This window comes from Antechinus flavipes, chromosome 5 (genome assembly GCF_016432865.1).
Source record: "Antechinus flavipes isolate AdamAnt ecotype Samford, QLD, Australia chromosome 5, AdamAnt_v2, whole genome shotgun sequence".
NCBI lineage: Eukaryota > Metazoa > Chordata > Mammalia > Dasyuromorphia > Dasyuridae > Antechinus > Antechinus flavipes.
The window spans coordinates 85,879,890-85,951,978 of NC_067402.1; the positions used below are offsets into that span (position 1 = coordinate 85,879,890).

General features: G+C 37.2%; 1 protein-coding gene and 1 long non-coding RNA gene across 2 annotated transcripts; one reads left to right on the forward strand and one right to left on the reverse strand.

Annotated features, from left to right (window-relative positions):
• Window positions 1–38,885: 38,885 nt before the first annotated feature.
• On the forward strand, window positions 38,886–43,528 carry LOC127564936 (uncharacterized). The gene is made up of 2 exons (XR_007954395.1): window positions 38,886–40,450; window positions 40,758–43,528. It is a non-coding gene; the product is annotated as an uncharacterized LOC127564936 (long non-coding RNA).
• An 8,939-nt stretch (window positions 43,529–52,467) lies between these two features.
• On the reverse strand, window positions 52,468–57,468 carry HTR5A (5-hydroxytryptamine receptor 5A; the record flags this gene model as incomplete). The annotated part of the gene is given in 3 exon segments (XM_051961201.1): window positions 52,468–53,428; window positions 56,697–57,156; window positions 57,158–57,468. Coding segments are annotated over 3 exon segments (1,104 nt in total), but the record flags the coding sequence as incomplete, so codon positions are not given.
• Window positions 57,469–72,089: the final 14,621 nt, after the last annotated feature.

Genomic DNA, 72,089 nt, shown 5'->3' on the forward strand with positions numbered 1-72,089 from the left:
ATAGTGGGAGCTGCACAAAGCAGGTATAGAGACAGGTTTTAGAGATCAAGTAGCAGTTTAATCACTTTCAGAGTGAGGAATACAGTTTACCTTTCCTGCAACAAGAGGTCTCCTGCTCAAGAGACCTTCCAGTTTGCAGAGATTTATATACAAGCCATATGTGGAAAGGGAAGGTAAATTATAATACAATCATTTTTAGGCCTGAATGAGATTAAATGAAGATTTCTCAGAGTCTGTAGGGTAAAGAAGATCAGACCTTAAGCCTAAATTTCAGGTTCCTGCAAGTCATGTGATCATAAGGAAACTTGGGATTATAAGGAATTTGGGCCACTAGTTGTGCCAAATAAGGTATTATGTACACTGGCTAGGGTACCCTCTTCCTCCTTGTTCCTCATATATTACTGTCCACAAATTAAAAGTCAACAGGATGGAGAATTGCTTCTGTTCAGGGTCACACCTTACTGGGCTACCTTTTAGCATGTTGGTCAGCTTCTCGCAAGAAACAAAGGGTTCCTGCTTGTACTTGGAGATACTTCCCAGTAGTCAATTTGGGTAAGGGGTGGGGGCTGGTGCTCTGTCCCACACAGTTATGGGGGCTTATCTGGGATCATGTGACTTCCTGGAGAGCAGATTGGGGTTCAGATACAAAGATAGGCACCCACTGAGAGATATTCAATAGTCCCTGGAATCTGTCTTCCCATCTCTCCCTTTGTGAGGTATCATCCTGAAGCAGAGGAATTTGGTAAAAACAGAAAGCAGAAGTCTCTAAGTCTGACAGGTAGGCAAGAGGACAATCGGGTAACTTATATGTGCATAATCCAGAGGTAAGCGCTGCTCATGTGTCCTTGAACTATCCTACTGATAAACAGCACAAAGGAGGAGCACTCCATGTGACTGACTGCTTGGTGGGGGTGACCCCATTAAATCATTAAATCAGAGCTGCTCTCCTCAGATCTTCAGCAGAATGGGGAAGGAGCAGTCCAAACCCAAATGTTTATCGCAAAAACCTAAAATACCATCAGGTAGTCCACTAGCTAGCCAGCTACAAAATTGGGATGAGTTGTCAAAGTATAAGGGAAAAGATGAAAAGAAAATAAGATGTTGCTGTTTGTTTGTTGTTGTTTGCTTTTTTTTTTTTGGGGGGGGGGGGAACCAAGACATTAGAAGACAGACAATTTGGCTAAAATACAGATCCTCTGAGGAGTGGGTGTATCAGAAACTAAATTTATATGTAAATGGGAGAAGATCCTCTAAATCAACAGGAAGTAGTTTATGAGAACCTCTTCCTTTCACAAATGAAGATGGGAAGGGGAAGGCAGAACAGGAATCAGTCACACTACACCCATGGGGCCCTCTTCTCTCTCCCCCACCATATGCTTCTCCTCCTCCTTTGACCATGCTGGCCCCTCCCTCCCAATCCTCTTCCAGCCCTAGGAATCCCACTGGAGGACTTAACTTCCTTTTCCCCTGCCCATAGACCTCTGAGAAGGGAAATAATGCAACTCAAAAAGGATGTAGTAAATTTCCTGATCTCTGGCCCATCTATACTTGGGACCTATATGTACCCACACTGAGAAAGGTGCCCTTAGCTTAAGAGTAAGTTAGGGTGAGTTAACGCACTTCTTTGCACAACTAGAATGAGGAATTTTAAGGGGATGAAGACCCAACAGGTCCATCAGAACAATTAGATCAGTTCCTGGGCCCCAATACACATACTTGGAGTGAGTTAATGTCTATACTAAATATCCTGTTTTTTCCAGAGGAGTGAGCTTTAGCAAAGAGGGCCATCATGGCCAAGTGGGAGAGGAGGCATCCTTCCAAGGCGAGGTAGTACCAGCGGGTCAGAAATACCCAAAGCAGGACCCTTTCTGGGACCATGACAATGAGGTTCATCAGTCTCAAATGCAAGACCTAAGAGATTAAATAGTTACAGAAATTAAGAGTGCAGTGCCCAAACTATAGAATCTGAAGAAGGCATTCCACATAAAGCAGAGAAAGAGGAATTGAATTCCCTTCTGAGTTCTTAGACAAAGAAAGTATGAGAATACTCAGGTCTGGATCTCTATGACTGGATAATGAGGATACATCTTGTGACAAATGCATGGCCAGACATAAGAAAGAAACTACAGAAGATAGCCAGATGGAATCATAGGCCATTAGGAGACTTATTGGAAGAGGCAACTAAAAGGTGAGGAATGATGATGAGAAGCAGAAGCAAAAGCTAGGATATTAGTACAAATGGCCAGGGAAGTTAATCAGTCAATGGGAGGACAGCAAAAGGGAAATTATCAACAAAACAGAAGGGCCCTCCTCCAAATGGAGTGCATGACGCCAGCCCAGCAGGCAAAACCAGAACAGTTTAGCCCAAAATGAAGGAAGAGATAAGAGAAAGCCTTTAACCTGTTAGGGCTATGGAAAGGAAGAGACACCGTCCTCAACAGGAGCATGAACACAAATTGTGCTCCCTAATGTAACTTGAAAATTAAGGGTTCAGGGACTCATGGATACAGATAAGCCCCACCCAGGGCCCTCTTGATAAATATAAAATTGGGGTCCATGGGCAATGAGTTAGAATTCCTGATAGCCTCTGGACTGGTCCGTTTTATCAGTATTCCACACAAAGATCACAGAAATAAAGTATCAGGATACCCAAGTATTAGGACAGTTACTCCTTCCAGAAGTAGGGATCAATCTATTGGGAAGAGATCTGATAATCAAATTGTCCATTAGCTTAATACCTAAGAGGATCTCTGTTAATCCCCACCAAATTGAACTTGATGAAAGAGTCAGAAGAAAACCAAATTGATCCTAAACTATGGGGTATCTTCTTTAACCTAGGAAAACTGAACACTATCCCTAGGAAAACTGAACACTATCCCTATCAGAATTAGACTGAGGGACCCAAAAGCTATAGTGAGGATAAAAATATTCCCTCTCTCTTGAGGGAAGAAAAGGATAAAACCAATGATAGAGGGATTCCTTATGACTGTATTGCTGGAACCCTGCATTTCCCCACTTAACACCCAGATACTCCCTATAAAAAAGGATGAGAAATACAGGATGGTGCAAAATTTGAGGGAAATTAATAAAATAGTATTGCCTTCTCACCCAGTAGGTTCCTGATCCCTAGACTATTTTGTGAAAGATATTTGACAACAGTGCTTGGTTTAGCGTGGCAGACCTAAAGGATGCCTTTGGGAGTTACCCACTTGACCCAGACAGCAGGGATATATTTGCCTTTGAATGTGAAGATTCAGATACTAGGAAAAATAGCAATATAGGTGGTGTGTTTTACCACTATAGAATCCCCTAACTTGTTTGAGCAAGTCAATATGTAGCTGATTTGTTGATAACTGAGAAGAGGGAGGTAGTTAGCCAGGTCACTATTAAGATGCTAAACTTTCTGGGATCATGGAGTCTTGAGGGTGTCTAAAGAAAAATTTCAATTTGTGGACCACCTTATAAGTAGAGGGGAAAAGAGATTGGACTCTTCTTTAGTGGAAGGAATACTCCAAACACTTCAACCCAGGACCAAGAGGGAACTGAGGAAATTCTTAGGTTTAGTAGGATATTGTAGAAATTGGATTGACTCCTACACGACCCTAACTAAACCCCTCTATGGTCACCTGCTTGAGGAAAAGCCAGACTAGATGCAATGGGATCCTGAGGGTGAACAGCATTTTAAACAACTGAAGCAAAGTGATTTCAGCCCCTGGGCTAGCCCTACCCTCTTTGGAGAAGCTTTTTCACTTATTTGTAAACATAAAAGAACAGGGCCAGGGATCTTAGCACAAACAAGAGGAGAGCAGAGATACCCAGTGGCCTTCTTGTCAAAAATGTTGGATCCTATGGCCAAGGGTGGCCCATCTGCATTCAGGCCATAGTTGCTACTGCACTCCTGGTAGAGGAAAATAGGAAAGTAATTTTTGGGGGAAGTTAATTGTCAGCATCCTGCATCAAGTGAGGACAATCCTAAATCAAAAAGCAGGTAGATGGTTAACTGACTCCAGAATCTATTGGGAAAAGATGATTGGATGTTAACTCGAGATCATAACCTCACCAGCCCACTTCCTGACCACTCACACCCTGTGGACTCAGAGTTAAGAACACTGTTGCCTGGAATGATAAGATTACCACACTAAAGACTTGCAGGAACCCCGAATGTCCACGGGAGTTAATTGATTTATAGATGGTTCCTCAAGAATGGTGAAAGAAAAGGCTGAACTGAGATTGCCATTATAGATGGAGATGGGGCTCTCTCGTTCAGTCAAAGAGTTTACGGAAAGCTTGGTCTGCTCAAACATGTGAACTGTAGGCCCTGAATCAAGCTCTAAAGTTAAGTGGAAATGATAGAAATGTATATACTGACTCCAAACATGCCTGAGGAGCAGTATATATGTTTGGGAAAATATGAGAAGGGGGATGATGAACAGTAAAGGAAAAGAATTAGCACATACCAAATTGCTGGCTCAGGTTCTAGATAACTTATCGTTGCCAGAATCTGTAGTCATTGTACACGTGAGGGGACACCTGCCAAGAGATTTTTTTGAAGCCAGAAGCAATTGCCTTGAGGATGAGGAATCGAGAAAAGTGAAAGGAGAATCTGAGCAGGACCAGCAAATGTTAGTTCTAATCCCTACTTTACCTCCCAATCTGCTTTCTCCATCCTTTATCCCAGAAGAAAAACTGAAAGCCCAGAATCTTGAAGCTCAGGAAGACAAGCAGGGATGATCATGGTCAAGAGACATTGACTAGAGCAGGTCTTGCAACACTTGCACCAAGGCAGTCATCGGCATGTCCAAAACCTGTGTGCTGCAGTTCTGACCCAGTTTGTGGGTCTGTATGCCCTAGCCTGACAGCTGGTGAATGGTTTTCTTGTTTGTCAAGGACAAATTAGGCAGCTCAACACTGTGTTCCGACAGGAGAGAGACCTCTGGGGTTTAAACCTTTTCAGAGCATCCAAGTGGACTTTTCTGAGCAGCAGTCTCAAACATCTCTTGGTCCTAATGGACCACCTGATCTCGTGAGTGGAAGCCTTTCCCCCCCCTTGTCTCAGGCCACTGCCTCTGCAGTTAGTAAAACCATGCCGGAACAAATGATCCCTAGATATGGGATGGTGAAAGTATAGACTCTGATCAGGGAACACATTTCACTGCTAAGATGCTCATGCAAACCTTAGACATTTCTTGGGAGTTTCATACTCCTTGCCATCCTCCTTCTTCTGGTAAGGTGGAGAGAATGAATCAGGAAATCAAAAGACAATCAACTAAATTGGCTCTTGAGACCTAGTTGCCCTGGACCAAGTATCTGCCATGGCATTTATCAGAATAAGAACAAAGTCTCATGAAGACATTGGATTATCTCCCTATGAGTTTTTGTTTAGACATCCCTATCTGGGGTTTTCTGAGAACAACTGGGACTATCTTAGAGAACAAAAATAGATTCATAAGGGGATATTGTAGCCACTTTGGATAAGCATTTGCATGAAATATGGCTTAAGTCTTATCGTTCAGACACCCCCTCTCTAGAGTTTCCTGTGTACAAGTTCAAACCGGAAGATTGGATCCTGATCTGGACATGGAAAGAGAAGCTGGCCCCAGTCTGGGAGGGCCCCTTCCAGGTACTTCTGACCTTAGACACTGCTGTAAGGACTCGAGAGCGAGGTTGGACATACCACACCAGAGTGAAATGACCAGTGAACTCTCTAGCTAACGGGACACGGGACTATCAATCCAGAGCAGACCAAGGAGCTGAAATTACATCTTTGACACAAACTCTCAACTGCGTGATCCCCTCTCCCACAACTCACGAGGAATTAAATCTATTGGGTTGCTTAATTCTTGAAATTTTTAATCTGTTGACCAGCCTATTTGCATAGGGGTCATATCCTTTTCTAAGGGATTCCCTCCCATCTCTCCTCTAAAAATGTAACTCCAGCATCACACCATGGAGATTTCCTTAGCCTCTATACTCCTCCTTACACCCTTTGCCCACTTGGCCCCCATCCCTCAGAGATATGGTTTTTGAGTAGTTAATAGCAACTATGGCTCTAACTTTTAATCTAACAGTTGAATTTGTGTGGAGCTTCAAAGGCTATCTCAGTGGCCCTGGGTACCTATCCCATTAAGTCCAGCCTGGATCCTGAGTAATAGGTCAATGATATAATGGAACAGGATTCTGGGAAGAGCATTCATGGCCATGGTCAGAATACCGAAAAGGGAATATTGTCTAAATCAGACAGAGTTAGGGATTAATGAGTAGGGAATTATCAGTCTAAGGAAGATAAGATCACTTATAACTGTAGGTAGTAAAGTTAAAACCCAAGTACAATTCCAGAATGGCACTTCAGAATACCATTCCTCTGGGTGCTGCTACACAATCAGAACTCCTATCTTCCCTAAGGATCTATTTGAGTCAATGGAGCAACGCAGAATATGGACACCAAGCCATGGCCAGGCTATGCCGATCAAACACAGAGGAGAATTAGAAAAACCCTACGCTAAGTGGGGCTGGAATAACAGCTCCTATTCTGGTTATTTCCCCACCCACTGGAGAACTAAAATTTAGGCCAGTTTAGGCCAGAGCAGTGAATGGAACAATACAATAGGACTTTGGGGCTGCCAGTTCACTATGGTAGCCCTACTAGGATACCAGAACAAACAATTCTACCTGAGAGTCTCCAATTGAACCTATATCTTTCACACCAACTGGCCCTGAAAGGTCATTATTGGTGCTTACATGCACCTCCCTGTTAATTAGAGGGAGTCCTGTTATTAGGATTAATTCTGCCCAAATTTTCCTCTTTACCAGGATGGAAAGAGGCCATCTAGGCATCCGGTTATGTGATGACTTAAAAAGGAGTAAAAGAAGCATAGATCCATCTCTCACTAGTACTGGAGATGCCAATGGTTGTGGGGGATACGTGGCTTCTCTGAGAGGATAATCCAGACATCTAGACCAGCCACTTGGGCTGGGGATATAGAATCCCCAATATATTCTTAACAGGCTAATACAATTATACAAGCTGTAGTTGAGATTACCACTAACCAAATTGCCTTGGATCTACTAACAGACCAAGTCACTCAAACTAGTGCTAGATTATCTCCTAGATGAGAAAGGTGGGTTCTGTGGGAAATTGGAACTAATTGTTATCTAAAAATAGATAATGGGAAAGCAGTGAAAAATCACTAAGGATATTAGGAAATTAGCTCATGTCTCTGTATAGACTTGGTCCTCCCCCTTTAATATATTTTGGTGGTCCTGATTTAGTGGAAGTTGGTGGAAATAAATTCTCTGGTTCTTGCTTATCACTTTAAGTAGTATCATTTTGCTACCTGTGTGCCTGCCCCTGCATGATGCAGCTAATCACTAGAATAGTTAAAAACTTTCTGCTATTGTAAAGATGCTGATCCTAAACGGAAAAGAGTAGATCCTGATGGATCCTCTTCTAGAAAGAGATGGACCAGAAGGGTTAGACAAGGAAAAAGCCTTGGTAGAAGAGATATGCCAGGATTGATGTGAGAAATCTTCAGGTGTGTGAAAATAAGAAGGAATCAATGGGATCAATGAAAATTTCTCAGAGCTTATAGGGTAAAGTAGACCCTAGGCCTAAATTTCATGTGATTATAAGGAAACTGAACAGTTTGGGCCATAGCAGCACTAGCTGTGCCAAATAAGTTTTTTTTTTTTTTAATTAAAGCTTTTTATTTACAAAACATATGCATGGGTAATTTTTCAACATTTACCCTTGTAAAACCTTCTGTTCCAAATTATCCCTTACTTCTCCCCAGCCCCTCCCCTAGATGGCAGGTAGTCCAATACATGGTTAAATATATTAAAATTTTTGCTAAATCCAATATATGTATACATATTTATACAATTATCTTGCTGCACAAGAAAAATCTGATCAAGAAGGAAAAAAAAAAAAACTGAGAAAAAACAAAGTGCAACAGAAAGAGTGAGAATGCTATGTTGTGGTCCACACAGTTTTCTCTCTGGGTATAGATGACTCTTCATCACTGAAGAATTAAAACTGGTTTGAATCATTTCATTGTTGAAGAGAGCCATGTCCATCAGAATTGATCATCATATAGTCTTGTCGTTGCTGTGTATAATGAATGATCTCCTGGTTCTGCTCATTTCACTAAGCATCAGTTCATGTAAGTCTCTCCAAGTCTCTGAAATCATCCTGTTGGTTATTTCTTACAGAATAATAATATCCCATAACATTCATATACCATAATTTATTCAAACATTCTCCAATTGATGGGTATCCATTCAGCTTTCAGTTTCTTCCCACTACAAAGAAGGCTGACACAAACATTTTGGCACATGTGGATCCTTTTCCCTCCTTTAAGATCTCTTTGGGATATAATCCTACTAGAAACACTGCTGGATCAAAGGGTGTGCACAGTTTGATAGCCCTTTGGCCATAGTTCTAAATTACTCTCCAGAATGGCTGAATTAGTTCACAACTCCAACAATGTATCAGCATCCCAGTTTTCCCACATCCCCTCCAATCTGTCATTATCTTTTCCTGTCATATTAGTCAATTTGAGAGGTGTGTAGTGGTAATCTCAGAGTTGTCTTAATTTGCATTTCTCTGATCAATAGTGATTTGAAACAAATGACTACAAATAGTTGCAATTTCATCTGAAAATTGTTCATATCCTTTGACCATTTACCAATTGGAGAATGGCTTGAATTCTTAGAAATTTGAGTCAATTCTCTATATATTTTAGAAATGAGGCCTTTATCAGAACCTTTGAATGTAAAAATGTTTTCCCGGTTTATTGCTTCTCTTCTAATCTTGCCTGCATTAGTTTTGTTTGTACAAAAACTTTTTAACTTAATATAATCAAAATTATCTATTTTGTGATCAATGATGATCTCTAGTTCTTTGATCACAAATTTCTTCCTCCTCCACAGATCTGAGAGGTAAACTATCCTATGTTCTTCTAATTTGTTTATAAATTTATGTCTAGATCATTATGTCTAGATATGTCTCCTTTATGTCTAGATCATAAATCCATTTTGACCTTATCTTAGTATATGGTGTTAGGTGTAGGTCAATGCCTACTTTCTGCCACACTGGTTTCCAATTTTCCCAGCAGTTTTTGTCAAATAGTGAGTTCTTATCCCAAAAGCTGGAGTCTTTGGGTTTGTTAAACTCTAGATTACTATAGTCATTGACTATTTTGTTCTGTGAACCTAACCTATTTCACTGATCAACTATTCTATTTCTTAACCAGTACCAAATGGTTTTGATGGCTGTTGCTTTATAATATAGTTTTAGATCTGCTATAGGGATTATTTTTTGATATTTTTTATTAATTTAGGTGGTATTGTCATCTTTATTATATTTGCTCAACCTATCCAAGAGCACTTCTTATTTTCTAATTGTTTGGATCTGACTTAGTGTGGAAAGTGTTTTGTGGTTTTGCTCATATAGTTCCTGACTTTCCATTGGCAGATCCCAAATATTTTATACATCAACAGTTATTTTAAATGGAATTTCTCTCTGTATATCTTGCTGTTGGATTTTATTAGTGATGTGTAATGCTGATGATTTATATGGATTTATTTTGTATCCTGCAACCTTGCTGAAGTTGTGGATTGTTTCCAAAAGTTTTTAGTTGATTCTCTAGGGTTTTCCAAGTATACCATCATATCATCTGCAAAAAGTGATCATTTGTCTTCCTTATTACCTACTCTAATTACTTTAATCTTTTTCTTCTCTTATTGCCAAAGCTAGCATTTCTAATTCAATATTGAATAATAATGGTGATAGAGGGCAACCTTGTTTCACCCCTGATTTTAATTGGGATGGGTCCAGTTTATCCCTAATTACATATGTTTGCTGATGGCTTTAAATAGATGCTACTGACTAGCCACATAAGATTTTATGTGCTCATGTTAGCTAAGGTCCCTTCTCCTCGTTCTTCGTATATTACTGTAATCAATAAAATTAAAAGGCAACAGGATAGAGGACTTGTGGTTTTTGGCTATATGATCCCACTTTTGCTTCTGTTCAGGGCCACAGCTTACTGGGCTACCCTTTAGCATATTGGCTAGCTTCTTGCAAGAAACAAAGGTTTTCTGTTTGTACTTGGAGATGCCTCCCAGTAGTCAATTTGGATAAAGGGGGCCTAATGCTATCCCACACAGGGCCCAAGTGGTTTCCCATGACAAACCCATGAGTGTAGAACAATATGGGTGTTTTCGAGTCCTTTGGGAATGGTTCTTAAGTGATTGTTTTAAATTATATGGTCTTTACTTGGTGGGGGGACAGGACCAGAGGGAACAGGTTCTGCAGTCTACTTTTCGTACAATCAGAGAACGAAATCAAAAGTAGGGAACAAAAGCGTCAGTGACTGGTCGTTTCAAGCTGTATTGTGAATTTCTGACTCAAGCCAGAAAAGGTAGCCTTAAAACATCTAAATTATCAGTACATTACATATCAATAATTATGAAAAAAATTTTTCTCTAGAGGTAAGCTTGAAAGAGGGGGTTGGTGGTAAGAGAGGTGGGAAAATGGCTTCTTAGAAAACCTTTCCAAAGATGTCGAAAGGAAGGAATTCCTCCTCTCAATTCCATCTGGTTTGAGGGAAAATGTGGTACCTCATCCGAGGTCCCTAAACGCTCCATTCCTTACTGGAGGCTGAGGCTGGCTGGCTATAGAAGCTTCCTTCCTTGAGGAGAGTGGTTGGTTGATCGTTAGTCCCCCTCTCTCCCACCTTTTCAAATGCTCCCATGAGGAACTGAAATTGTAATCTTCTCAAGTTGGGAAAGTCATTAACAGCCGCCTCACCCACCACCCTCCAGTCTCACCAGCGACTAGTCAGGACAGTCCTTCTCTTAAAAGCATTCTTTTTAGTTTCTCAAATTCTTCTTCCTCACTTTGGGGGAGAGGGAATAGGGCAATTATTTTAGCCCCCAAACTCTCTCCTGAGGAGAGGAGGGAGCAAACCTTCTTGGGGATAACCAAGGAAGCTCTCTCCTCCCAGAGGAGCATCTGTTTCAGTCAGTTTCCAAGGTGAGGGAGGGGGAGCAGTCATTGGCATATCCCCCTCCCCTCCCCTCAAGAGGGACAATCGTTGCTGGTCAACGTTCTTTTGTGTGTGTGGAGGAAAAGCCAAGCCTTGTAACCCCCTCTCCTTCCCCCACATCGGCAACTGAGCTCTACCTTACTACGAAGAGTATTTAAGAACCCCCCCCCCCACCCCACCCCCAGCTTCAAAAGCTAAGTAAGGTTCTATTAGGAAAAAAAAAAAAATCCCACAAAGCCCATTATCAAATGGGTTTTTCAAAAAAATCTTTTTAAGTAACCCCAGTTGACCACTATTACCAAGCGTTTGATTCTTGCAGACTTTTCCTAGATTACCTCACTTTAGGGCAGGTCAAAAAATAAAGTGGGAGTGGGGGTAAAGAAGTCTGGACTCTACTAACGCCTTCCTACGAACTGCAAGGAAAAATCGCCAGGCTGGGGTCCTTCTAATAAATGAGATCACCAGACCCACCTGTCTTGGCTACCGCTGGGGTAGGAGGGGATGGAATACGTGAGGAAATTGAGGTCCCGGGCTCTGATTGGCCGCTGAATCCCCGCGTGACCACATTGCGCCTTAAATATTGGCGTGGGCGCGGGCTGGTTGGTTCGTCGTTTGCTTAGGTTTTGCTGACCAGTCTGTTTAAAATATTTGCCGCGTGTTTCTTCTCATTTTAATAGAACGCCAGGGATTTCTCTCTCACAATCTTAAATGTGGGCAGATGATAGGAGCCGGGGAGGGGTCGTGTTTGGTGCTTGTTAAAAACAGCTCGCGGAAGGGCAAGTCGAAAATACGCGAGTTGAAATTTGTCCTCGAACTCTCGCTAACTGCGGGATCCCTGGGCAAGTCACTTAACCTGTTTTAATCCGTTGGAGAAGTGATCGATAAACCACTCCAGTTTTCGCTGTCGACAAAAATCCCCCGCGGGGTTAGGACGCCACTGAACAAAACGGGCCAAAAGCTCCATAGCTTCAATGCTACGGAAACGTTAATTCTTGGCTAGGGCACATTTAAGATTTCCCGCTCCTTTTGGGGAGTGCTAAATTTGCTTCTTTCTCTCTTTCCTCTCTCTAAACCCTAAGCATTCGGGGCTGTTAACTCCTCAGTATCCCACCTAAATTAAAAGCAGGGTTTCCCCATAAGTAACAAGTGTCAAAGCTGTATGTTAACGTGAGACACCTGGCAACGGGGTCTCACGAATTTTCAAAATGGAACTTGAAAAATCTAATCTTCTGTGGAGATTTCTTTCCAACTTGTTAACCTCAGAGGAGAGAGCTTGTTTCTATTTTCTATCTGTACCCTAACCTGCAAGTCACTTTATTTTAAAAGGTGATAAAGTAAGAAGTATCAAAGGAGGAAGCTAGAGGAAAGTGCAATCCAGGATTACAAAGTAGCCTTTCTGTTTTTTGTTTGTTAGGATAACCATTGAATTAGCAAGTAGAAAACCCTATTTGTCCTCAAGTACATAAGGACAATAGACTACAACAACAAAAAAAGGCAAAACAAGAATACTTTCACTTCCAATCCCTTCCCCCCCAGCTTTCTCTAATCTGTGAGTAACCTAAAATCTTAAAATTTAATATGCCTTTCAAATTCAGTGATGACTGGATTGTTGGAGAGTCTGGGAGAAAATAGGTTTTTAAATAATTCAGTTTAGTTTCAAACCACCACATGAAAAACACGATGAGATTTATGGGATTTGATTTGAGTTTTATTTAGGTAGGCAAACGCTAGTGAAGGTTTTAAGGTCTTAAAAGTTTAAAATGCATTTTAGTATATTATTCAGTTAACAGGTATTTGAATTAGTATGATTGGAACTAAATGATGGGGATAATCTTATTTGATAGAGAACAGCTAAATAGCTCGTCTAAAAAGTTCTTTCCCCAAGAAATAATATCAGTATATTAAAGGGTCCAAACAAGTTAATTGTTTGAAAGTATTCACACTTTTGAACCTGCAGGAAAACTTAATTCTTTTTTGCTGATAGTGTTACTACCACTCCTTTTCTACCTTTTTTACTTCTCCATTCAGTGCTATGTTCACTTTCTGTTTCTCTTCTCCCCACCTCTGCCCTCATCTTCAAGTGGATGATGTAGATTCCAGATGATAGTAGGCACCAAAAGTTGGGGTTCGGTCATGTGAAGAGTTCACAATGGCATTTCTCTTTGGCAAAATGTAGATTTACATAGGGGAGAGGTTAGACAAAACAAAGGGATACAAATAAACACCAGGAATGCTAAATACTAAATGGAGTTGGGAAAGCATATGAAAGACAAGAAGTTCCTCAATGGAACTCAATTACCCAGCAGAAAAGGAGCAACCCATGAAATTGGGGCAATGCCCTTAGCTGGTAGGCTAAATCCTGAAAAGGAAAAAAGTTATTTATCAGTAAAGGAGGGAGAGGTAAAATACAGAAACATGATGGAATTAAGGGAGATACCACATGACCTGGGGGGGGGGGTAAGAGAGGGAGAGAGACAAGGGGGAAAGATACTATGAGATAGTGCCATGGTGGATGATGACATGTTATGGAAAACATACATTATTTTCTGAGGTAGATTTCTGCAAATAGGTTCTCCTGATAGGCAGATAGACAGAAGGGGAAATGGGGAGGGGGAACTTGTGGTCAGGGTCTATATAATCTGCTTTGCTGAATACATAGCTGCACTTCTCTGTTGACACTACCTTTGGTGTTCAAAGATTGTTCTCTCAAGAGCTAATAAACTTTCCTTTTTACTACACTTATCCTGAGACTCTGGAATTATTGCTAAGGGTCTTAAGGGTCTTTGGTTCCCACACAATTTTATAGGGGAAAACTTAACCTCGGGAAATTCCTGCTAGGACATGGCAAGGTGAGACAGACTTTTTTTCCCAGTGGTAAGTGAGGAAGGAGGATGTAGAGGGAGTTCTCCCAGTGTTGGAAAAGGGGGCAGTTCCTGATTTATTTGAAGGGGGAGTGGTAGGACTCAGTCTGCTATCTGGAGATATACCAAAAAGGTCCAATTAGAGAAGCTTTATCAAGACCTTGGCTGAGCTACAGAGAGGATAGGTCTGGGGAGAAGAGGGGTGGTTATTAAAACTTGGATTTCAGACTATAGACCATCTCCCCAGAAAGTGGGACCATGAAATCAAACTGATCTTAATTAGTGCTTTCTCCCTGTCAGCCTCGGGGATTAATTTTTGTCAATTCCTTTACTAACCACATCTAACATTGAAGAACTCTTCACTCAAAACTAAAGCAAACCCCCTGGGCATTTAAGCCAAAGGATCTGCATAGCCTTGTGAATTAAGAGCCAGTCAGTCCAATCTTCAGATAAAGTTGAGAGGCCAGTGACTACTAGCTTGTGATCAGATAGTTGTTAAATATCTGATGGGTCCTAAATTCAGGTCTTTCTAGAAAACTTCAAGGACGTTGCTTTCTTCAGAATCAAAAGTGATTGAGCGAACCCTTGTTGACCCAAGGGAGATATGGGGGGTTAGGTCATCTCAGGACTTGTATCTTGTATCTTCTAGGCATTAAATTTGTAGGATTTCTGCTTTACTTCCTCTGCCGCAGCCGCTGAGAGCCAGCCATCCTACAGTAAAAGCAAAAACTTACTGAAAGTATTAGAGGAAATGCTGTACCTTAACCCTGGGCTCTAAATTAGCTTATGAAAATTGCCAACAAACACTTTTCTATAGTAACAAGCATGTTTAAGACTTGCTGGGCTCATTGAAGAAACACTTGCATGTAAAACAGTTCCTTGAATCCAAGTAATCAAGTTGAACATTAGTACGTTTAGATTTGCTGGGCCCATAGAAAGAACACTTGCCCGCTAAACTTCTTGAACCCAGATAACCAAATTGATGTTTTGACTAACAGATCCTGTGACTGAGCTACTCTCTGAAAGAGTGTTTTTAGCAGCCTTAGTATTCCTAATATGGCTTGGAGCCAAAATTATGGTGTATATGCTTTCTTCCCCCTGACCCTAACTGCCAACTGATTGTCTTTACTTATTTGGCCTGCTCTTTGGCAAAATAAAAGCTCTGGCTTGGAGAATTCTGTGCAAGTGTTCTCACTCCAATTCCAAACCAAATGTTCTTTGATAGTAGTATTACTAGTCACTATTATCTTTTGTGAATTAATAAATTGGCATTCTAGTTGATAACTCAAGTTTCATGTGTCTAGCTGGCATGAGTAACTTCCCTCAGGGACTCAGCATTTGAGTGTAAACCAAGTGTTCATAGAGCTTTAGACTAACCTCTGCATCTTAGTAAATGGCACTCAAATGTCCCTCTAGGCCCTATCTTGGCTATTGACTAATCTTGCTTTGGTGTTTAATCTTGACAATAAACACTTTGGGCCTTTCTCCTTTATAAGTTTTTCGAGCTAGTGATTTTTAATTGACCTAGGGAGCAAGTTTTTCTCCCATCTTGAAAGGGTTTTTCTCTCTTTCCTTTGTTTGGCTCAAACTTCCCTTACTACCTCCTCAATACAGTGATGTTTTAAATAGGGTGTGCTTTAGAATTCACTCGAAAGCTTTTTTGCCTTCTATCTTCTGTTCTTCCTTTCTTAGTACTTTTGAGTGCAGAGGCTCTTAAACATGTATGCTTATTTAACATTTGACATGATAAAGGCTTAAATGAGCGTCAAACCTGATTAATACTTTAACTGGCTTTATTAGGCAGACTAAGTAGTATTAAGAGATCATAAATCTCTCTAACTTGAGGAAGGTTTGTGGGCGAATTACTCTAGAATGTGCTTTTATACTTAGGCCCATTGTGTGGTCTCAATTGATAAGGATCTGCTGAAGGGAGATACCTAGGAAAACAAATTAATCATAACCAAAAGTATAACTGAGCCTCTGTTCAGGGAAGCTACTAGACCAAGGAAACTAGTATTCTGTCTAACTTTGTAACAAGAATGACAGTTCCCTTAATAAATGCAAAACCCCATTTCATCTAAGATATGATTAGATACTTGCAATTATAAGGTAGACAAAGCTTTTCTATTAAGTTTTAGCTTTTCCTGACAAAGCTTTAGAACAGTAGCATTGAATATTTGGCTGTTAGCACAGTAGGTAGGTAGAATGCTTATAAAAGTCTTACTGAAGTCCATACACTTGCATCTCTACATAAATGTCCCCAGGCATTGGGAAAGTTTGTAGGGAGGCAGTCTCAAAATTTCTTTCTTTGTAGCAACAAACCTCTATCGAACTGAACAGAACAGTATATTGTTTGAACAACAAAACAATGACTTTATTTCAGTTAAGTTCTTTGCCTGTGTATGAGTGAGTGTCCATGTAAGATGATTACATTGCTGTGGGTTGTTTAAATAGTTGTGGCAGTGGTGGGTATGGATAGCTATTTCTGAAATATGATCGTCTCTTTTTCAAGGCAAGGTAGAAATTTCTGACTAAAGAAACAAGACTGACTGAATGCTTATCCCTTTCTCCAATCTATACCCAAGAAGGGGGGGTATTAAGCTAGATTTATATCTACCCATCCTTAATAACTGGTTTAGAGCTACAGTTTAAGGAGACAAAAATAGCTGTTTCCCTGGTTAGTCTTATTGTTTAATTGTTTTTCTGGTCATATATGTATATTAACTTTTTAAAAATACGTGTTTCTTTATGAATCATGTTGGCAGAGAAAACAAAGGAAAAGAGGGAGAGGAGGGGGAATATGAACATAGTTTGATTTACATTCCATCTCCATAGTTCTTTTTCTAGATGCAGGTGGTATTTTCCTTGGTCACTTCTAAGGGGGCTATCTTCCCAGCTTGGCCTGTCAATTAAAATGGTTTGAGATTCTCTCTCAAATTTAAGAAAAATAAGCTGAAAATAGGAACATACTAAGGAGCTCTCTACTGGGCTATAGCTTTGAAAGTCTCTTGTGGGTCTTGAATTGTGTGTCTTGAGAGAACAGAAATTGCCAGTTACATCTGTATTTTTTCCTTGAGGGGAGAAAGAAGGTAGGAAACACAATGAAGAGTAGTCTTGCTTTTTTATTTTTATTTTTTTTGAAATATGAGTAAATGTCTTTGTCCCTCTTGTTCCATTTTCTTTTCAAAATGAGATATAGCTGTGAAATGGACAAAAGTCTGGCCCCCTCATCCCTGGGTCAAGGGGCCTTGGGCTTATAGGCAGATGTTGCTCAAACTAAAGTAAGGAAGTGTTATGTTCAGACTGGGCCCCATCCCCCAGTTTATGAGACCCTAGACAACATTGCAAAAAACACGTTGACAGGTTCTGTTGTGTGCTCACTCCCATCCAGATATATCCCCATTGTAAACGAGAAACTTATCGGTGTTTTCCTAAATCTGTAACAGCAAGGCTGTACCCGGAGGTAGTAAACACGCTTAAGTGTTTTGGATCTGCTAAAGTCTCGGGTTGATCTCTTCTAGCCTGTCTTAGTGGAGGTCAGTCCTGGCTGGCCAGCTATTAAAGGATGCTTTAAATTAAATAATCTGGTCTGAGCTATCTATCTTGTCTGTCCATTTCAATTGTAATTTTTGGGTTCTCCTCCTCTTCATTTGTGGAAAGCACAGAAGATATTTGGAGCACTCATTCCCCTCCTGCTTTGACTCCAAAGTTTTATTTTTCTGCTTCCTCATTGCACCTCATTGAATAAAAAAGGTCTTAATGCCCCTGAGAGAGGATATTTCCCTTCTGGGCCTTATCTCACCAGAAATATTTTTATTGTTACTGTCTCTAAAATCTTCACCTTGAAGAGGGGGACCCTGAAACTCTAAAAATCCTTAAAGGAAACTATCTCCTTCAACTCTATCCTCAGGGAGGGACCCGGCCCAAGGGACAAACGTTTTAATCCTTGTTATCTAGGTGGGGTCAGCTCAGCCCTGAAACTTATTGAATTCAATTCAAATTCCAGGTCAAGTTGAAACCCAGCTATGAGCCAACTTGGGACTCCACCCACAAGTTCCCTTCAGCTAAAGCTCCCATTATAAAAGAGCCAAACTAAAACCCTCTTTGCAGAGGTTCTAAACATGCCATGCTAGGCTATGCCATGTTATACCAAGGAGACCTCTGCCCACTAGAATAATATTCTTTTCCAGTGCTATCATCTTTATCCTCACCTATTTCCTAACCAGACTTTATGCCTCTGTCAGGATTATTACCTTACTTCCCAATCCTCATAATAAAACCTTTTTATCAATCTAGGTTTTCGGCTCTGTAAATTTTCAGAGAAACCTCTGCACCACCAGAAGGGAGTTCCCCAAACTCCCTACCCTTGCGCCAATCCCAAGGGATTGCAGGAGAGCCAAACCTCTTCTTTTGGTCCCTGAACCCCTTCCCCCAACCTGCCACTAGACCTTATCATTTAACTCTGACCACCAGAAACCCTAATCTCATTTTGGTTTCCCAAATCTAAACCTTGTGATTTCTTTAAAGGACAAATATTCTAGGATCAAGGTACTCTGAGCCAATACAAACTATGACTCTTGAATCTTTACTCATATGAGTCTTCAATATTCATGAGAACTTAATTAGTTCAAAGCAAAAGGCACTTAACAAAAACTACAATGAAACAGAATTTCCCCCTCCCAACACACCTCTTGAGGTACGCTCTACCTTAAAAACCTTTAGTAGGAATAGTAGTAGTATTCACAAATAGGAAGGGCACTTATCTTAAGGAATATGTTCTGGGGCTGCTGGTTCTCTCCCACCTTGTTTGAACCTGCTGTAGATGCTGCTTGGTTTAAAATATCACTGTTTGTAGCTGCAGATGTAGTTGATGCCCTAGCCTAGGGTACTGCTGTATCCTTCGGGAGGAAACTGGTACTATCTACGCTTTAGGACCAGTAGCAGTCACTTCTTTGAGCTCAACAGTCTAAGTGCAGTAAGTCACTTCTTACTGACTCATTCTTTTTGTCACAGAAGCATAAAGCTATCACACTTGGAAAGAAGAATCTCTACTCATGAGCTCAGTGTCGGATTCCGAACACAATTAAGAGGGGTGGCTTCTCCATTTCTAGACTGTTCCTTCTTTTGCCTATTTTTTTTTTTGGGGGGGGGAGCTTTAGAATGTCATTGTCTCTACCAGTGTCCAGCAGGCACTTTTATATAAGTATGCCACTTGAAGTCTGAAAAGAACACATTTATGTTACCTGTCCCTTCTATTTCTAGTTCATCTGGGGATCTGCGTTCTTCTTTAAAAGAATAATTGTATACTAAGAGGGACAATTTATCATCCTGTAAAAGATCAGATTGCAAATATTTTTAGGCAAAGTTGAGAATGTTATGCTTTAAAAAAAATTTCCACAATTTTAATTGACAAAATTCAAAATATAATAAAGCATAATTGGGGGGATAATGCAGGTCTGCTAATAAGATTAGAATTCTTTTTGGTGGAAGAGAAGAGAAATAACATTTTGCCTAATTGATCTTCACAGTGTTCCTATCCATAGAATAGATGGCAAAAGTTCAACTACTGATGTTAATTTACGATGAATTTTACATATTTCATCTTTGAAAATCTGTTTTTACTCATTAGGTAATGCCAAATACTAATGTCAGTCCATGAGCATGTGATTTAATTAAGAATATGCATCACTTGGAAGGCATTTATAGAACTCTTTAAGATTCTTTTTATATTTGTCTTTGAGAAGGTTATCACATTGCAGATTAGTCACTTCCAATTGAAGGTTAAGTGGAAACTCCTCAATAGCACCATTAAATGGTTTTTGAAATATGGAAACTCAAACTTGAATTTGAAAAGTACTACTGAAACTGTAGTTTAGGCTCAGAAAATATCTACTTCAAATTGGTATGGGAAACATCTCACTTCTAGTTTTAGTTTCTGAAACAAGGGAAATGTATAAAGCAGTTTCACTTGTTGTTCCTGACTAAATGTTGTCAAGTTGACTTAACACAATTTGAGTTTCGCATGTAAACATTCTTACCTCATAATTTTAGGTTGATTTCAATAAGAAATATTGAATCTACAGCAAATGTTTAAAAATAAATCATTCAATGTTTTATAATAGTGGCTGAGGGCTGGTCTTGAGAAATTTCAATTTGGCCCTTGTAATGGGCTGAGGCTTGAGTTGATGCACTGAGGTCCCAAGCACATGAGGCTAAATAGTAATTGGACCATACTCTATTAATATGTAAGCTTGGAGAAAGAATGGCCCCCACCCACTCTTTGTGCAAGTCTTGATGTGTTGTATAGGAAATGACGATTTTGGTGGGTGGAGGCAGGGGAGTGGAAAAGGAAGGGGAGGAGATGGCTCAGTGGATAGAGCACCAGCCTTGAAGTCAAGAGGACCTGAGTTCAAATCCAGCCTCAACAAAATCAGCCTTAACAAAACAGAAAAAGTTGTCGAAAGCAGCAAAAAAGCAAAAAGAAGAAGAGAAACAAATCAGCTAACAGGCCCTAAATTAAAAATTATAAGTTTTCCTCATTTTGTCTTGACATATGCACACACAGATCAAAAAAGTCACAGCAGGGGCATAAACATGGCACTTGACATGTTGTCAAGTTGTAATCGAGTCACTCTAAGAGCAACACTATATGAAGAAATGATAGTTTCACACGGTCTGTTGCAAACCACTGAATTTTACTATTGTTACAAAAGCAGCCATAAAAACAATATGCAAACAAAGGAACCAATGCTATGTTACAAAAACAAACAAACAAAAAAAAACTTGATTACAGACATTGAAATTTGAATTTCATTTAGTTTTCGTGTGCCACAAATCGTTCTTTCAGTCATTTATTATCACTTATTCTTACCTTACAGATCTTACAAAAACAAAATAGCAGAACAAACTTCTTCAAGCAGGCAATAGTTTGCCAATGTCATCCTGTTGTCTGAGCAATAACAGGGTCTCTGCAGCTTAACCTAATGTTGGGGGGAAAGAGGAAAGTGGTTTATTATAAAGTTAGGATGAAAATGCTACACATCTTCAGACCCAGGAATCATCCTTGGGCTATACTGCTCATGTACTTATCTTTCATGGATCATGATAATAACTTTTAGAAAGTCCTGACTTCTTTTGCCTGGAAAAAACCTCTCCTGAGGTATAGCATAAACAGTTGGATTGCATTACCCCTCCCCCACTTTAGAGATGAAACGGAGGCAGATCCAAAACTAGAATCTGAAATGTCTGACCTTTGTTGTTTTTCACTATTGCCTGCTGCCTCCCAACTCAATGAAGGTCCCTTAAAAGACTGATTAGAGAATTACAATTGGTGGGTTGATGTTGAAGTCCTTAGTATAGGTGCTTTAACAACATTCAAGGCAAGAAGGGCTTTAACTTTAAGTAACGCAGGCACTTTTTTTTTTTTTTTTTAGCCATTTTGCCTATCTGTCAGACAGATTATCCTGAATCCCAAAGATAGTATTTTGTCACTTTTCACATATAGGCAGACACTAGGAATATCCTAGTTCCTCTTCCATCCATACACTTGGGCCCTGAATAATAGGCTGCACCTTCCCCCTCCTCCTCCTTGCAATTAGATCTGAGAAAATTGAGTTTAGAAAATAGCCCTAAACCCTGGGGCTGGGGCTCCAGTTCTTTCCTGCCCCCCCTCCCCCCACATACTATTGTGTCACAATGAAGGATAGCAATGGAAAAATATTGTCCAGGTGGCCTGCTTCCCTATCTCTGTCCTTGCCAGGGTGATCCTTCCCTCGGGACTTTGAGAATTGTCCCACTCCTAACTATTTCCTGTCCTCAACAAGACAAGGAGTTATGGTTTCTTATGAAGGTATTAGTTATGTTCATATCTTGACAGGCTTGTCCTTCGCTGGAATTGTCTCCTATACTCCGAGTCCTTGCCTCCCTCATCTGCTTTTGTTTCCCTGTTCTGCCTTTGAAGTAGTTCCCAAAAGAAAACTGCTGCAAAATGTTAGGCTAATTGCATATTCTGCTTGCAAACTCCAGTTAGCTAAAACCCTATATAAGCTCTGCACCTCAGTTTCTCTAGCACCGGATGCTTTGGAAACATTCCCATGCTTTCAGCTGGCTTATTCAACTTTCCACTTTAAAATTAAACCAGTTTCTACTCATCTGTTTCCTTGGCACGACACAGTGAGTGAATTTGTCAGCAAATAACTATCAGGTGCTATACTAAGCTCTGGGGATATAAAGAGAGGGAAGAGAATAAGCCTTTACCTTGCCATACTGCATATGGCTAACCACTTTTTTACTACTAGTATTTCTTTTGGTCCTTACAATTACCCTCTAAAGTTATTATCCTCTTTTACAACTCTGAAAGCCGAGTCAAACAGATTGGCCCCCAAGGTCAAGTAAATAGAATGTGTTTGAAGTTGAATTTCAAATTAAAATCTTCAAGACTCCAGACTCGGTGTTTTAAGAGTACTGTAACATAAGTTGCCTCTGCCAAGCAGTCCTTGCTTTTAGGATATTTCCATTTTGATGAGGCAGACAACAAGTAAATACAATATGTATAAAACTAAGGACAAGGGAGCATCTAGTTGGTGCAGTGGGATAGAGCGCCAGCCCTGAAGTCAGGAGGGCCTGAGTTCAAAATCTGACCTCAGACATTTAACACTTCCTAGCTGAGTGACCTTGGGCAATTCACTTAACCTCAATTGTCTCAGAAAAAAAAAAAAAAAAAAAAAAAAAAAAGGAACCTCCTCCCCCCCCACTAAATTCAAGGTGATGAAAGCACTAGCAGCTGCAGGGCCTGTAAAAGGTCTCCTGCAGAAGAAATTTGAGCTTCGTGTTAGAAGGAAAATGGGACTTCTGAAACAGAGATTGAGGACAGTGTCATAGATAGAGACAGTACTAAAACATGGAGATGTAAAGTGGAATACTGTGTGCATGGAACAACTGAGCAAAGCAAGTAGCGGATAAGGAGAATGTCAAGAATTCATCGTTGGGAAGCAAGTATAGCCAGAAATTCTTAAAACAAGCTTGTCTAAATATATTCCTAAAGAACACGGCATTCAAACTGTAATTTAAGAATACCTTGAAGAGCCAAGCAGTACAATCTTTATGCATAAGGCAAAGCAGGGATAATAGGATGAAAATACTTATTTCAAAGAACTTTGGCTCCTTGTAGTTTTTTTGTTTTTGTTTAGGCAATTGAGCTTAAATAATTCTGAATCACACAGCTAGGAAGTGTTGAGACTAGATTTGATGTCTGGACCTCCTGACTCCAGGGCCCCTGCTCTATCCAAACATTTGTATTTAAAGTACATTTGTGCAAATAGTACCACCCAGTCTATTATCCTCCAATCTTCTAATTGGGAATTTCATCTTACAGATCTCTCCCCACCCAAAGGAACTACTCTTCTGTAGTCCTAGAATTTTGTAGTTTTGCAAAAATAGTACATGTTGGCTATTGATGAGGCTCATATAAAACGCTGTTTTAAAAAAAAGTCACACAATTTCTCATTTGTCTTTGATTAATATACCTTTCCATTTAGCCAAGAATTATTTCTATCTAATCTTGTAAAAAATTAGTTTCCAGCTTTTGTTTTTAGGTTTTTTTTAGACTTGAGACAAAGAAGTGTATTCATGATAGTTCCAGACTTCATTGTCTCAATACCTTATTAGATTTCAAAATGGGAGTTTGATCCATCTTATCTTGTGTTTATTTCTAAATTCTAAATTATTCTGGCAAATAGTCTGAACTCTGCTGGACTTTCTTTTCCCCTCTGCAAATCTTTGAAAGATCAAAGGATGTAAAATAATTGGAATCAGTTATATTGGAATTTCTTGAATAGTGGTTTCAAGAACTTCCATAGTATTTGCAATTATGGAGTCATTAATTCTGGTATTTCCAAAGTAAAGCAATCTGATGGGGTGTGGTGTGTGTGTGTGTGTGTGTGTGTGTGTGTGTGTGTGTGTGTGTGTGTGTGTGTGTGTATTTTCAGTGTCTACTGCTGACCAAAATTCCTATGGCTTTTTTTTTTTTTTAAACAATGATTAAGTTAGCTTATTATTATTATTATTTTTTTGTAGGGCAACAATTGCTCATTGTTATGTGCATCAGGAATAAATACCTTCTGAAATTTCAATGAAAGGATTTCACAAGATATTGGATAAAATTTGGCTAGAAATTTTTTTTTTTAATCTTTGGCCTGAAAACTGAAAGAATTTCATATTTAGTAATTAGTTACATAGTTCAGTGGTGTTGAACAAAGGGGACAACTCCAAGTGAGTAATGTAACAGACCAATTAGCATTGTAGGTTTGTAGCCTTCAGTATTTGTACATTCCTAACCATCTGCTTAATAAATAAAGAAGAAATAGGACTTTGCTCAATGACATGGCTTATAGGATATATAACAGGGCCAGATAATGTGTGAGTGTGTGTGGATGTTGTGTCTTTGCGTGATTTGAGAAATATCAGTTCATTGTCCAGATGAAATCATTTTTACTTTTCAGATCGTTAAGACTCTTCTTTTTATAGAGAACTTGTATCAAATAAGAGCCAAATTGCCTATTACCTTTTAAATTGTCAGCTACAGAGGGGGGAAGTCACTGGAATCAGATGAAGAATATCTAAATCTTTGCTTCATGCAATGGAACTATAGAATTTGTATAATCAAATTGTTAGAAGTTTATCAGCAAAAAGTTATCAAACTGTGCATACCCTTTGATCCAGCAGTGTTTCTACTGGGCTTATACCCCAAAGAGATACTTAAAGAAGGGGAAAGGGACCTGTGTGCACCAAAATGTTTGTGGCAGCCCTGTTTGTAGTGGCTAGAAGCTGGAAAATGAATGGATGCCCATCAATTGGAGAATGGCTGGGTAAATTGTGTTATATGAATGTTAATGGAATATTATTGTTCTATAAGAAATGACCAGCAGGATGAATAAGAGAGGCTTGGAGAGACTTACATGAACTGATGCTAAGTGAAATGAGCAGAACCAGGAGATCACTTTACACTTCCACAACGATATTGTATGAGGATGTATTCTGATGGATCGATCTCTTTGATAGAGAGCTAATTCAGTTTCAATAGATCAAGGAGGGACAGAAGCAGCTACACCCAAAGAAAGAAATGAATATTTAAACTGTTTGCATTTTTGTTTTTCTTCCCGGGTTATTTATACCTTCTGAATCCAATTCTCCCTGTGCAACAAGAAAACCGTTCGGCTCTGCACACATATATTGTATCTAGGAGATATACTGTAACCTATTTAACATGTAAAGGACTGCTTGCCATCTGGGGGAGCGGGGTTGGAGGGAGAGGGAGGGGAAAAATCAGAACAGAAGTGAGTGCAAGGGATAATGCTGTAAAAAATTACCCTGGCTCTGTCAATAAAGGTATTTTAAAAAATAGAAGTTTATCAGAATCTCATGGATTTTTCATTCTAAAATCTTGTTTAGTCTCATTTTCAGCAAGAATATAAGCAAAACTATTATGATAACTGACGTTTAAACTCTGAAAATCTGGAAGAAGTGGAAACATGCAAAGAAAATTCTATCTTAATTTATAAAGACATTCAGTGTCTAAAACATTTTTATGGAATTCTACAGATTCTACAGAAAGGATTAAGATTTCTTGTTTACAAGATTGTAGTGTTAAAGCATATAGGTATCACTTGATATATGTCTAGTTCTTATAGGTAGAACCATATGCTTTCTTAATTATTTGAAAAACATAAAACCTAAGGAATGTAGAAAACTGTACTTCATGACTTTTTCTATGATTAATTATTTAAGCTTTTTAAATTTGCATTGACATGCTTGATTCTCCAAGTGTCTTAAAGTAAGATTCAGTGAAATATAAATACAATTTTTAAAAATGACATTAGTAGAAGCAACAAAGGACATACTAGCAGAAAATATGTTAAAAAAAAAAAAAAGTCTCCCCCAACCAGAAAACATTATTGGAGAGTCCTGTGAGTGGTATCCAGAACACACACAATCTGACAACTTCAAGAAATTGGAAAGGCCCTCTTGGAACAATTATCACACTGAACAAGTAAACTAGAAAAAACTTAGGTGTTATACCTCTGGTTTTAATTTTATTTCTAGTCTCCAACAAAGCCCTTTGAATTATCTGGGTTAATATAATTGAGGCAGTCCCAATGGTAGCACTACAAACATACTTCTTAAATGCTTAAGTTTTCTAGAGTTAGTTTAAACCAGAGGTACTTGGGGGTTGTCTTTTATAGATGAAGAAATTATATACATAGGATAAGTTAACTTGTCCATGATTGCAGTGTTTAAAGTAGGATTTGGATCAATCAGATGTGTTACATTTGCAGTTTAGCATTTTATCCACCTGATTTGCTGGGGTATTGTTTTAGTCAGAGGTCCATTAGGGGTCCATCACCAGATCAGACCTTACAGTACAACAATCGTTATCACATGTGACATGCAGGATGGGTCATGGTTAGACCTCTCCAAAGACAGTTCATGATAAGCTCCAAATGGCTTGGACCATGACATGGTCTTAGTGTGGCTTTATGATATAAGGGGTGGGATCAAATTTAGAAATAGAAAGTGCCATGAATTTGAGGAACAGAATGTCTGGAAGGAGCTAGCTACTGGACTCCTTCTCTGTTGGGGAACATGATCTGTGGAATAGGCTTCTAGCTTGTAGAGGCCTCAGACAGCAGGTTGTTATGACTTAGCTGGAGGAGAGTCTCTCCAGCATGACCTTTGTAGCTATACTTGTCTTCTGCTTATGGGCAATTGTGCTACTTCTCTAACCAGACAATAGGAGCTTGTCAATCTCACATGGGCCATAGTAAAAGGGGAAAAAAGTATTCTTAGTGGAAGAATGGTGTTATAGCAGGATATTAACTATGGAATAGAAAAAGTCAAATGTCTACTTGATAAGCAGATTACTAATAGAAGTTTCCTGACTATGTTTGGGTTATTTGGTCCATCTATTGAGTGATAAGAGGAGTGGGCTTTTACATATGAGATGAGGTGAAAAGTGAATTATATAGGCCATGGTGAGGTGCATGAGAAGCCACAGTTAAAATCTTGCTTTTAGAAACAGGAAGGCTGAGTGGGAAATTTAAACAGGCAAAGAAACTAGACCATTTTGCTGTGTCAACAGTGGATGGCAAATCAAAAACTGGCCACTAGGAGTGGGTATCACTATTTGCTGGAGCCTTAGATTGTACTCATGATGGACTTAATCACTGATTCAAGAGTGCTGGTATACCTTACTTTATTGTGCTTCACAGATAGTTATTTATTGTTTTGTTTTTTGAAACAAATTGAAGGTTTGGGGCTAGTCCTGCATTGATTGAGCATGTATTCACATGATATCTCACATTTTGGTAATTCTCACAATATTTTCAAACCTCTTCATTTTTGTTACATAATCTGTGATCTTTTTGATGCTGCTGTTATAATTGTTTTTGGAGCACCATAAACCATACCTATGTAAGATAGCAAACTTAATAAATGTTGTATGTGTTCTTATTGTTCTCCCTTTCCTCAGGCTCCTTATTCAAAATTATTGAAATTAGATCAGTTAATAACTCTAAAATGGTCTGTGTTCAAGTGAAAGGAAGTCAATTAACACTATGAACTCCATTCTTTTAAGAAATCCTCAGCTACCTCCCTGATTACTCAGTACCCATTGACACTAAAGCAATACCTTCTACCAGCAAAAAAGATTACGATTTGCTGAAGGTTGCAGTATCTCTGAAGTATACCTGTATAGAAGAATTTTGTTCAGACTTAAGCTGTAATAGTGAGCCTAACTCGGGTCTACTCATTTAGAGCTTTTGTGGGAACAAAACAATACTTGCAAATTATTCAACAGTGTGAATATAAGGAGGTGTCTTTTAGTAATAGCATAGAAGGGGGATATCCAGTAAGGGTATTGTAATATCTAGCTTGGGTGCAGCATTAGGTTCAAAATCTCAATGGTCTTGTCCGTGGAGGTACCTTGTATATTTGTAGTTTATAGTAAGATTAATACAAGGTAATACATGTTTAATATATATTGGATTACTTGCTGTCTACAAGAGGTAGAAAAATTTGGGACACAAAGTTTTGCAAGGATGAATGTTTATAGAAACTTTGCATGTATTTTGAAAAATAGTTATGAAAAGCAATACAAGCTAATAGGCTTTGAGCAGCACCAGAAATACCCAGAACACATAAATGATACCTCCAATAGTTAGAACTTTTTTTCCCCACTAAGGGTCATCTGCAGTAGCCTGTGGCTAAAGGATTACAATCATATATGCAATTTAAGTTGATCCTGAAACACACTCTTAATAAGCTCTCATTTGGTGTTCCCATGCTTATCCCACCAAACCTCCCTTTCCCTGAGAGCCACAATTTGGCAATAGTCTTAAACTTTTGAGAGATCTATGTGGAAGGGCTGTACTCTTTTCCCACAGTAGTTACACAAGGACTTATCACAATTTTTGTCCCAGGACAAAAGTCCCGGGGAACTCAAGATTATCACTGACTTTGTTGGGAAATTCTCTTCCAAGTAGATATACTTTTGATGCGGTTAGTAGCAGTGCAGAGAGTTGTGGGAACCCCTCTTTGGTCATTATAGGCCCAACATGAAAGAATTCACAAACCCGAAGAGTTAGGCTGGCAAAAGGAAGTTTATTGTTGGCACTGCAAGAATCTGCTCTTTTTTTTTTTTTTAATTTTATTTAATAATAACTATATTGACAGAATCCATGCCAGGGTAAATTTTTTTTTTTTTTTACAACATTATCCCTTGCACTCGTTTCTGTTCTGATTTTTCCCCTCCCTCCCTCCATCCCCTCCCCTAGATGGCAAGCATCCTATATATGTTAGATATGTTGCAGTATATCCTAGATACAACATGTTTGCAGAACTGGACAGTTCTCTTGTTGCTCAGGAAGAAGTGGATTCTGAAGGTAAAAATAACCCGGGAAGAAAAACAAAAATGCAGATAGTTCACAAATTCGTTTCCCAGTGTTCTTTCTTTGGGTGTAGCTGCTTCTGTCCATCATTTATCAATCGAAACTCAGGTCTCTTTGTCAAAGAAATCCACTTCCATCAGAATACATCCTCATACAATATCATTGTCGAAGTGTATAATGATCTCCTGGTTCTGCTCATTTCACTTAGCATCAGTTCATGTAAGTCTCTCCAAGCCTCTCTGTATTCATCCTGCTGGTCATTTCTTACAGAACAATAATATTCCAAAACATTCATATACCACAATTTACCCAGCCATTCTCCAATTGATGGGCATCCATTCAATTTTCAGTTTCTAGCCACTACAAACAGGGCTGCTACAAACATTTTGGCACATACAGGTCCCTTTCCCTTCTTTAGTATTTCTTTGGGATATAAGCCCAATAGAAACACTGCTGGATCAAAGGGTATGCACAATTTGATAACTTTTTGGGCATAATTCCAGATTGCTCTCCAGAATGGTTGGATTCGTTCACAACTCCACCAACAAGGCATCAGTGTCCCAGTTTTCCCGCATCCCCTCCAACATTCATCATTATTTTTTCCTGTCATCTTAGCCAATCTGACAGGTGTGTAGTGGCATCTCAGAGTTGTCTTAATTTGCATTTCTCTGATCAATAATGATTTGGAACACTCTTTCATATGAGTGGTAATAGTTTCAATTTCATCCTCTGAAAATTGTTCATATCCTTTGACCATTTATCAATTGGAGAATGGCTTGATTTCTTATAAATTTGAGTCAGTTCTCTATATATTTTGGAAATGAGGCCTTTATCAGAACCTTTAACTGTGAAGATGGTTTCCCAGTTTGTTGCTTCCCTTCTAATCTTGTTTGCATTAGTTTTGTTTGTACAAAGGCTTTTTAATTTGAGGTAATCAAAATTTTCTATTTTGTGATCAGTTATGGTCTCTAGTTCATCTTTGGTCACAAATTTCTTTCTCCAAGTCTGAGAGATAAATTAGAGGAACATAGGATAGTTTATTTATAATCTCGTTCTTTATGCCTAGGTCATGGACCCATTTTGATCTTATCTTGGTATATGGTGTTAAGTGTGGGTCCATGCCTAATTTCTGCCATACTAATTTCCAGTTATCCCAGCAGTTTTTATCAAAAAATGAATTCTTATCCCAAAAGTTAGGATCTTTGGGTTTGTCAAACACTAGATTGCTATAGTTGACTATTCTGTCTTGTGAACCTAACCTTTTCCACTGATCAACTAATCTATTTCTTAGCCAATACCAAATGGTTTTGGTGACTGCTGCTTTATAATATAATTTTAGATCAGGTACAGCTAGGCCACCTTCATTTGATTTTTTTTTTTCATTAATTCCCTTGAGATTCTCGACTTTTTATTGTTCCATATGAATTTTGTTATTTTTTTTTAGATCATTAAAATATTTTCTTGGAAGTCTGATTGGTATAGCATTAAATAAATAGATTAGTTTAGGGAGTATGGTCATCTTTATTATATTCGCTCGGCCTATCCAAGAGCACTTAATATTTTTCCAATTATTTAAGTCTGACTTTATTTGTGTGGAGACTTTTTTGTAATTTTGCTCATATAATTCCTGACTTTCCTTTGGTAGATAGATTCCCAAATATTTTATGCTATCAACAGTTATTCTGGATGGAATTTCTCTTTGTATCTCTTGCTGTTGGGTTTTGTTGGTGATGTATAAAAATGCTGAGGATTTATGGGGAATTTATTTTGTATCCAGCTACTTTGCTAAAATTATGAATTTATTTCTAATAGCTTTTTAGTAGAATCTCTGGGGTTCTCTAGGTATACCATCATATCATCTGCAAAGAGTGATAGTTTGGTTTCCTCATTGCCTACTCTAATTCCTTTTTAATATCTTTCTCGACTCATTGCAGAGGCTAGTGTTTTTAATACGATATTAAATAATAATGGTGATAGTGGGCAACCTTGCTTCACTCCAGATCTTACTGGGAAAGGGTCCAGTTTTTCCCCATTGCATATGATGCTTACTGATGATTTTAAATATATGCTCCTGACTATTTTAAGGAAAAGTCCACTTATTCCTATGCTCTCAAGTGTTTTTATTAGGAATGGATGTTGGATTTTATCAAATGCTTTTTCTGCATCTATTGAGATGATCATATGGTTTTGTTAGTTTGGTTATTGATATAGTCAATTATGCTAATAGTTTTCCTAATATTGAACCAGCCCTGCATTCCTGGTATAAATCCTACTTGGTCATAGTGTATTATGCTGGGGATGATTTTCTGTAATCTTTTTGCTAATATTTTATTTAAGATTTTAGCATCAATATTCATTAGGGAGATTGGTCTATAATTTTCTTTCTCTGTTTTCAGCCTACCTGGTTTAGGTATCAGTACCATGTCTGTCGTAAAAGGAGTTTGAAAAAAATAGGGATTGAAGGAGTCCTACCAAATAGTTTATTTAGCATTGGAGTTAATTGTTCTTTAAATGTTTGATAGAATTCACATGTATATCCATCTGGTCCTGGGGATTTTTTCTTAGGGAGTTGATTCTTAAGGAGTTCTATTTCTTTTTCTGAGATGGGACTGTTTAGGATATTTACTTCTTCCTCTGTTAGTTTGGGCAAGCTATATTTTTGGAGGTATTCTTCTATTTCATTTAAGTTGTCGAATTTATTGGCATAAAGTTGGGCAAAGTAACTCCTAATTATTGCTCTAATTTCCTCTTCGTTAGTGGCGAGTTCTCCCTTTTCATTTTTAAGACTAACAATTTGATTTTCCTCTTTCCTTTTTTTAATCAGATTTACTAAGGGTTTGTCTATTTTGTTGGTTTTTTCATAGAACCAACTCTTAGTTTTATTAATTAATTCAATAGTTTTTTATTTCAATTTTATTGATCTCTCCTTTTATTTTTAGAATTTCAAGTTTAGTGTTTGACTGGGGGTTTTTAATTTGTTCCTTTTCTAGCATTTTTAGTTGCAAGCCCAATTCATTGACCTTCTTTCTCTATTTTATACAAATAGGCCTCTAGAAATATGAAATTTCCTCTTATTACTGCTTTGGCTGCATCCCATACATTTTGGTCTGATGTCTCATTATCGTTTTCTTGGGTGAAGTTATTGATTATGTCTATGATTTGCTGTTTCACCCAATCATTCTTTAGCATGAGATTATTTAGTTTCCAATTATTTTTTGGTCTACTTTCCCCTGGCTTTTTGTTGAATGTAATTTTCATTGCATCATGGTCTGAAAAGGATGCATTTACTATTTCTGCCTTATTGCATTTGAGTTTGAGGTTTTTATGTCGTAATATATGGTCAATTTTTGTATAGGTTCCATGACCTTTGCTAGGAAGACTGACTTCGAGTGGCAAAGGTCCTCTCAGAAAGAGAAAGGTCTTAGCAGAGAAATCCTGGCAGAGAGATAGAGGTGTTAACACTGAGAAGAGAATGTCTTCACAGCAGGCAGGGGTCCTGACAGGCAGCTATGCCAAGGAGAAACAAGGCATGGTCCTGCTTTTGGCCTCTGCAAAGAAGAAATGAGGCCAAAATTGACCTTTAATAGGAAATCTGAAACCCGGATTTCAGGTTGAAAAGAAAGCCAATGTCCCCCAGTCCTAGATACTTATCCTGGGATTTCACTCAACATCAGGCCCAGATTTCCCAATAGAATTTGAATGGGGATCTGGCTATCAATGCGGGGAGTAGAGAGGGCGGGTGCTTTGCCTTAAAAAGGCCCAGCCTGAGAAATGTTCTCCCATAGACACTGTGGAGCCTGGGAGACCAGGAATCTCCCTTATTTTACAGATCAAAAGGGGACACAATTTCAGTGATAATTTTACAGATTAAAGGGAACACAGTTTCACACAACTGTCACTTTGACCTCTCCCATGCTATATTAGAAGTGCCTGCAACAATACCACCTCATTGGTTTCCCAAGACCTTTCTGGGAAAATGTTGTCTGAAACCATTTCAGAAGCTAGGAAACTTTACATTTGAGGGGTTCCCTGAGGTTATTTATCCAGAATCTATGGAGCCACGTAGGAATGGGGAGGATGAGAAAAGATGAAGCCTGGATTAAATATGCTGGAGAGGGAATAGGAAAGGTCCAGGGAAGATCAGCCCATGTCTGTGTCCAAAAGCAATGCACTGGTTAAGTCTTTCTGGAGACTGGGTCCCAGAAACTGAAAGAATGAGCCCTTTTTCAATCCTGCCTTCTGGGGTAACATAGTTCATCGGACTTGGATTCTGAGGGGTTAGGGGCCTGGCTTTGGCACTTGGGTGTTGAAGGATGAGTGTTGATAAGCAAGTGTCCAGATCCTACCACTGGCAGCAGCCAGGGGTCTTACCATTACCGGTCTTGAGAGTACTGCTGGACCTGGCCAGCCGTGTTCTTGAGAAGAAGAGTCAGCCAGAGGAGTGGGAAAGAAGACAGCTTTATTGCCAATTTGTTCATTGGCAGATTCATTGGCAATCATGTTCAGGAACTCCCCTCCATCTGCCTTTTTTTTTTTTTTTTTTAAATATAAATATAAATGTGTGTGTGTGTGTGTGTGTGTACACCCTATTGCTCTCAGTGCCACATATAAACCTAAAGAACTATAGCCAAGTTGAAGCTGGGGAGGGTCTCCTCAGATCTTTGTGCTCATACCTGTGCATTCATCAATAGTCAAGGTATCCTCATGCATGACAGCAAACACCCTGAGGTCCTTGGCAATGTCAACAATCAGTCTGTCTAGTGGGAAATAGGCCCTGAGTACATACACAATGGATCGATAGGTACCAACACCAGTCTTGCTAGTACCCATTCTTATTCAATGCTGCTATCCATCATCCTGCTCTAACCCTGTTTAGTATTTTCTCAGGCTAAGCCTTCAAGAAGGCCCCCTAACAAGCAAGGATGAATATCTGGGCCTGAGATGTGCTACAAGATTCAGTTTGCTACCTGGGATTTAGGCACAAGGCTCCCAATTAGGTGGAAGTAGCTTTTCATCTTTAGTTGGAATGGCATTGTTCTATTAAAGCAACAGAATTCTCAGTCAGAATCTGTAGATTAAGATCTATTCTGCCTCAGTCTCTCATATCTGCCACATAGTCCACAACTCAACCTACTGGCAGGACTTCCTCTTAAAACACCTCTGCTCCACCCCCCATGAGAGCTTTAATCAATAAACTTAGGTAGAATGCCATTTCTTAGAGTTAAGATCATTATTAATCTGAAAAAACTAGTGGAAAAGGTGCAGGGTTCTAGGGCCTAGACTGAATGTCTCACTGCCCTTCACAAATGGATTATGATAATGCCAGAGATTCACTCCCTTGAGATGTCTGGAAAGGCACAATTTCAAATCTATACTTCTATTTAACAATAGAGGCCAAACTCTTCTTGTGCAACAAGAGAACTGTACGGTTCTACGTAGACACATTGTATCTAGGATATATTATAATATATTTAACATGTATAACATTGCCTGCCATCTAGGGGAGTGGGGTGGAGGGAGGAGGGGGAAAAGTTGGAACAGAAGTTGAGTGAATGCAAGGGATAATGTAAAAAAAAAAAAAAAAAATTACCCATGCATAAGTTCTGTCAATAAAAAGTTATATAAAAAAAAAACTCTTAAGAAAAATTTAATAATTTGAGCAGATTAAAAAAAAAAAACCTTTTCATTGTTTATCTGGATACTACTAAATTTGGACTTCTAAAAATATATATATACAATTGAAGAAATAAAAAAAAATAGAGGCCACTTGTGCCTTTATCTATGTTTTTAGTTACTATCTTGCATCAACCAATTCACAATAGGTAACTAGATAAAAGGTGATTAAATAATTCCATGTTATCTATTTAATTGCAGGTGCCAATAACGGGCAAACAACTGCTTTTCAAAAGATGATGAATGAGATGTTCTGGACAACTTGCAGATCCAGAAGCCTTAAAGCTAATTCTGGCTAATGATTAGAGCCTACCTAAGGCTCCATTCAGTCTGACCTGATTAATTTGCCACCTTTTATCCAATTTGCATTGTACAAGGTATACTTTAGACAGTATGGTCTCAAAGTCTCCAAAAACATGAATCCCTTTTGGGTAGAATTAGAAGGACTTGGGGGAAGAGGCTGCTGGAAAACTTGGAATTAGATCTTTTAGGACTGTAACCTGGAAGGGCACACTTGAGAAGAGGTTGGGAGCCTTCAAAAAACTCATAGCAATGGAGGTTGCTCAAACCACAAGAGCAAAGCCATCTGCACTTTTTCTTTAGATTTCATATGATAGCAACTTATTTCCAATTGTCAGGAATTCTGTGGAATTTTTTTTCCATCTACTTCCTCCCCACCCCAACCAGAAAAGACTGCATTTTAAGGTCGATTTCCCACCCATTATCTCACAAAGCTACCAACCAATCCAGGACATTTGGCAATATCGCCCCAATTCGTGTGTGATCAATAGTATTACCAGAGTAATCTTATACCTCCATGCTCCCAGGGAGGGCAGTTTCTAATTCTTGCACATGAGAATTTGGTAGTATGAGGAAGAATTCAGATAGCAGACTTTTCCAAAACCCAAGTGAAAGGGAATCGTTTAAAATGTTGCAACCACAGGAATAGAAAAAGGAGGGAGGAAACAAGGATACTATAGTATTTTGCTTAAATTGACACGGTCCTCCTCTTCTCCATATCCCAGGTCACATGCGCAGGGAGGAAAGAGGAGATATATGGGAAGTTAGTGTGAGCATAGCTGGGGATGGCAGTTCCTGAGTAAACTAGAAACCAAAAGGACCAGTTAAAAAGAAGGAATATCAATAATTATTAAAACTGAATGAGCTTGAGAGAGACCAAACAACAGTAAATAGCTGAACTTTTTTTTACCTATAATCAAAGCTAAGTTTGAGAGTGAAAATAGGCTGCTCATGACTAGATAGCTTTATTTGCTATTTCCCTTTGTTTTTGTTATCAAGATAGCCAGTGTTCTTTATAGATTAGAAATTTAATATCATTTATTTTGCTCTTCAATATCAGCGGGGGGGAGGGGGAAACAAATCTAAGAGGCATATATCTTGGTGGATATTGTTAATTTGCCACCTGTTATCCAATTTGCATTGTACAAGGTGGTGTGGTCTCAGTTCATTAAATCTAATAAGTAAGGTCATCTGACTGCTGCCCATTAATAAACTCTGGATAACTCTGAGTAAGCATGATATTGACTCTCTGAATTTGATATTTAACTACTCCTTTATAGGTATTTGTAGCATTCCCCCCCCCCCCACCCCCGTGTTGGATCAGAGAGCTCAGGACTTGACTAGAATAATTCCTGGGATTCTTCTTTGTTTCATGAGATATGAAGGGTATATTCTGAGTATTTTCACTTTGTTACTCTAGTTCTAATAGGCATTTTCCATTTTTATGATGGGAATAATTATGAAAATAATATAAAGGATTTCAAAAAATCATGGTTTTCAGGATGTTAAGTGCATAAATATTTTTGACCTGTTTCAACTCAGTTATATTTGATAAACAATGTCTTATGTTATCAATTTCTAACATCTATTCCAATTTCTTGCAGTCTTGTGGAGTTGTTGATTTGTTTGGTCTTTTTCTATAGTAAAGGAGTGTTTCTGTAATAAGGTTTACCACTTTTTCTTCTAAATAGCTTGCTTTCCCTCCAATTCTTCATTCCAGAGCTTTTATTTCTATTTTATCACCTACAAAATTTCTTCTAGAAACTTGGTCCTTTTAGAAAATTAATTTTTAATTGAGTCTGTGCAATTGTTACACGTTTCTTGCTCCTTTTGAAAGAATCTGTGACTAAATTTTTAAGAGATACACATTTATTAAACTCTTATGCGTGAGGTGCTGTGCTATAAGGACTGGGGAGACAAACAAGAACAGGAGGTCTGATTTCAAGCTTCCATTATGATTAAGAAAACAGAAAAAAAAAACTATAGGTTTTTTTTTTTTGGGGGGGGGGAGACAAGGGAAAGGGTTTTTGGAAAAAAGTAGTTTTTATACTGAATCTTAAAGGAAGACAGGCTATAAAGAAGAGCACTTTTTGGGAGTTAGAGTGGTCATGAATAAAGCACAGCTGAAAGCAAGAGCTGTGGTATCAGATTATATGGAAAGGGGAAGCAAATGTAATAAGAAAATTATAATGTGGTAGGACGGGGTCAGCCAAAATGAGGACAATAATGGCATGTCCCAACAGTCTTAGAACAATTTTAAACTATTAAGTTATTTAAGCTACTAAAACATAAAGCTGCATTAAGATCTACAGAATGTCCCAAATTCTGAGGTTCATACTTACTGCAATAAGTGTATCTATGGAAACTGAAATCAAGTGAAAAGTATAGAAAAAGAATGCCACGGGAAAAGACTCTTGAGTGAGTGGCAAATACGTGCAGCTCAGGTAAAGACTAACTAAAGAAATGAAAACTAAGTAGTAGCTGGAACAGGACAAGAGTACTAACTGTGCTGATTAAGTATAACAGTTGTTAAAATAGGTAAAGGGGTGTGTGTGTGGGGGGGAACAAAAAACCCTGTGCTTTCATGAGACCAATCGAATGTATCCAGGCTTCTGAGTCTTTCCTATTTAGTGACCTGATTAGTTTTTAGTTATCCAGGACCAAATGTTCCAAGAAAAAAAGCAGGAAATGTATTAGCATGCTTTTGTGTTTCTGAATTTAATGAGATCCTGTAAGTTTTTTTTTTTTTTTTTAAGTGTCATGCTAAATAAAAACTTGCTTTCTACCTAAGTCACTCAATTTTCTTGGGCCTCAGTTTCCTTTCTGCCAAATGAATGATAGATGTTTCTGGGCTCTTTTCTGAATCCAACATTTTGTGTGTATTATACACTAAAAACTTATATAGGAGTTGACTTTATGGTAAAAGGATGGGTGGTGGGGGAGACGAAGAGAGGGGAAGAGGGAAAATCTAATAAAATTCATAAAAATAAAAAAAATGAGGCTTTCAACAAAACCCTGCAAAGCAGAGGTAATTAGGGAAATAATCTACTTTGTGTAGAAGGGAACACACACAAAATCTCTCTCTCTCTCTCTCTCTCTCTCTCTCTCTCTTATAAAAAGAACAGAACTAGCTTAAATTTTTTGAGAAGTAAAAAAAAAATTGAGAGAAAGCAAAAAGGTAAATTTACTTGGCCAATAGTATTATATTGTGAAGTTCTTTTCTAACATTGTAAATAGGGAGCAAAAAAAACAAGGGCCCTCTCAAAACCTGAATGTCTCCAAAGGATAATATTGAAGAAACTAGAGGGGAGAGGGGAAAAAAAAAACTTTGGGATTTAGGTTTCGTTTCAAGAAGTTGAAGACGGGAGAAAGAAGGTAGGGGTAAAAGGAATATATTAATATAAAAAGAGTTAGAGGATAAGGCTTGCTATTTTTCAAAGCTGGTGTGAGTAAGGATATATAAATATGAGGAGAGAAAGGGTGGGGGGAGAAACAGGTAGTACTTAAATGTTACTTTTATTTGAGCCAAAAGGAGGAGAATTGGACACAGTTTAATGCAGAAACAAAATTCAACAAGGAAACAGTTAAGAAGGATGTCAGGAAGAAGATAGTTATAAGCAGATCAAACTTTTATTGATCTTAAAGGATGTCTAAAGAAAAGAAAGGGGAGAGAGGGAAACAAAACCCAGTAACTAAGCAAATGTTCATCAATTCTAGAAAGTCTGGTGCATTGATAGAATTGAATTTTTTTATGCCATATAAGTGACAAATGACTTGGAGAATCTTGATTTAGTTTCAGAGTAAAGTAAGAGTAAAAACAAAAAAATTAAATAAAAACCCCCAGGAGAATGAATTATGCAATGACAACATTTCAGAGAGAAAAAACAATTTTTTTTCTTTTTTCTTTTTTTTTTTTATTATTTTATTTATTTATTTTTTAAATTTTTATTTAATAATTACTTTATATTGACACTCGTTTCTGTTCCGATTTTTTTTTCCCTCCCTCCCTCCACCCCCTCCCCTAGATGGCAAGCAGTCCTTTATATGTTGGATATGTTGCAGTATATCCTAGATACAATATATGTTTGCAGAACCGAACAGTTCTCTTGTTGCATAGGGAGAATTGGATTCAGAAGGTATAAATAACCCGGGAAGAAAAACAAAAATGCAGATAGTTCACATTCGTTTCCCAGTGTTCTTTCTTTGGGTGTAGCTGCTTTTGTCCATCGTTTATCAATTGAAACTCAGGTTTCTTTGTATAATACACACAAAATGTTTTCTTTTGCCATCAAAATATGTCCTCATACAATATCGTTGTCGAAGTGTATAATGATCTCCTGGTTCTGCTCATTTCACTTAGCATCAGTTTATGTAAGTCTCGCCAGTCCTCTTTGTATTCATCCTGCTGGTCATTTCTTACAGAACAATAATATTCCATAACATTCATATACCACAATTTACCCAGCCATTCTCCAATTGATGGGCATCCATTCATTTTCCAGTTTCTAGCCACTACAAACAGGGCTGCTACAAACATTTTGCCACATACAGGTCCCTTTCCCTTCTTTAGTATTTCTTTGGGATATAAGCCCAATAGAAACACTGCTGGATCAAAGGGTATGCACAATTTGATAATTTTTTGGGCATAATTCCAGATTGCTCTCCAGAATGGTTGGATTCGTTCACAACTCCACCAACAATGCATTAGTGTCCCAGTTTTCCCGCATCCCCTCCAACATTCATCATTATTTTTTCCTGTCATCTTGAGAAAAAACAATTTTTAATCAAAGCAATGGACATCTCCTGACAATTGTTTGATAGACTTTGGGTATAAAATGAGAAATTTTAGGCATGGCTTCTGTGTGGATTTATTTCTCGATTATGCTTCTTTCTTAGTAAAGGATAAGAAAATGCTTATCAATGATGTACATTGAAACTTTTATTTAATGTACAGAGGGAAAAGATGTTAAAACATTTTTTAAAAAGGCCATTTTGAAAGTAATGTGTTGACTCTTTCCAGACTCAACATCTGACCTGGACTATGGCTCTTAAACTACTTTCCAGATCTATCTATTCATTGCAGTGTGAAGAAAGGCCTTTGGGGGTGAGGCAGGAGTAGGTGGAAATTTGGACTCTTTAAAGAGTACAGGTTGAAGAGACCATGGCTGGTCCTAAGTATCTGCTTTTTGTCTTCTTGTGTCAGTGTCTATATAGTACCTAGATATGGACCTCATACTTGAGCACATGTTGTCTTTTCATCATTGGGGCATTATTGGCTTATTTTCAAAGTCAGATTCTGTGAGCAATGAGAGATTGTGTTCTTTTTTTGAAAGTTGGAATCCTTGCTCTTTATTCTTATGCCTCTTTTCATTTTCCCACAGCCTTTCAAACACTGCTGACAGATCCCTTAGGGATGGAATCTACGCATGGGTCTCTGTGTTTGATAGGGAATTTGAATTCTCGAAAAGCAAAGCAACTGATATTTTTTACTTAAGTTCACCCTTTGTAAAATAAAAGAAGCAATGAAGAGAACTATGCTTCTGGACTCTTTTGAGCAATGCAGAAAAAAAAAATTGCTAAAGTAAACATGATGATCATGATGTTCCTGAGGACTTTGGATGTTAAGGTAAGGAGTTTGGACTTTTCATTAAGGCATTATGTCACTGTTGGAATTCTTTTGTGTGGAACTCTGTATTGGGGTTGATCGGATTTATATACACACATAGTACAAAGGAGATGTCTAAAATCTTTGACACAGACCTTTAAAAGCCATGTAAGTACTAATGAAAAACTGTTGTGTTTAGTAGGCCTTTCATCTTGTAAGCAGTTAGAACACAAATGTTTCCTTGTAGCAAGGATGGTACAGTTTTGCTATGGTGTTGCATGCCTGGTAAAGCTGTCAGTGAGTAAAAGCCTGAATTTTGCTTCCTCAGATTACCTAGCACCTTCCTTACCCCATTGACTCTATACCAGCTTACCATTACCAGTATGTCTCCATGAAGAAAGAGGGAGATGGTGTTGGTCTGTGTAACAACTAGTTTTGTAAGGTAAGTAAACGTATTTTTTTAAATAACTCTTTGCATGGGTCATGTCCATCTCTGTTGTCTTGAACTTAGGATGCAATAGATTTTATTTTCCCACTTCCCCCATTTTATAGTAATGTTGAAGGATGCCTGATTCTTCCTAATTATCATGGGAAATAATAAGTAATTTGAACAGATCTATGCAGTTGGCTTTCATGGCAAAATTAGGAGGACAGTTGAGGGAAAATCAGGGTTGGTCAAACAACAATGTTTAATTGCTAAGAGACAGAAATTATCTATCTACCATGAAAAACCAACTCTGAGATGAAAGGTACTAAAAAAAATAAATAAATAAACTTTTGGACCAAAGATCAGCGTTGAACCACAACATGAGGGAGATGCTGTTGGGCCTTTATGGAGATTAAAATTATCTACTTCCAATAAAAGATTGAGGCAGAGGTCTGAGCCAATAACACTTTAAAGTTCCTTCTAATTAAGTCGACCTCAAATCTTCCTCATGATCTGAGATGCTACTTTCAGGCATCATTTTTATGGGGCTAGATATCCAGTCATTCCAGAACAGCTGTACCAAATACAGAATAATTCCAGTGAGTAAGCAAAATAATGTCAGCAGTGTCACAAGTTGATTGAAGCAAGGAATATCTCCACATAAGACGGCCAGGCTTCTTAATTTGGGCAGGAAGAGATGGTACCAGTTATCAGTCGGAGACCTAGTGGTCATAAGATGATCATTTGTTCCTATTGGACAAGTGATTAGTCTGGAGGTACAAAAAAATATTTTGGAGGGACCTTCCACGTCTGTGTCACCTCACCTCTGTGCTGGGCTTGGTGGTTATCACAAGGCAAAAAAAGGGTGGAAGGCCAAAATAACTGACCCCTTCTGCCTCCCATGGAAGACCTCCCTCCATGCATTTAGATTGTAATGATACATAGAAAGACTGGTGTCTTTCTGTGCATCAAAGCAGGGAATGAGAAATGATTGCTTTTGAACCCCTGCTTTATTCCAAAAAATACTAATATAATTAATCCAAAGTTGTGTTATGTAAGACCCCCAGAGCTGTGAACTGCAGATCCTACATTCACTTGCTTAAGGCAAAACAAGTGTGAGGGAGCCTTTAGTTACCTTCTTATACTTATGATGACCAAGCCTCTCCTGGCAGAGGTGACACCTGCATAGAAAGTCTCTCCAAATAGTCTTTACCTCCAGATCAATCACTTGTCCAGTTAGGAGCAAATGATCATCCTATGACCACTTAAGTCACTGACTGATAGCTTGTATCATTTCCTCCTGGCCGTCTTATGTGGAGATATTTCTTGCTTCATCCAACTTGCGACACTGCTGACATATTTTGCTTATTTGATGGAATTATTCTGTATTTGGTACAGTGGTCCTGGAATGACTAGACATAGAAGTGGCATTTCAGATCATGAGGAAGACCTGAGGTCTATGAAGTAGAAGAGACCATGGGCCCTTTATTAAAGTGCTATTGACTCAGACCTGTGCCTCAGTCTTTTACTATAAGTGGGAGAATTTTAATCTCCACACCCTATATTTGAGCTATAAAACCATGACAGCAGATAATTGCTAAAATAGCTTCCTCTCAGCCCTGCTGAGGGGGGAGGCCTCTAATATATAGGAGCCATTGTTCCTGTGTGCAGATATATGGGGGTGATGATAGCTATACTAAGATCTTTCAGCATCAGGAAAGAATAGGGCTCTGGGGTGTTATGCAGGCTGGTTTTAGAACCAAGAAATCCTGCGTTGAAGTACTGTTTAACCTGTTGTTAACTAGTCACACGATTCATATGGCAGTCATTTATTTTGCATATAAAGTAAGCTCCTAAGTTTTTTTTTTGTTGTTGTTGTTGTTTGTTTTTGAAGTGCCAAAGAATTGTAAACAGATTCCTATTGTTTGAAGGATAAAGTCACAGCATATAAATATAATAGAATATCACAATGCCATAAAGGAACAATATGAATATAGAAAAGTATGGAAAGACTTAAATTATCTGATGCAGTGAAGTATGGCAGAGACGAAGAAAAACATAATTATATTAACTATTAATTTCAAAAGAACAACCCCCATAAAATAATAATTGAATATAAAAAATGACAGAACTAGCAAGAGGTGACAAGACAGACTTCTTTGCAATTCTCCTAGTTGCAGAAGTTAGGAGCTTCAGGGTATGTATTATATTGCATATATTTCTGATTATTTCAATATTTCTGTAGAATTTTTTCTTGTTTTTCTCTTTAGAATTTTGTTTTTGAATTTATGTAAGATGGATTCCTGGGAATGTAATAGATAATATAATAGATTTGATGAAATGGGAAAAGCATATGATTCCTTACAAAATAAATATGAAAAAGAAACCAATGAAAAACAGAATTTGTGAAATGGAAAAAATCTAATGAATAAAACACCTCATTTAAAAGTTCAATTGGCCAAATGCAAAAGGAGATTAAAAAAAGCTAACTGAAGAAAATAATTCACTAAAAGTTACAAATGGACATGAATGACTCGATGAGACTTCAAGAATCAAACAAATAAAATGAAAAAAAAAAAAGAAAATGTAAAATACCTCAATGGAAAAATAATTGACCTGGAAAATCGATCTGGGAGAGACAATCTTAGAATTATTGGATTTCCTGAAAATCATGTTGGAAAAAAAGAGCCCTAGATATCATTTTTCAGAAAACCAAGAAAACTGTCCTGATGTCCTGGAACTAGAAGGTTTAAAAAAAAAAAAAAAGTGAAGAGAAATAATCCAATATAAACAAATCAATCCAGGCTTTCCAGTTTTTAAGGAATAACTTAGAATTTCCAGACTGCTTTAAAGTGGGAGTTTCTATATTCCCTTTAAAATATCCAAAAAATATCATCTATATCTAAGTATCCCTCTAGTTTGTCATTAAAACAAATGTAGAAGCTGTGCTCCGTAATAGATATTTAAAAAAAAATAGGTGGAAAAATATATAATATATTCTAGATGAAAGTAATTAGAATTTCTCTCAATGCAAAGTCTAATGATATAGTCATAAATGGAACTTTGCAGGTGACCACTACCATTGTGTTCTTCTTTAGTGACTGATATATTCAGGACACTAGGCCAGACTGGAAAAATCACTCATTTCTAATTTGCAACTCTGCCAGCCACCTTCAGTCTTGTGGGAATTAGGAGATAAGGAGCTTCCCTTAGTTGTTTCATTGTGTGGATTAGTAGGGTTTGATCCCCTGTCCACAAAACTATTTTTCAACCTAAGTTATCCTGCCTGATCTGGCTCCATTAGCGAATGAATTTATTCTTCCATGAATTTGAATTGTCTTTAATATTAATTTCTTTTAGTGGTACAAATGACAACCCATCTATTCAGTCCCTTCCTATGTAAAGGACTGTTTCCCCAAAAAGTGCAGAGAAAGGTAATTAGTAATTGAGGAAAAATCAGGAAAGGTTATATTTAAAAGAAACATTTTATTCTAAAGGCAACAGAAAACAAGATTGAGATGACTTCATCTAATTTAAAATAGCATTTTTTTTTCCTGCCAGGAAACAGCTTAGAATCATTAGAATCACATGTTTGCATTTGTAAACTTCAACCCTCCCATGAATCTAGTCCATGTGAATGTCCCTAGAATATTTGACATTTGAGCTTTTGTCAGGCCTTGTTTTAATCTCTACTTGAGGTAATGTTGGATGTGGACTGAGAGTTGGAAGGGACCTTAGATGTCATCCAGACCATCTCACTTCTACTTCATATAGTTAGAGAAATACATTTTTTCAAAATTACACATTTTTAAACTCCAATCTTGACTTCCTCTTACAAGTTGTCTGACTAGCATGCTTTCTACTGTTCGTTCTACTTTTTTATAAGAAACTTTTTTTTTTTTTTTTCTTAAATGGATATCTTTTTATTCCCCCTCCCCCCAGCTATATTTGCTTTACTGGATTTTCAAGAGCAACTTACATAAAAACTGAAAGGGAATAAATTGCTTTGAAGAGGAAAACTGCCTCCAGCCAGGGAAGTCTCAACAAAATGGAGAGCAAGGGAGTTGGACCAGGGCCTTTGGGGACATGCTGACATTTGTAGGTGCAAAGCAAAATTATTCCTGTGTCCCCTAGGAAGGCCTCTTAGCAAGACCTCTGAGTAGAGGTATGTATAAGGAGGCTGTAGAAAAAAGAAGACATTAATTTTTCATAAATTCATTGTTGGGTCCTAGAACTGTTTGCATCTTCCTTCTGTGACTGTAGTATGACATGGTGAGCATGACCCTTCCTAGGTCTAGGAATGGAACTTTGCATATGACCTAGATCTAATGTAACTCATTTCCCTAATTATGGGTCTGGATTAGGTGATTATCAATTTTCACTTGTTTGATGCTCCCTTTTCAAAAATGGAATTTCTAAAGCTGTAAGTAGACTCTCCAGAGAAACTAAAATGTCCTTGTTGAGACTGTTGAACAGAGAGGTCCTTTGGGGCCTACATAAAAATATGTAGGAAAACAATTTTTTTTAGGATTTTGGCAGACTTCAGTAAACATTTTTGCTTTTGGCTTTAATCTGTTTTTATTTTCCTGAACTATAAAAAGCCACTGTCTTGTAACTTACTTTGACCAGAGGTATTTGAAAGTTTTTCTTAGATTGTTTAGATCCTTGGTTTCTGTGAGATACATTGCTTCAGATATGGGATAAGATTCAGTGATCAGACTTGGGCCATTCACCCATGAATGCAATATTTATGTACCATAAAATTGAATAAAAACAACTTATAGCATGGGTTAAACAATTTGATTTCCAATTTGGTATTCATGTATGAGTGGGAGGACTAGCACTTTGAGTGTGAGGGCTTGCTGTAGCCTTTTCAGGGCTGCTCCATCCACCTGATGTCTGCTCAGCACTAAGCTTTCACCTGTGGCTTTCAGAAGCTGTAGCAGGGCAGTGGCCATATTTTGGTGATTATCTTAGTAACTCAGTAACTGTGACAGTTCTCAAACCTGATGAGATGGGGATGTCTGACCTAAGTATCTGAAGACTCCTCATAATGGAATAGATGGATGAGAAGAACTTGTTTCAACAGCCATAAAGGTAGCTTAAATAATCATTCTAAAGAACATAGACCTTGGTTAGAGCTGAAAGATGCCAGGATCTTCTGACATTCTGGACCACTGGACTTAAGTGCTTTGGAAGAGTGAGGCTGATAACTTTATAGCTTAAATTCAACTTATTCATGAGGCAGGACTTTTGTCCTCTTTGAAAATGAAGTGCAAATAAGTTCTTAATTCAGATAAGATATATCTAACTTCTACAGATACCATGCAACTATTGTTGCAAGCTAGGGAGAATTCTAAGAGTTGAGTATGAACTTGCCATAGGTTAGCAGCACAACTTAAGTGTTGGTTCAAACCTAAGCCCTCTTATCAAATCAGATACCAAGGATTATTTCACTGCTCTCTCAAAAGGAAATCAGTCCAGCTGATACTGAGCAAGATTTTTTCCTAAAATGCAGTTCCCCTACCCAATTTTAGGGCCTCTCCTACAACTAAGGGTCTCAAAAAAATTTCAACTTGTGGAGAAATCCCTAGCATTATTGTTCAGTCATCTCTAACTCTTTGTGACCCCATTTGGAATTTTCTTATTGGAGTAGTTTTCCATTTTCAGCTCATTTTACAGATAAGGAAACTGAGGCAGGGTTAAAAGATTTGCCCAGGGTAACATAGTATCTAGAGCCAGAGCCCAGTGTTCTATCCATTGCTCCCAGCTATCTGCCTGATTAGTAGAACCCAAAGAGCTAAATACAAAGAATGAAAAACTGCAACATAATACAGAACCTTCTAAACACAACTTTGGGTGCAACTTCAAAGGGTTGTATTAAGAGTGCTTTTATTAGACCTTAAATCCCCTTCATATCTTGAGTCTTGTAAGCCAAGTGACCATAGTTTGATTGGAGAGGGATCAGATTCTAAAGTCTCTAGATCCATATAAGGAGTGTCACAGGTTCCTTTGGGGAGCGGGGGGGGGGGGGGGGGGGGGAGAAGTCCCCTCAAAGTATACCTGGAGGGCATTCCTAAACAAAGATTATATTTTTTTATCAGTCTTAAATTTGTCCCTTGGCAAATCTCTCCTTGTTTTTTTCTTCTGGAACCAAATAGGAATAATCTAACCCTTCCATATGACAATATTTGTAATCTGAAATCAGCTATCATGTTTCAGTTCCATATCCAAGGCTTCACAAACCCACTCAATTGCACTTTCAACCAAGGATCATACTATATAGCACTGTTAGTCACCCACCTCACATAGTGGGTTGGGGATCAAATGAAATTGAAAAAAGCTCACACAGTGACTGTCATGCAGTAGGTGCTATATAAATATTCTTTTTCCCCATATGTGCCAATGATGGGGGTAGGGAAAGAAGCATTTGCTGTGTGGCAGTGAGGGCATCTGGAAATTTCATTATCTTTTTAGCTAATTTACACTAATGTGTTACAACTCGTAGCTTTACAGCAAAACATGGACATGTTTTAATGTATTGCTTTAAGGAGAAATTGGCAAGTAAACTTATGTTGGGAACTCATTGAACAATGAAACACCTCAGATGCTGATCCAAGGTAAGTAGTTTTAGCTCTAGGTCCTATCAGACAAGGCAACAAAGATTAATATTTAGAATAACAAGGACCATAGGGTGCAGTGAGGGGATGCCAATTATTAAAGTAAGAACAGAACATTAAAGCTACGTAAGCCTCTTTAAAGTAGGAAATTCAATTTGGTCATACCTACATTTTCAGTGAGGTTGTGGGCAGGAGTTTGTGGGGTTAATCAGAAAATTTTACATAGAAATTTGTTTTCCCAAATCTTCCCTTTGCCCAAGGGATTGCTATATGCCACAGTAAATAGAAACTAAATACAATTATAGTTTCAGCAGCAGGGAAGAGCAAAACAAATTTGAATTGTAAACAATTTGGAAATTCTTTCCTTTATAAAATTGAAGATGATCATAAGTTTTGTCTACGGTAATCCACTGAAATCTTCTAATTTTAGAACTTTGAAAGCCATTCTAGGAGGGGTTCTTAACCTGGGATTCATGAGTTTGTTTTTCAATATAATTGATTTCTTGTGTCAGCCTACATATTTTATTTCATGCATTTAAAAACATTCTGGGCAAAGGTCCTTAGCCTTCACAAACCTACCTTTACTAAACTGCTATGAACCAAAAAGGGCCCATGATACACATAGTAATTAATAGCTTCAGTCTTATATGTTTCTAAGCTAATAGGATTTAAAGCTTACTAAGGTTATTAAGAGATCTAACTTCATTTTAGAGAGGAAGAAACTTAGAGCTGAAGAAATTTGCCTAAAATTACAAGGTAATAAGTCAGAACTGAGCACTACATATGGGTTTGTTGGATCTAAATCTGGAGTGCCTCATCTATTCCCTCTAAATTCCCTCTCGTGTTCTTAATGTGATATCTGACTTTTATATAATTCTGTGGTGCACTGATTTTTTTCCACTGTCAGATGTCTTATTTTCCTCAATAATAATCATCCCAGGATATGTACAGATTATATACAACATTTAAAGGCAGCAAATATTTGCCTTTTGTCCCAGACTGTGATGGAAAATACCAAAAATAAAAAAAAAAAAGGCGAGAAAGTCCTTGACCTCAAGGAACTCATATTCTGATGGGGAGACAGCAAACAGCTCTGTTCTAATGAACTATATGAGATCAATTGGACATATCAATTTGGGGAGATACTATCATTAAAGGAGAGTAGAAAAAGTTCACAGTGGGTATGATTTTAGCTGAAATTCAAAGGAACTGAAGAGGCAGAGATGGGGAGGGGGAGAATTGCAGGCAGCCAATGAAAATACATGGAGTCAGGAAATGGAATGTTGTGAGAGGAACAGCAGGAAAACTAGTGTCACTGTAATGAAGAGTATGGGGGAAGGGAGAACTGAAGTGTAAGAAGGTGGCTATGAAGAGCTTTTAAAGCCAAACAAAGGATTTTATATTTTATTTTCTAAGCAACAGGGGAGTCACTGGCTCTTTAGGCAGATCAATTGTACAGCTGAGTGGATGATGAACCACAGTGGAGAAAGATTTGAGACGAGACCAAAGAAAAGGTTATTACAATAATCCAAGCACCAGGTAGGAGCATATGCTTGGAAGGTTGCAGTAACAAAACAGAGAAGGGGACATGTATAGGAGGTGTAAGCCTGGGTGACTGGGAGGAGGATAGTGCCCTTGACAGTAATAGAAGTAGATTGTAATTCAGAAGACCAGATGGCGTGGGGAGGATAGATAATGTATTCAGTTTTGAATATATTGCATTTTAAGATATCCCTGGGCCATCCAGTTTGAGATATCCACTAGACAATTGGAGATTTAAAACTGCAGTTTAGGGGAGAGTTAGGATGGAGTAGACCTGAGAATCATCAGGATTAGAATGATAATTGAATCCATGGGGGCTGATAAGATCATGGGAGGGGGGGGGGGGAGTGAACAGATGAGGGCTTGAGAGATCCAGCAAAAGAGATTGAGGAGAGGTCTAGCAGGTAAAAGAATCAGGATTAGGGTAGTGTCAATGGAAACCTAGGGAGAAGAGAATGATGAGTATTGTCCAAGTCTGCAAGAAAGGTCAAAAAATGAGAATTAGAAAAAACATTAGATTTGGCAATTAAGAGATCACTTATTACTTTGGAAATCATTGATTACAGTTGAATGACAAGGTTGGAGGGGAGACTACAGATTATATGGAATTAGGAGGAAAAGAGTTTAAAATAAGTTAAAAGGAAAAGAAGTGGAAGTACTGATTATAGATGGCCGCCTCAAGGAGTTTCACTATGTGGAAGACACTTTGAGCAATAAATATTCTTTCTTGTTGGACTCACATGTTACACTGGATCTAGCTTTGTCCTGACTACTGAGTCTGATTCATAGGAAGATTGCCTTGGGACACTCTGACAATGTTAATTCCTGCCTCTGTCTTCAGATTTTATGTCTTGTTCTGAAAAAGGTATATTGTGTCAAATTTGTCCAACTTCCTTTTGGCTCTGCTCGCTCTCCCCATGATTTCTCTGACCAGACTCTTGTTTTCTGGCCAGAATTTCCCTTATTGTCTCTCCTTCTTGGAGCATGAGCTCACTTTTGTGAGAGCCTAGTTTAGTGCTTGAGACCTAATATATACTTAATGAATGCTATTGACTCGCGACTTATCCTTTCCAGTTGCTAATTATTGAGCTAAACATGCCCTATATCTGGCCACTGGAGCCTGATGGAGGAGAAAGTGAGGCTGGTCACTTTGCACAGGTCTCCCTCACTTCAATTTGCTGGAATGTCCCAGCATCACCTCTGCTTTCAGGGTCCTCTTCAGAATGAAGGACAAACAGCAGCAGCCCCACCTCTCCTGGGGCCATTCACAAGTTCATTTATAGAAGGTCACCTTTTGACTTCCATTTTAGTACCAAAGTCTTAGAAATCACATCCAACCCATTTCCTATTTAGCAGTGGAATAGGAAGGAAACTGGAGTTTAGCAGAGTCTGTGGCCAAAAGAAACAATTATTAAACTCACAAGACATTAATGCATTTAAACACCTATAAAATTTCAAGACAAATTTACCAAGAGACACATGACAAAGATTTTCCTTCACCAACCCCCCTCCTTTCCCCAAAGAATATTAGTTTCTTCAAAATATTCTGGCAGCATTTGAGTCAGCCTGTTTCGGTTTCTGTGAAAATTTGGGCAATTCTTTTGTTTTTTATAAATAGACTGAAAATATAGTCTCCCAGTGATAAGTAGGCCCTTAAAAGGCACAGAAACGCCTAGGTAAATTTAATGTCTGTCTTCCATTTAAAGTAACTACTGATTGTATAAAATATTTAGGAATCTATCTGCCAAGGGAAAATCAGAAACTTTATGAGCAAAACTACAAAACACTTTCCACACAAATAAAGTCTGATCTAACCAACTGGAAAAATATTAAATGCTCTTGGAGTGGGCGAGCAAATATAATAAAGATGACAATACTACCTAAATTAATCTATTTATTTAGTTCTGTACCAATCAGACTCCCCCAAAACTACTTTGATGAACTAGAAAAAATAACCAAGAATTTCAAGGGAATTAATGAAAAAAAATCAAATGAAGGTGGCCTAGCTGTACCAGATCTAACATTATATTATAAAGCAGCAGTTACTAAAACCATCTGGTATTGGCTAAGAAATAGACTAGTTGATCAATGGAATAGTTTAGGTTCAAAGGACAAAACAGCCAATAACTTTAATAATATAGTGTTTGACAAACCCAAAGACCCCAGTTTCTGGGATAAGAATGCATTATTTGACAAAAATTGCTGGGAAAATTGGAAATCAGTATGGCAGAAACTAGGCATTGACCCACACTTAACACCATACACCAAGATAAGGTCAAAATGGGTTCATGACCTAGACAAAGAATGAGATTATAAATAAATTGGAAGAGCATAGGATAGTTTACCTCTCAGACCTGTGGAAGAGGGAGAAATTTATGACCAAAGAAGAACTAGAAATCACTATTGACCACAAAATAGAAAATTTTGATTATATCAAATTGAAAAGTTTTTGTACAAACAAAACAAATGCAGACAAGATTAGAAGGGAAATAAACTGGGAAAACATTTTTACAATCAAAGGTTTTGATAAAGGCCTCATTTCCAAAATATATAGAGAATTGACTCTAATTTATAAGAAATCAACCCATTCTCCAATTGATAAATGGTCAAAGGATATGTATGACCAGACAATTTTCAGACGAAGAAATTGAAACTATTTATAGACATATGAAAATATGCTCCAAATCATTATTAATCAGAGAAATGAAAATTAAGACAACTCTGAGCTACCACTATACACCTGTCAGATTGGCTAGAATGACAGGGAAAGATAATGAGGAATGTTGGAGGGGATGTGGGAAAACAGGGACACTGATACATTGTTGGTGGAATTGTGAACACATCCAGCCATTCTGGAGAGCAATTAGAAACTATGCTCAAAACGTTATCAAACTGTGCATACCCTTTGATCCAGCAGTGTTTCTACTGGGCTTATACCCCAAAGAGATACTAAAGAAGGGAAAGGGACCTGTATGTGCCAAAATGTTTGTGGCAGCACTGTTTGTAGTGGCTAGAAGCTGGAAAATGAATGGATGCCTATAAATTGGAGAATGGCTGAGTAAATTGTGGTATATGAACGTTATGGAATATTATTGTTCTGTAAGGAATGACCAGCAGGATGAATACAGAAAGGACTGGCGAGACTTACATGAACTGATGCTAAGTGAAATGAGCAGAACCAGGAAATCATTATATACCTCAACAACGATACTGTATGAGGATGTATTCTGATGGAAGTGGATCTCTTCAATAAAGAGAGCTAATTCAGTTTCAATTGATCAAGGATGGACAGAAGCAGCTACACCTAAACACTGGGAAATGAATATCAACTGCTTGCATTTTTGTTTTTCTTCCCGGGTTATTTCCACCTTCTGAATCCAATTCTCCCTGTGCAACAAGAGAACTGTTCGGTTCTGCACACATATATTGTATCTAGGATATACTGTAACCTATTCAACATGTAAAGGACTGCTTGCCATCTGGGGGGGGGGGGGAGGGAGGGAAAGAGGGAGGGGAAAAATCGGAACAGAAGTGAATGCAAGGGATAATGCTGTAAAAAATTACCCTGGCATGGGTTCTATCAATAAAAAGTTATTTAAAAAAAATTAATGTCTTTCACCTAGGCTGATCACTGTAAAGTGCCACCTCTGTTTCTAAGATTGATGTACTTTTGGGGGCTTCTTCTCTCCCATAAGAAAGTAGATAAAGATCTTGCCAATGAAAATATACAAATTTGTGTCTTGATCCACAACTATCCCAGTTAGCCATTTTTACTGGCTTTCTCATTCTCATTCTAGGATGGGCCTCTGGAAGGAAAGAGCACTTAATGGGAAGTCTGCCATGCCCCACCTCCCTTGCATGTGGGAGAAGGCTTCTTTTTTCCATTTCTGAGATTCCTCCATCATTGAAGAGTTGCAGCAGCTCAGAACTTTATGAGGCAAAGCTCTCTGGAATTTGTTAGAAATTCAAGATAATTTTGACTTCTGATAATCAAGGCTCCTCAGTGTGACTAAAAGGTAGAGTAAGAGAAGTATGAAAAGTTCTGTCAGCCTTTCTTCCCATGTGTCTCCCTTTTTCTCAACGCTGCCTAAAGAAAAAGGTCTTGAAGGCACTATTATAGTTCTTATTAAAAGCTGTGTAGATTAGAGGATTGAAAAAGGAATTGGAATAGCCAAGCCACAAGAATATGCTCTTCCAGGTGGGAGGAATATTGCAAGAACTGAGAGGACTGATGAGCTCAGTGATGAAGAATGGAATCCAGCAAAACACAAACACACCAATAAGGATGCCCACCATCAGAGCCGCCTTTTTCTCCTTTTTTTCTCTCCACGTCTCTCCATCATTCTGGAAGGTTACCATAGTATGATGAGCAGTGAATATCATCTGAGGTTGGTGGAGGACTTCTTTTACCTGCCAATGATCAATCAACAAATATTTAGGTACTGTGTTAAGTGCTACAGGTACCAAGACAAAAATGAAACATCTTCTGCCCTCGAGGAGTTTAATTCCACAGACAGCAGCTTTAAATAGACATTCCCTTATGTCTTAAGTTCTGCTTGTCCAGATATCTAGCAAAAGATAAGAATCTGGGTCATTCCTTGTACATTTATCGTGAAAAGAATACATTTACTATCAAGACCAGGGAATTCTATTGGTGGGGTTCATCTTGATTGGACTTTTAGGACAGGTGTTCCTAACTTTTTGTGTCTTGGATCCCTCTGGAAATCTGATGAAACTCAAGGACTCTTTGTAAGGATGTATTTAAATGTATAAAATATATACCATTACAAAGGAAGTCAAATGCACTAAAGTATACTTAAAATATTCAAAGTTTCAGGTTTATGAGCCCTCTGAAATCCAACTATAGATTCCCCCTACGGGATCCAAGGTTAAACGCTCCTGCTTAAATTTACTTTGTAAAAGGACAGTAATAGAGGAAGAGATGACTCTTATTCCTTGGGTGGTATCTAAAACCAAACATGTAGTCTCAGTTCAATACAACAATAAATTATTAAATACCCTTGATGGTCTGTGCTTGACAAAGAGGCTACAGAAAGGGAACATAAGCCAGGGTACCTCATGAGTTTTGTTTCTGATGCTAGTTAAGGAAGTTACATGGGAATTTATTATCTTCATTTTTCAGATAAGGAGAGACATTTTAAGAGATTAGAATGTAGGCTCCCTGAAGTCAAGAACTAATTCTATTTTTGTCTTTATAGTCCTAGTGCTTAGCCTATAATAGATACTTAATAAATGCATACAGAATTTAATTGTGATATAACTTGAGGCAAATTTCCAATCAATCATAGGATCATAGATTTAGGGACAGAAGAAATTTTACAGGTCACTAGCATAATTCTCTCATTTTGTGGTTAATCTAAAACTTAGAGTGTAGAAGACTTACCTAATGTCAGATAGGTAGTTTATAGGATCAATCAATCATGTGGATACAAAGACAAATAGCATTGTCTCTGCCTTCACAGGTCTAGAACTAGAAGTAGACAATCTAATCTATCTCTCTTCATTTTATAGATGAGGAAACTCAAGGTCACACAGGAAATAAAATGTCAGAGATAGGATCCTGATCTAGAGTCATCTCTTTCCAGTGAATGCTACCAGCCTCTTGATTCAAATTCAGTACTCTATTTATTGACTATTTAGGATCCTTCCATAAGAAGATGTTTAAAAGGAAGTTAGGAATAGTTGAGACAATAGCTAGCTAAATAAGATAAGTGAAATTGTCTTCCTCTTCCATGTCCCTCACAAATTTAGATTTGTTAAGATGACATTACCCTTCAAAGTCACCATTAAAGTTAATTTCAATTAAATATCATTTGAATGAATATATCCAGGGTTAGGGAGAGGGCCATGGTTACTTGTGCTTCTCATCCTTACCCAGTGGTGATGCTATAGAAAATTTATTTTAATATCCAGTTCAGCTTTGATAAAATCGAGGAATACAATATACAGCAAACATGCATTCATAAGGGACAGACCACATGAGAATGTGTTGACCAAGGGTTTAATGTCACACTTGACCATCAACATGATATTAGTCCTTTCAGATATATTTGGGGTTAGGTTAACAAATGAGTTTTTCTTGATCTGTGCTCCCCCTGACTCACTCTGTTCCAAATACCTGCCTCTTCCCTTAATCCCACTCCTCTAAAGTCTGGTTTCATTTTTGAGCCTACATCACTTTGCATCATCTTTGCTTTCCATTAGCAGCAATCAATTCTAATTCAAAGGGGAACAGGAAAAGGCGGGGTGAGAGAGGAAAAGACAGAATGTTGTCATGATGAATTTAATGCTTTTATTTTTCCATCTTTCTCAATCAGCGGCTTCTAATATTAAAATAAGTCCTCATTAGGGTATTTTGACAACTTCAGTTCCCTGAAAATGAATTCCACCTGTGGAGAAAAATTCAGAGGCAAACATTCCTTGTCTAGACTTTGGCTTTGCTTTAGTGTTAGCATTTCCTGAGTGGCTGTCAGATTCTTCAGTAATACATGATGTCCTCCTCCTCAAGCAGTGTGAGCAATTGCTCTATATATTTTTGAGGGGTGTCATTGTAAATAGGGGAGGAAGTCCCAGAAAAGGAAAATTCAAGGGAAAGGAAACAGAAAGAAAACAAGAACAGAATCTAGGATTCAATATAGTGTTTATAACTTTCATCATAGCTCAGGGGAAAAGAAATCCTGCAAAACTATAGTAGTTACCTAGGAGACAAGTTGAAAACTACAAGGCCACTAAAAATCCTTGCAAATCATTATATAGAAACCAAGAAATGGAAGTACAGAATGTTATTTCCCCTTAACATAATTAAATCTCATATTTAGATAGTGCTCTATGGTCTGCAAAACAATTTTCTTCATTACATTCCTGTGAAATACTGCATCATCCTTTCTCCCTTCTCTTGCCTAGAGGATTCTTGAATTCTTTGATGTAGTGAAAAGAATTTGAGTTGGAATCTTGGCTCTAATCTTACTGCCTGTATGGTTCTGGAAAAATCATCTCACTTCTCCGGGCCTCAACAATAGTACCACTTAGTGTTACGACTTAAAATTAGAAGAAACAGACCATTTTACTGAAGAGAAAACAATTTCATAGTGATTTTGGGGGCGGGGGTGTCTAAGTGTTTAAGATAGAATTTAAATATTGGCCTTTCCTACATCCTATCACTAAGTCAGTCAATGTATTCTCACAATATATTCTTAGGTGTGTATGTATATATACACACATCCATATATACATCTTCTAACCAACACCATCACGTCCCCCCACCCCCAAAGCCAGGCAAGGCAATAAGGTTATATAGCATTGACTAGCTACTTGTGACATTCTAGCGGAGATGTGCAATTATATATTTATCGGAGTCTAGCTGAACTGCCCTATTTTGTTTACAGGTAAGACAACCGATGACCAAAGAAGAGAAAATAACTTGCTGGTGAAAGTCACACCAGGAGTTAATGATAGAGCTAGACTGGAGCCCAACTGTCTTTAACACGGGCAAGGGCATGATTCCCCACAAAGATCCAAAGTACACAAGTGGGCCCTAATTCTATGATCTCTTTGCTCCAAGTTTTTGGGGGGAGTGAAAGTTGCGGGATAGGTAGTGAGAAATCGGGGTGAGGAATCAGGGAAGGGAGGACACAAACGTAGTTATTAATCCACCAACCTCCACGGCTTCGGGCACGGGTGTGACGCTGTTGGTCTTCTCGGAGCCTATGCGGAACTTGGCAGCTTTGTAGATCTTCCAATAAACAAAGAGCACCACGCAGAGGGGAAGGTAAAAGGCGCCCACAGTGGAGAAGACGGTATAGGAGGGTTCGCGGCTCACCTGACACTCTTCCTTGTCCGCGGAGTAAGTCTCCCCCCAGCCGAAGAGCAGAGGGGCCAACGAGATGACTGCGGAGAGCAGCCAGGTCAAGGTGATCATGACATTGGAGAGGCACTTGCGAATCCGGAGAGAGTAGTCGAGGTGACGGGTGATAGACCAGTATCGGTCCAGGGCGATGGCTGTCACGTTCCAGATGCTCGCAGTGCAGCACAGCACGTCGCAGGAAATCCACAACTGACACAGACGCCTGCCCAGCTTCCAGCGGCGCCCGGACAGCTCGTGCATCAAACTCAGGGGCCAGGGCTGCCACCAGCACGTCAGAGATGGCCATGGAGGCTATCAGGTTGTGGGGTACCCGATGGAAGGTGCGCACACGGAGGATGGTGGCCAGGACCAACAAGTTCCACGTGAAGGTCGCCACCACCAGTAAACCCAGCAGGGTGAGGACTAGCACGCCAAAGATGGAAAGTGGGGGCTGACTGGGGCCAAGATTTTCAGGGCTACTGCTCCCATTGGTCGGGAAGGGGGAGGGGAGAGTGAGAAAGGAGCCGGTGAAGTTCAAAGGCCAGTCCTTTCTTGGCCAGGAAGTGTCTGTGTCTGTCTGTCTGTCTGTCTGTCTCTGTGTGTGTGTGTGTGTGTGTGTGTGTGTGTGTGTGTGTGTGTGTGTATGTGTGTGTATTAGAGAGGAGAGGAAGGAAGCTCTGGTAGGAAGTTTGGAAGGATTATCTAGGCTGTGAACCCTGAGGCAGCTGATCCAGCTGTGGCTCCCTCTGATCAGCAGGGTGGCTTCTGCAGAGCATCGGTGAATTAAGTCCCAAATGACCAGTCAGAGAAGACAGAGGTGAAAAGAAAAGGTTTGGATACAACCCACTTTTAAGAAACCCTCAGGCGTGGAAAGTGAAACCTCCCCTGGCTGTCAAATCCAAAAACCTTAGAGACTGAATATCAAGCAAAGAAAGGGGTCAGGGAGTCAGATCCTTGTGTTCAGTGCTGTCTCCTGCTGCAGAGACCACTCCCGAACTGGCCTTGAGCCTTACTAATCTTAGGGCAGCCTTATGAAACTAGCTGCAAGAACTTATCAAAGAGGTATTTCAGCAATTACCTTCCAGAGGTCTGAGGTCTCTGTGTTTTCTCAAGAGCAGCATCTCAATGCAGGGGGAAGGGAGGGAGGGAGAATGAAAATAAAGGCTGGTATTTGCACTCAGCTCCAGCTTTTTCCCTCCATAAGGACATCTCAGCTCTGCAAAAAGAATTCTTGCAAGTCCAGCTCGCCCTAGCTTTGTCACACTAGAAATCAAGCCCTACCTCAAACATCAGCAGACTAGCACTTTCCCCTTTGCATCTTGCACACTCCCTTTTTTCTTCCACAAATCACAAAATCTCTAAGCTTTGGTTAAAAGGTCCCCTGGCCATTCTCCCTCTTGGCATCACAGGCTCTGTCCAAGGTGCTGAATCAATTGCTTGACTTTCATTTAACTGGGCTCCTTTACTTAATTCTTCTCCTCCTTCTTTCCCCAACATGCTTATCCTGGACTGGAGATTTCTGTCAGACTTGAGATACAATGTTTGACTTTCAAGAAGCTACTCCCTATTCAAAAGGTGAATACAGAGTCACAGGGATCACAAGTGGAAACTGGATTGGAAATCATTCAGTGAGTGATAGAAAGGAGTGAGTGAAGTTAAAAGTCAGTTCATTAGAACCAAACATTAGAACCCAGATCTGCTAATTATCTATGTAGTTTTGGAAGAATCATCTCTCTCTGGGCCCCATCTGTAAAGTGAAGAATGGTGCTTCTGGTCCATTCCATTCCAACTTGTTATTTGGTTAACTCATCTTTCCTGCCACCTTTAGGATTTTATTGTGCGTCAGAGGCAGGGGTTTCAGCAACACATTGCTTTCTTAGCACTGGCCTTCCCCATATATTTCTGGCCTGATAGAGGTTTTTTTCCCCTTACAGGATGAAAGATGGGGTTATCTTTAATGTAGTTTGCTTATGCAGCTGGTGTATATTCCTAGAATATTAGATGGCTGACTAATAAAAAGTTTAGCACATTTACTTAACATTCCAAAAGCTTTTAGTTTTCTCTCTGTTTCTGTGGCATGTTTTGATACTTTTTTCCTGTGAGAAATAAATTTTCAGGTAATGAGTCAATTGTCAGTAGGACACATAACACTTATGTTTTATGTAGTTCTCTAGAAATCAGTAAGTCCCCATACAAGATCCATGTCTGAGTGAAGTCAAACTCAGTTGTTTATTCAACAGTAGGTTGCATGCGACATTAAAACTGAAGCTACCAGACAGTCTGTTTTGACTAAATTGATTCATGTGGCTGAATTCCAGATCAATTGAAGCAGTTATATTTTTCCCACACTGAAATGATTAGTTGTTGAAATCAATATATGTGGGTAAACACATATATAAGTATAGGTATTGTAGCATAGTGGATAGAGTACTGGCCTTGGAAGCAAGAAGAGTCGGATTTAAGTTCTGTTTGGTACATACTAAGTATGTGACTTAACCATTTAATGCCCTACAAAATAAATCATTTGAGGGAATTTCTAATGCAGAAGTTCCCTACTGGGATGAAATCACAATTTTGAACAAAATTAAAGATTGTGATAGAAAAAGTATAAAGGATCCCATAAGAATGGGCATTTTCTGAGATTTATGAAACTACAATTATCCTTTGTGGGGGAGAAAGTGGTTAGGTCAGAGTGAGAACTATTTTTTAAAGAGTAAAAATTCTATGTTGTGGTCCATATGTTGTGGAACCACTCAGTTCTCATAGTTCTCTCTCTGAGTGTAGACAGCTCTCTTCATCACAAGATCATTGGAAATGGCCTCAATCATTTCATCATTGGAAAGAGTCGTGTCTATGTGAGACCATGCTTTTAAAGAATGTGAGGGGCTTGAATAAATCCTAAATGCAAATGTCAGGTTTAAATTCATGCTTTTTTTAGCATCTCAAATTTTCCCCACAAAAATTATTTTTAAAAAATTTAAAAAGAAATTTGTATAGCAATTAAGAAAGCTAAGAATTTGCATGGAATGCATTTATTATAATTTATCTTGTACACATAAAAGATGCTATCCATTTGTTGTGTTATTATTATTGTTAATATTATATAAGGGCAGTTAATAAGCTTAAAAAAATTTTAAAGATATAATCATAGAAAAGTCAGAGAGTCATCTAGGCTATTTCCCCTATATCAAATAGAATGACAACAGAAATACTCCCCAATAGATTATATGTAAAAAAAAATGTTAACCATGTCTCTAGATGTTGTTTATATCTTTAAAAATGAACAAAATGCTATTGTCTCTTGTTTTCAAAGTGATTTTATTTTTATTTCTTAATTTCATTTTCAAAACATCTTTTTGAAAGCAAATAGGATTGTCAATACTTTAGATTTTTAAAAAAGCCAGAATATGTATTGTGTCTAAAGTTATTCAATGGCGGAAAAGAGATTGGCATTTATATCTGCTGACTCTTAAATTATAAACTTTCCAACAAATCATGCTGAGTTTTAAACATAAATGGAAAAGCACAATGAATAGGATATATTTATCACCTTTCATTTTAAAAAAAAAGACTGATTTTTCTGTAATAACACAAATAGATGGGGGTTCCTTGACAATATTAATCTTCCATCAAGACTTGATAAGAAATTTGAACACTGGACAGTTTGAAGTTTGTAATGTAGCAGCAAAATATTCCTCTGCTTATCTGCATCACTGTCTCTTGACATGCTTTGGTTTCTGTTGATGGCAATCTATTTCTTGTGAAGTGGGCACAAACTGGGCCAGGTTTATGGGATTTGTACAATAAATAAGGAAATATGTCTTGAGGTCTTCCTTGTAGTGTACCAGATCTAATAAAGGCATCAGTTAACCTGTAAGCTTAATTAAGAGCCATTGAATTAGTACTTATTAGGTGCCTGCTATATGCCAGGCACTCTGCTAAGCACTGGAAAATATGTGTACGTACCGTTGTGAAAAATAGTTGAAAGTGATGGAGGAGTATACATCAGAGATGAAAGAATATAATATTAATACAGTCAGAAAAACTGGATTTAGTAATGGCGGTTAAGCATTAATTTTCTCATGATTAAGTAAACATTGAGACCAAATCCTGGAGCATCTGCTAAAGGAAACTGTGAAATATTCTAGAAAGATATGGAAAGCATAAGCTAGAATGATCCTTCTAACACTTGAACATAGCTCTTAGATTCCCATGAACTTTGTCTTCTAGGGCTAAACATTCCTACTTCCTTCAACTGATTATCATATGACATGGGCTCATGTCATATGGGCTTTCGCTGTCATGGTTGCTTTCCTTTGGAAGTTCTCTAGCTTCTCAGTATCTTCTTAAACAGTAATACCCAAAATTGAACACAAGTTAGATGTGATCTAATCTGGGGAGACTAGAAGGACTATCACTTCCTTAATCCTGGCATATCTTTTTTTTCTATATAGCCCAATCATCTCCTTATTGATAAATTCAAGAGCCTTGTCTCAGTTATTATCTCTGTTGGCCTGTGAAGATTTCATCACTGTTGACTATACTGTTGAGATATTCCTTCTAATGAGGAGATAATAAGATATTTATTTAGTAAGATTTTTGTTTTTCCAAAATACATGCAAAGATAGTTTTCAACATTCATCTTTGCAAAATTTTGCATTCCATATTTTTCTCCCTTTCTCTTCTCTCTCCTAGATAGCAAATAATTCAATATAGGTTAAACATGTGCAATTCTTTTAAACATATTTCCACATTTATTGAGGAGAAAATATCTTGAAGGAGGTGTAGTCAACAGTAGCTCTGTGTGATACTGCACTGTCTTCCTCCCAAAAAACAGGCTCAAATTTCTTTTCATTCTATATCTATCTCCATACCACCACTCTGGGCTTCTTGCCCATTTTAAATTTGAAAATAGGTTAAGATTATTTAAATCCCAAATCCTGCCCATCATGCTCTTTACCAGATAAAAATGTATGCCCCCAACTTTCCCACACTCTCCTATTTCTTCTAGCACTTGTCAGAAGATTTTGACCCATAGTTGGGCACCCAGGAAACTTGGTAGATAAGTGTGCAGAAAACACAGTGGGAAGGGACAGCATACATAATGAGGAAAAATCTAGATCTCAAAAGATCTTGGCAGTTTTAATTTCATTAAAGTTTTAAGTACTTATTTTTTTTAAAGAAACTATAATTCCATAAGCCTTAGAAGATTCAATAAGCTTTAAAATATTAAGAAAAAAGTCAAATAAATTGTCTAAGATCACACAGACAAAAGGATATGGCAGACATATGATATAGCTAACAAGAAATAAATGTAAATAGGAATAGAAGTAAACATTAAATCTTACTTTGGGACTAAAAAATTCATAAGGACTGTATGAAAGAGATATGATTGCATAACAATTTATCTGAATAAAAATCTGGCGGTTTTGTAGATTATAAAGTCCGTAGAAGTCAACAGAAATAACCCAGTAGCCAAAAACAGCTAATGCTTTGTATTTGATGATGGCCAAATACTATCTGTGACAGAAAAAATGATACAGCCTTGGATCAAAGGGAAGAAAGATTTTTCTTATAGTTGAGTTCTGAATATTTTAGGTAGAATATCTTTCCATGATTCTTTAGGAAACTGGCAAAACAGTAATGGAGCTAGGAGTTTTAAGAGTCCTAAGTTATTATTCGGGTAGCTGAATTTATCCTCTTTATCCTTCAGCTGCAAAATAAGCAATTGTTTAGTCCCTTCCCTCCTCCTCCTTTTTAATATATAGGGCTTTCTTAGCCCTTAGGTAGTATTTACAGCAATAGAAAGAGTCAGGGCCATGAAGACAGAAAAAAGACTCTTGGCAAGAACTGACCTATTTTCCATTGTGTTTGTGTTTTTCCCATGCAGACAAGCTTGATAGTATGTAAATCTCTACAAGCTAACAGATTTTTTAGCTAAGGAGGCATTGTGGAATTTTATCCAAAGTTAACCTTCATTCACATGTAGTAATTACAGACTTTGGTGGAACCATGACTTCATTAATGTGGGAATGTATGGTAGATTGCAAGGACCTTGGGAGGGTAAAGACTTTTTCTACAGGATTTCTAGGGGTTTGTATTTGTAGTAAGGGGATTTACTGTCTGTTTATGTTTATGAAGGATAGCAAACTTCTGATATATAATTCAGGCCACCTGATCGTGTTGTTCTTGATAAGCTATAAGTGCTAATTTTTTTTACCTGTCTATTGTAATATGTCACTCAGTTATTAAAATTTCCCTCCACAATCTGCATTGTTCACTAAATCCAGACTCTTTAAAAATAATCTTTCTTTAATTTCTGGTGACAATCACCTGATGCTGAATTGCTCTTCCATGCTGAGTCTGCATGACTCAGCTATTTGATTGATGTTTTATATCATTGGTTGAATTCATCATCCAAGAGGAAACCACTTACAATTACATTCAGAAATCTAATGATAGATTTCTAGCATTTATAATCGTACAGTATACTAAATAAAGTTTATTTACTCCTAAAACATTTCTATATATTTAAAAACATTTTTTATGTGTTCTGAAAAGGAAAAAAATCAATCCTCTTCCTCCTTTGTGATAAAAAAAAGTTTTAATCTTTTTCTAATTGCCTTACTGCAATGAGTCCTCTGTCAAATTGTTTGAGTTTTTGTTGGGATATTTGAAAATTTATTGAGCATTTTACTTTTGTAAAAATATACATCAAGACTAGTACTGCATCAGTGTAAATTGTTTTAAACATGCTCTTTCCATTGAACCTTGATTTCAGGAAACTGGTAAGTCTCTTTGCATATACAATTTTTTTTTCCCCTAATAACTTTATCCCTAAAAAAGAATAAGGTACTTGTAAACATCCTTTTCATCTGCTGGTTGAATTTGATCTCCAGATTCAAGCTCAGAATCTTTAGTTCTGACCTTCTGTCTTTCCTTGGTATACATTAAGAATTTTATGCTTATCAATTCCAAGTGATATTTTGCTATGACCAGAGAAAGTCTGAGACAAAGAAGCTTTTTGAGGTTCCCCCACATTGGAGCCATATAACTTGATGTCATCCATGAATATCAAATGATTCATAAAATAATTTGGTATAACTACTTCCTTAATTTATAATCCATACTATTTTTTTTTTTGGTATTCAACCAATATGTTTTATTCTTGTGTTTATAAATTTTGGCAAATATTAAAAGCTGTGAATAGGTTGCAGTCAAGTAGGTGACATAGTGGATAGAGCACAAGGTCTGGAGTCAGCAAAATCTTATTTCAAATTGTCTCAGACACTTATAGCTGTGTGGGTTTTGGGAAATCACTTAATCTGTCTCAATTTTTTCATCTGTAAAATGGGTATAATAATAGAACCCAGCTCCCAGGTTCTTGAAAGGATCAAATGAGATAATACTTGTGCGTAAGTATTATCTTATAATATTTGGCATAGTACCTGGTACATAGTAAGTGTTGTATAAATATTAAGTATTGTTACTATTATTATCATTATTCTAAAATGCACAAATGAAAACTTGATCTATATTCAGAGGCTATTCAACTTTTGGTATTATATATGTGATGCTTTTTGTTAAAAAAAATTATATCCATTTTGTATCTTAGGGGAAGCTGATAAGATGCTTTACTAGTTAGTTATTCACATTGTCTTGTGAAACATTTGAGTCAATAGTCGCGAATCTTACTTGTTGCTACTTTTGAATTTTGCAAAGAAGATACAATAACCTCCCTTAATGTAATTTTTGTGTTGTACATTATATTAATAGTACACAATCTCTTGCTTTTCTGTGTTGTGCTTATTGAGGCCATATAATCAGTATGTTTTCATTCTTTGGAAGGTTCTTTGGGAGCCTTCTCTTTCTTGGCTTCTCCAACTACTATAGTTAAGACTGAGGTTGAATTTTGTATTTTGTTATTTGTACCGCATTAACTCTTTATGTTACTTTACATTTGACTTTCAGTTCATCATAGATTTAGAACTAGAAGGAACCTGAAAGCCATCTACTCTAATCCCTTTCCTTTAGAAATGAGACAGTTAGCTCAAAGGTTCTTTTGCATAATACTATCTCATTGGTAGAGATAGATTGCTTGGTACCCCAGACCTGTTTGGGTGAGAGGTGGCAAGAGCTTAAAAAGAGGAATTCTGGTCTTCCAGCTGTTAGGAAGAAGGCAAATGATTTCAGGCTCCCTTTAGGTGCCTGAAAGAAGAGAAAGTTTCTGAGAAGCCAAAATTTAAAAGAACTAGCACTTCTAGGAAAAGAGAACTAAAGAGATTTAAATAATTTGCCCATAATTAAATAGTAAGTAGCAGAGCAGGGACTTGAACACAGATCATCTAACTCCAAATTCAGCACATTTTCTGCTTTCCGTGCTTCTACTATATTTTTGTATATCAGTTCCATTCTTCATGTTTCTGTCTCTATTTGTCTCTCTCTTCATCATTATCATTTTGAGTGATATGGCATCCAAATTTCTTACCACATATTCCAACTAGATATTGATATTTAGAGCCACTGAAAGTCATAATGTAATTTTTGGGTACCTTTTTGCAGGCTTTCTATAGCTTTCTCAGTTGTTTCTCTCATGGTGGTGTTTGGTACCTGTCCTTAAAGATATTCTTATGCTTCATCTTTCTTAATTTTTTTCACTAATATTTTATTTTTTTTTAAATTGGCAAACATTTATTTTCTCTCCCTTGCACCACTCCATTTCTCCAAATTAAAAAAAAAAACTTAGCACAGATATACATAATTAAGCAAACCAAATTTCCATATTGGTCATGTCCAGAATAAAATAAGATTTTATTCTTTATCATCAGCCTGCACCTCTCTATGAGGAATCGGGATGTATACTTCATCAGTAGCTCTCTGGAATCAAGGTAGTTGCTCACTGCATTGATCAGAGTTCTTTAGTCTTTCAAAGTGGTTCATTTTTATAATATTGTTATTTTTATATATAGTGTCTTCTCAATTCTATTATTTCACTTTTTATCAATTGGCATGAGTTTTCCCAGATTTTTTTGATAGCATCTGTTGCATCATTTTTATGGTACAAAATTAATTACATTCATATACTATCATTTTTCAGTTATTCTCCAATTGATGGATATCCCCTTAGTTTTCAATTCTTTGTCCTTACCAAAATTGCTGTTCTAAACATTTTTTATATATAAGGATCTTTTATTCTTTCTTTCATTTCTTTTGTAGGCCTTCTTGTGGTCAAGGGATGTACACAGGCTAGCAACTTTAGAGAATAGTTCCAAATTGTTTTTCAGAAGGCTGGACCAATTCACTAATTCCATCTTTCTTCTGTGGTTCTTTTCATATCAATGGTTGCATCATATATGGTTATATGCAGCTTCAGGGATATTTTTATACTTTCTGTCAAATACTGTGGAAGAATATGTTCATAATGTTTATGGCAAACACCAGCTTTTTGGGGGAATTATTCCATTTTGTTATAATTAGCATATTAATTATTCTTGCCATCAAGCTCAAAGTACTTTTTAAAATTCCAGTTTAAATAAGTATGCTAATTAGATTCGCAGGAGACATTGGTTTTAACTTTGCCATTTGTTTCATTAAGTAGAATTTCTGGAGTTTATATTAACTAAAGATTTTCAATGATCTCAGGTACATTAATTTTTCCCTCTTAAGATTCCCCCCTCCCCCCAATTCCTTGATTTCAGCTTTTATTCTAGCTAATTAAGGTTTGGAGATTAAATTTCTCATGATTACCTGGATCTTCAACACAATTTTATAACCTGGAGATAAGCATATTGTTGACAAAAAGTAGTATGAAGCCCTTGTTCATAAATGTTGAGACATCTCTAATTATCATATGTTCCTGGAACGTTACGAAAGTTTTCATGTGGTTAGCCCATTTAATACACATTTGTGGTTTGTCCACTTCAGAGTTCAATGGTGTCTGCATTGGAGCATTTTCAGCAGGTATTTTTAAATTTATTTAGGTGTTAATTTGGCTTCTTGTGATACCAGAACACCAAGGAGCACTTTGTTCTGTAGTTCTCTTTGTTAAATTAATCACTCCAATAGGTTTACCTAAGATCAGCTTGTACCTTATACCACTTTTATATAAGATTAACAGAAGCAATTTCAACACAGTACTGATACACTAGTCTAATCAGTGGTATAATCAGAACCTAGCTGACCAAAACTTTATGGAGTATGGATGGATTGTGTGTGATATGTTCTTGGTGGAATAAAAGGAATTGATAAGGATAGGATCTCAACTTACTTATCTTTAAAATGATGGGGTGAGGGATGAAGCTGATTTTGAAATAGTTTCCTAATCCCCAGATCTACAACTCTGTACTATGATAACATTATGGTACTTTGCTGAATTACCCCTATGATGTTTAAACAACATCACTACTGAAATGATTTCCTAATAACCTCCATTAAGCAACAAGCTACCTCATATCACAAGAGAGTAGTTACATAAAACATAAATATCAAGAGTAAGAACAACTCTTTTACCACTTCCAGTACCTAGACACCCAGACCCTGAAAAGATGAACATACATAACATGAACCAAAAAGAAGGAAATTATTAAGAAAGAACCAGAAGTCAAAGGACCAGCAATAGTAATCAAAGTGATGAACTATGTTAAAAGTGCTGACCTCAAATATATGTAGTTATCTATATGTAGATGAGTCGGAAGGATTGTATAATGCCTTTCTTAAGAGTTTAATGTGTCTCACACCTGAAATAGAAAATTATTCTTACAGAGAAGGTAAAATTAATAATTGTTTAGTAATCAAACTTTTCAATTTTGAGGCAGCATTGCAGAATGGTTAAGGAGCTACCCTCAAAGCTAAGAAATCTTGGGCTTAAGTTCTGCCTCTGATAGATATTGACTATATGATCCTGTCATGTCATTTAATCTTTCAAGTGTTCTAGGCAATTCTATAAGACTCTAAATTGCAGAGAAGTTGCTAACCTCTATTAGGAGGTATTTTCTCATCTCCCATCCAATTTTCCCACTAAGTTTTTTTTTTCTTTTTTTTAAATCAAATAGTAGGTCTTTATTCCAATAGCTGGGGACTATGTATTTACTGAACATTAAACAACCAAGTTTGTTTGCTTCTGAATGTTGTGTACCTAATCAGTTCCACTGGCTGAGCTCTTTATTTTTTAACCAATACTTAATTGTTTTGAGAATTAATGCTTTTCAAATGTTTTGAAATCTAACACTGGTAGACTCCCTTCATTCTCACTAAAGATTTTCAATGATCTCAGCTACATTAATTTTCCCCTCTTAAGATTTTTTTCCCTGCCTCCCCTTCCCATTATTTCCCATAAATTCTTTATTTTTGTGTCCCTAAATGAATTTCATTATTCATTTTTCTAGTTCTAAAAATTAATTCTTTGGTAGTCTAATTGGTATGGCATTGAATAAGTAAGTTAAATTAGGTATTATATTTTATTTTATATTTTAATTAGATATTGATTATATTGATTCAGGTCTAAATAGTTGGGAATATGCTAATAGCTAATGGCTCATGGGTAAGTTGTCTTTATCTCTTTAAATAGTGGTTTGTAGTTGTATTTTATATGATTCTTTTGTGTATGTTGGTTGGTAGACCCCCAATTATTTAGTATATTCTATAGTTATTTTAAATGGAAATTCTCTTTCTAAACCCTCCTTTAGAATTTTACTGATGTTATATAGAAATGCAGGTGATTTCTTTGGATTTGTATTGTATCCTATAAGTTTGATGAAATTATTTTAATTTAATTTTTTTGTTTCTTCTCTCTAGAATTAAGTACAGCCTCCCTTCATCCATAAAAAGTGACAATTTCATTTTTTCTTTGTATATATATATTCCTTTAATTTCCTTTTCTTGTATTATTGCTAAAGACAGCATTTCAGATGTTATGTCAAATGGAAGTGATGACAATTTTATGTCCAATATAATTGGAAAAGATTCTTGTTTGTCTCTGTTTCATACAATGTTAGCTCTTGGTTTTAGATATATACTACTTATCATGTTAAGGAAAAGTCGATTTATTCCTATACAATGTAGTGGGTTTTTTTTTTTAAAACAGAAATGAAAGTTGTATTTTATTAAGGTTTTTCTGCATCTATTGACAAAATCATTTGATCTTTGTTGGTTTAGTTATTAATATGGTTAAGTAAGTTTATAGTTTTCCTCATAATAAACCAACTCTTTACTATAGGTATAAACTCAACATAAGCTTAGTGTATTATCTTTGTGATATGTTGTCATACATTTGCTAATATTTTATTTTAAAAATTTCCATTAATTTTTATTAAGGATATTGGTTAGTTTTTCTTTTTCTTTATGCACTGTCTTGCTAACAAGGCTAAGGTCTTATTTGTGTCATAGAAGGAATTTGGTAGGATCCATTCCTTTGCTATTTTTTCAAATAGTTCATGCAATTAATTATTCTTTGAAAGTTTGATAGAATTCATTTGTGAATCTAACTGCTCCTGTTTTTTGTTTTTCTTTTGAGAAGTCATGTATGCCTTATTCAGTTTCCTCTTTTGAGATATGTTCATTTGCATCTGGGGCCATCACCAGTTGTCCTGATCCATATTTTACCACTGGAACCAAATGGCTCTGAAGGAGAAAGTGAGGTTGGTGACTTTGCACAGTTCACTATCACTTAAATCCAACTAACTTGCATGTCACATGATTACCTCCCTGATGTCATGGTCCTCTTTAAGAATTAAGGACAAACAACATGCCTTATTCCATTTCTTCTTCTGAGATCTATTAATTTGGGCACCTTATATTTTTGTAAACTAATTTTTATGATTTATCATTTTATCTTTTAAGCTATTGGCTTTATTGGCAAAGAGTAGGGCAAAATAGTTCCTAATAATCATTATTTCTTCATCATTTATTGTAAATTGTTAATTTTCATTTTAAAATATTAGTAATTTGGTTTTCTACTTTCTTTTTGATCAGATTAATCAAGTTAGCTTATGGCCTATCTATTTTATTATTTTTCTTTTCTTCAAAATAAACCCTGCTCCAAGTTTGAGTTATCAATTTAATGTTTTTCTGTTTATTTTCAATTTTATTAATTCCTTGATTTTTAGGATTTCTATTTTAGTATTTAATTGAGGTTAATTTTGTAAAGTTTCTTTTTACTTCCATATCCAACTCATTGATCTGTGTTTTTTTCTATTTTGTTAATTGAAAATATTTTAAAATATATATTTTCTTTTAAGTATCATTTTGGTAGAATTCCAAAAATTCTTCATGCTTTATGCAGAGAAAGGATTGTTATTTTAATTAACTTTAAGAAAATTATCATTTCTGTTGTTTCTTCTTTTTACTAATAGTTCTTGTGCATTAAATTATTTAGTTTCCAGTTGATTTTTATTTTTTTCCAGTGGCCATTTAATAGTTTTATTGCATTGTAGTCAGAAAATAATATACTTAATATTTCTGTCTTTCTCTGTTGTTTTATGAGGTTGTTAAGTCTGAATACCTGACAAAATTTTGTAAATATACTATGAACAGCTGAGAATATATATTCTTATTTTTAAACTTTTTAAACAAAATTGTTTCAGTTTTAAAAAACAGGAAAGGAATACAAAGCAAAATAAGACAAAACAAAAAAGAACATTGTCATGCCCAGCTGAACATCACATAAGATTCCAAATATGTAACAACAAATTACCAGTTCAAGAAAATATTTTTGGCCAGATCTAGTTCTTTTGATTGTCAGTGGATAGATTCCAGGACTTGCTGTCTTTTATTGTGGAACTCAGTCTACCTTCATGTGGATGCTACTTGCATAATCCAGTTGTAGTTCTAGTATATTTGCATTGTTTTTTCTTGTTTCTTATAAAATTTTCTCTTTGATCTGGGGTTTCAAAATTTGGCCATAATATTCCTATGTGTTTTCCACAGAGGATCTCATTGAGGTGATGATCAGTGTATTTTTTTCTCTTTCTGCTTTCCCCTCATGTTCTATCATTCCAGGACAATTTTTTAAGATTATTTCTTGCCTTATTGTATTGAGGCTCTTTTTTTTTTTTTTTTTTATGGTCACAACTTTCAGGTAGTCCAATTATTCTATAGTTTTCTCTTCTTGATCTATTCTCCAGATCAGTCGTTTTTCTTATAAAATGTTTCACATTCTGTTCTTTTTTTTTTTTTGTTTTTCATTGCCCTGTTCTGTCCCAAGTCTACTTGATTTTTCTCCAGTTTATGTTTGCCCTGAGATGCAAATTGTTCTAGAAATCTAGAGAGTTTGAAATTGACCAACCCATCCTACTATCTTCCCAGAATCCTCCCTAGATATACTTTAAAATTTTTTTTGAAAATAATTTTTTAAATTTTAAACTTAAATAAAAATGAAAAAAAAATTGCCATGTACACAGTAGAACATGAAAGGTTTCAATGAAATTTCTATTTCAAGAAAATCTATATAATAAATACTGCATATTGTTTTCAAAGCTACCCAGCTTTTCTTAGCTTTCTTTTTGGTTTTCTTTTGTTCTCTGCTATGTACTTTTTACTTACCCTGCCCCCCCCAATATATATACTTATAAAATAATTCTCATTCAATAATCATGAGAGGTTTACCAAAGCAAACTTTTCTAATATTCTGTGCAAACTTTTAACTTCTTGTTATTTTTTCATTACATTTATCTAGGGTGCAAAGAGTTACATTCAGGTCCCCTATTAATAGTTTGTTGTCTGTCTTTCTTTGTAAATTCATTTAGCTTTTCTTTTAAGTATTTACATGCTCTATGGGTCAATGCATGTATGTTAAGAATTGAAATTAATTCATTTTCAATAATGCCTTTCAGCAAAATGTAGCTTCCCTTTTATCTCTAATTAGATCTATTTCTGTTGTTGCCTTTTTTGAAATCATATTGCTATTCTTTGCTTTTTTTATATTCAGCTAAGGCTCAGTAGATTTTGCCTGAACCTTTTTTTCTGAACGCTATGTGTCTCTTTATGGTTTATATGTTTCTAATAAATGAGACAGATTGTTGGATTTTGCTCTCTAATTCATTCTGTTTTCTCTTCCATTTTATGGGTGAATTCGTTCTATTCACATTCATTGTTATGATGACTAGTCGTGTACTTTATCCTATTATCTTTACTATACACATATTTTTTAATTGTAAGTTCTTACTCCTTCTTTCTTCTTAACTTGCTTTTCAATATCCCTTCTCCAAATTT